Here is a 72,089-nt window from a genome sequence, read left to right as displayed (position 1 = left end):
TCTGGACTTACGTATACTTATTCCAAAATTGCCATTTCTTGGAATATTCCCTTTTCTCTGAGGTATGGTGATCACAAAGTTGGTACAAACAAACTCTGGGGGTAGTGGTGGTTTGACAAATGATAGAGCATGGGGGGAGGCTTGTATCTCTACAAAATACAAGTATGAATGACAAGAATGATATTCAGTATATGCTCTACTCCTGTATTTTTTCCCCTTTTTTCTGTGTTTTGTTTTGCCACTCAGCATTTCAAGTACAAGCATTTCAGTAATGAACTGGAAAAGAGCATTAATCCAGTAGACAGGCCTCTAAATCTGGAGGAGCATTGTAGAGTCCATCCTGGCCATGGAACAGTAGATCAACTCTTTGCACTTTCATACATATTAGAGAGACTGTATGAAGTTGTACTATGGTCTTAATGTGTTTTGTGTATTTGGGAAGACATATAATGATGTACACCAGAGTGTTTAGTGAGAGATGCTACAACAGTTCAGATTCCCAGGCCTGTTACTGAATGCAACACACTCCTTGCACTTATGACATAAGAGTTATGTCAGCATACTTATTGTCAAGTCTGAAACTTTCAAGGTCGTAGCTAGACTCTTCCAATGGTGTGTTTGTCTCCTTCATGTTCATGATTTTTATAAACAATATTCAAAGTACATTCGGGGTTTGAACAAATCCTAGTTTGGAGAAACAATCACGTTTGGCATTTACAGACCATATTGCCTACTCAGCCTCAAGTAACTGATTTCCACCATGTACACTGCACTGATTTACTGCTGAATATGGAAAGTAGCAGGGTTGAAAATCAGTACATGGTTCATACATTAGTACTAGGTTAACTGACCTTGTGGGTCATTTTAAGCTTAATTAATTATCGCATCTGATAATCAAACCTTGCATCTTGTGTCTGTAAGTCATATACCATAACTATTATGTCAACCCCCAATCCTCCTAAACACTGGTAACTGTAGATTTCTACCTCATGGTAAGGAAGGAGCAGATATGCCAGGTGGAGGAGTTTAGTATCTTAAGACTTCTTTAAAAGTAAGTCTAGGAGGGAGTGGGAGGTTGATTAGCAGAAGGCTGTATCAGAGGTATTACTGCAAGAGTTTTCCTAGATTATGGTGGTGAAATGATAGCTGAATCACTGGCTGAAGCTTTCCTTTTACTGGTCTTCTATGACCACATCCTCATGTAAAGTCATACATTTTGAGTAGTGACTAAACAAATGAGAGTGCTGATACAAACAGCAGAAATGAGGCTCCTTTGCATGGTATTTAGGATTAGTCTACATGAATGTGTGAAGAGTCTGGCAATCCAAGAGGTCCTAAAAGTAAAACTTCTGTTGTTCTAGATTCAGAGTAGTTAGCTGAGGTGGTTTGACCATCTATTGAGATTGTCCCTGGGTACCACCCACAGGAAGTATGCCAAGCACAGCCCATGGTAAGGAGATTGTATCTCTGTGGCAAAGCCTGTGTCTTTCACAGAGACTGTATCTCTCAGCTTGCCTTAAAATGCTTGGAGATCCCACAGCATAAGCAGATGGCTGAAGCGTGGGGTAAAGACATTTAGTCTGCCTTGCTCAGCTTGCTGCCATTGGAGCCTTTGCTAGGACAAGTAGTTTAGAAAATGGATGGATGGCTAGATGGATGGACAGATAGATATGTATGTTTTTATCTGTGTGTGTGTGTGTGTGTGTGTGTGTGTGTGTGTGTGTGTGTGTGTGTGTGTGTGTGTGTGTGTGTGTGTGTGTGTGTGTGCATGTTTATGTGTGTGTGTGTGTGTGTGTGTGTGTGTGTGTGTGTGTGGTGCTTGCTCACACAGCAAGCATGCCTATATGTTTCAGTGCAATATGATTGGCAGTACAGCACACAAAATTCTTGTAGACCTCACATTGAGTTCTTCTATCTTCATTTGCATAATATGTTACTCTAAGTTGCAAAATGAAATGAAAATTCCTGAGTCACTCAAAGCAGAAGGATGTGTCACGTGAGTAGGTACAGGTACTGCATGTACTGTATGTTAATACATATAGTCTTATAGGTTTGTAGGTACTTATCAGACTGTTGATCTGTGAGAACATTAATAAGTCTAGACTTACATACCCATGGTAGTTTTTAGCACTTATATTTTGTGTACAAATACCCCAAAGTTGGGCAGAACAAAGATATGTTGTGACATTTACTTCATGCCCCATATCAAGAAGGGACTTTAGGCAGTGTCAGTGGGACAACAGGTAGCCCACTTACTTTTGGTGCAGAAGGCTGTGGGTTCTATTCCCACACCAGGTAGATCAATTACTGACACTGCAGTGCAGCATGAAGGGGTGTTGCATTGTTCAGTGTGTCATTCTGTGAATGAGATGTTAAACCAAGGTCCCACCTGCTTGAGCAGCTGGTAGCTCAAGTGGATGCAATAGATCCCATGGCATCTCTCAAAAGAGTAGAGAAACTTCCCCTATACCCTGGCCAAATTTCTTCTAGTAGTATAAAAATCATATTAGGCCACTAGCCTAGTGGGATTAACCTGATTTACAAAGTATAAATAAAACTAGGTGTGAATTTGTGGTTTCCCATCCATTCTTGCAAATTACATTTGAATAAAGTAACAGAAGTGCTTTGCTTCATGTAGAGTGGAAAATGGTTCAATAGAAGTATTGTCTGTGAGATATACTATCTCCCCTTTTATGTTGCAAAGGAGGGTCTATATTACAAGATTGAAACTTTAGTTAATTGAATAACTAAAGATCGATCTTGTAATATCGAAACCTAACAATGTTGAACGGCTGATTTAACCCAGGGAAACACTTCCCTTGGCTGGTATGTAGATTATGCCCTTTTCTCCAATTTGTAGCAATCTAGGAGTTGGTATATTTAGTTAGGGGGGTGGGGAGCACCCCCCCCCACATTGGGAGGTGTGGGGGTGACGCCCCCCATTTGAATTGGGATTTAAAGTTTTTTTTTTTAATGTGGCCAAGGGAAGTGTTTCACCTGGGTTAAATTGACTGTTCGACATTGTTAGGTTTTGATATTACAAGATCGATCTTTAGTTATTCAATTAACTAAAGTTTCGATCTTGTAATCATAGGCGCCGGTACCGTAAAGGAGGGGGAAGGGGCACCCCCCCACTTTTCCTTTACCGACATGGAGTTTAAGGACCCAATGGAAGACATGAATTTAAACACAAAAGTGTGCAGAGAACTATATTCCTGACACACTAGCAAAGCCTGCTGCCAGAGTCAACACCCATAGAAAGGCTTCTAGTTTGCTGCCACAGTCAACACCCACAGTAAGGGAAAGGCTTTTAGTTTGCCGTTTCCCTCCAAGTGCTCTGTTACTGCATTTCTTAAGGCTGTGCTCCGTTATTGCATTTCTTGTGTGTGTGTGTACGTGCATGTGTGTGTGTGTGTGTGTGTGTGTGTGTGTGTGTGTGTGTGTGTGTGTGTGTGTGTGTGTGTTTTCTGGCTGTACTATAAACTTTGATACTATTCTCACTGTCACCTTACTGAAAATGAGTTGAATTTCAAATAAAGTAAATTTTTTTGTAATACATAAACAATTTAAAAACTGAGAGATTACTTTTTTCTAACAAGGATGAAGTGTTGATTACAAAGGTTCAAATGTCACTGGTCCAAGATTATTTGAATAATGCTGTCCATATTCTGATTTTTCAGTTTGTTTTTACAGTTAGCAAAATAGTGAATTATTAATATTTTTACATCTGTATTAATATGAGACTTCCTTTAACTTGGAGAGATGTCATGCAGAATAGGCTGTTGACTCTTGGTTTAGTCCAGGGCCAATTCAAGTGTTGCTTTAAAAGGTAATATGGTTTTAGTTTTGTATTATCTGCTAGTTCCTATTCTCCTTTTACTGGTTGACCATCATAGTTTCACATTTTTAATTCTGGCTTGTTAAACATTTAGTTCTTTTCTCCTTTGGTTTTATCAAGTTACCCTTTTAGATGTGGCTACATATTATGTGGGAGTTTGTATTTATTACCTTTGCAGGGGCCAATTATTTTCCTAACAGCCTCATTTAAGACCCTGGGTGTGCTGGTGTGAGAGAAGATTCATTCTTCTCTGATACCTTTGTTTTGGTCAGAAATAATTTTATCTAGAAAGTATCATCAGGCACTGGAAACATATGGAACCTCTTAGAAATAAATACATAGACAACACTTACACAGAGATACTACTGTATGAAGACTAACATCTGTTTTTTGACATGCTTGATAAAGGATATAGACTATATGGATGCTCTTCAGCCTCCAGTCTTTACTCTGACTGTTCATAGAAAGAAGTATACTGCATTAGGTTGCAGATAGTTTTGATTAGACATTATACGTTTGAATAATTCTTAGCCATGAAGAAATTCTCTGAATTCCTGACTCTTGTATTGCAGACTGTTGGCAGATGTGACAACAGGTATCCCTCATCGTGAGATTATAGAGTTAATGCACTAATCACACTTGTATTGTCAGATTGATTATGGGGGGTGGGGTCTTGGAATATAATATATGTAAACATATACACAGCTGCGTTTATCTGAAACAAATGTGTGCCAAGAAATACATGCCTTCTTTATTCCATGGTTAAAATGATACTGGATGCATTATTAATGTCCCCCCTTAGATATGATCTGATATGAATTCATGGTTGATGTAGTACTGAGTAAGCTATTATTTCTTCCCTTAGATATTATATACATTTATTATATCACAACAGCTCTGCACTATTTATTTTGTCTGAGGTGACATTCTTGGCCAATAGATTAAATGTCTTGCTCTTTATTTGCACGTTTCTGTTCCAATTCCAAGTATCCTATAACTTATTAAGAATTTTCTGTCTCATTTGATTAGGTGCTGTTACTTTTAATTTGAACTTTAAGCCTTGGCTGTAATTTATATCTTTAAAAAGAAGAAACTTTTTTTTTTTTTTTTTTTTTTGCTTAGGTAAACTTCCTGCTGTAATTTTTTTACCAAATGTTATTTTTAAAGTGTTAGCAGTAAATCTCTGGACATCTGATATTTTTTATACTATCATTGATTAGGCTTAATTAACAATGCCATAGGGATATGTAAATGGGATTTCAAACAATTCAGTGTACCAGTAAGAGTATTACTTAGAAAGTGAAGCTATTATGGAATTATTCAAAGAATCTCTGGTTCTTTTTCTAACAATACTTCTTGCTTTTCTGATAAATATGATGTACTCATCTGTCATCACATCTGGTTTGTGTAGTTTACTGCCAGCTCATACTTTTAAAGATTCAGTAACACTTTCTACAGTCTTGGAGGAGCTTTGTTCAAAGAACTTTTGAATACACTTTTTGTGGGTTTAGGGTCCATTTCTACCCATTTTCTTCCATAGTCATATTTTTCTAACTTCTTACATCATCATCATCCCACTAAAGGATAGAGGTAGTTCCTAAATGCTGCACCCCTTACATGGGTCCCTCAAATTATCTATGGTATGATCACATTTATTCTCACTAGGGCTAATATACAATTATCAGCCATGGGATAGCTAAGACTAATCAGAAAATGTTAATTCAATCACCAAAAGGGAATTGGCCAAGACAATCAGAATCAGTTAATCAGAAGTACTGTGTGGAGGTGGGTACTTGCTGTTCTAAAATGTAGTTTTACAGCCCTGCTTATATTGTTTGCCATGAATAGGTTGGTTTAAAATTAAACAATATCTATATTTTCCACACCTACTTCTAAGTATATAAAAGCTGACATGTTTAACATTGTTCAAATATTTCTGAATTTTTTGTTACTGAGGATCGCATGTTTAAGACAAATAATGCCTTGTTACTTTGGAACACTACATAGGTTTCATGATTTTTGGAAATGATTGTGACTGAGCTCATCAACAAAGTTTTAACAGCACTAGTTTCTCTGTTTTCATTTGTTATCCAATGAGTTACATAGGAATTTACATTTAGCTAGGAGAGAGTATCTGCAATACCTGATTGTGGGGTGGTGTCAAACAACTTTGCAAGGTCTAGATATGTGGTGTGTACTCTTTGCCCTTATACATTGCTTCAGTAGCCTTCTCAAAGAAGTCGACCAGTTTAAGGTGACAGGAACTGCTCTTGACAAATCTGGAATGGCTATGACCAAGAGTTTATAGGTTACCTATGTCCTTATTTATTATTTCCATAATGATCCTTTCCATAGCTTTAAAGATAATGCTGGTTGGACGTATGTGTCTGTAACTACAATACATGGGTTTGATGATGTCCCACCTTTATGCAAGGAAATGACTGTTGCTGTCCTCCATTCATCCAACATGAAGCTTGTTTGAAGGCTGATATTGAATAGCCTCTGAAGGGGGTATGTCAAGTTATAATTCAGGCTAATGAACAGGCAGCCTGGTATGTTATCCAGCCCCATAAAAGCAGTATATGGTTAGTACCTTGAGGACTTGTTCTTGTAAGATGTGAGTGAGGTGTTGATGCAGATATGTAATCTGGGTATATAGAAGGGGAGATGGTGGTGAAGTCTGGACTGAATTTGTCTGCTAAAGAAATTAGCTATGTTATCTGGGTCCGAGTTTATGCTATTGTTTACTATTATCTCTGTGCAGTGTTTGTCATAGGTTCATAGGTAGGTACTAGACTATTGGCCCTAGTGCCTATATAAGCCTAGCCAAATGATACCCAGGCTTTTGCCACCCAAGAAAATTATTTTCCTGTGCCCTTGTCAAGCAGAGCCACAGAAGTGATCCCCAGGGTGAATTTCCTATCTCCCATCCAATCATCAAGATTTTTCTTGAAGAGTGCTAATGAGGAGCTTTGTTTGATATAAATAGGTAGTTTGTTCCAGAGTATGGGAAGTCTCTGGGACAGGAATCTATCCCTCCAGCATGTTCTGTTTATTGTGATGACAAGGTTTAGGTCCCTACAGTGTGTAGCTCGGAGGGACTGGGATTTCTTTAAGTGGAGCATGTCCAACAGCTCTGGGTTTGACATAGATTTGTATGTTAGGCCGAGATCGCCTCTGAGTAGATGATATGTGACAGAGTAAAGCTGGAGTTTATTGAGACGGTCTGTATAGGGCATCTGTTTGAGGCTGGTAATCCTCTTTGTGAGGTATTTCTGTGGCCTTTCCAGTTGTTGTAGATGTCTTGTGAGGTACATACCAAAAAGGGCGTTGTACTCTATAATGGGTCTAATAAGCGATGAATAGAGGGGAACAATTACCTCTTTTTTCCTGGATGAGAAACCTTTTGTGATGAGGTGTGCCACGTAGAAGGATTTCCTAACTACTGTGGCAATGTGATTATCAAAGGAGAGACTACTGTCCACCTGTGTCCCAAGGTCTCTTATCACACTTACGGTGTTTACTTGTGATATTTCTAACATAGTTAAAGAAGGCTTTGTGTTTCTCTTTTATGAGAGTGGTTATATTTACCTCATGTCAGGTATGATCAGGGTCTGGAGTTCTTTGTCACATTTAGCAAGGGTATTATTGACATCTTGAGAGTTACATTTATTTTTGCATACAATGAGAGTTGTTTTTATCTTTTTTATACAGTTTATTTAAATTAGGATTACACCAGAGAAGTTTATTTTTAAATTTGGTGTATTTACCTCTGTGCGGGACAGATGTGTCCGTGTAGCTATTTACATATGTATAGAGTTTGTTAGTAAAGGATTCTGCATAAGAAGTGGGGTTGTCAATATGGAAGGAGCTTTTGAATTTAGCCAGGTCATCAGTCAGTCTTAGTAGATTAGCTTCAGCATAATATATAAATATTGAGGTACTGGGGAAAAAAAGCATCCATCTTCAATCTTATGGTGAATATTACTGATCTGTGCTCAAATTTTACCAAGGAGGAAGTTACAGTTGGTGGTTAGCAAAGCTATCCCATACTGTTAAGGACAAAATCCAAGATTTTATTGCTCCTGGTTTTGTGTTGTATATCTAGGCCAGAGAGTTTTTATTGATGTAGTCCATACATTTTATGACATACATGTTAGAGGACATATCTGTACCAGTTAAAGGGCTAGTTGAAGTCTCCTAGGAGTATGGTGCTTGCATTAATGCATAGGGACTCCATACTAGTTAGGTAGCAATTACGGACTGAGAGGGACATAGAGGGGGTTCCATGGTTAGCTATGATGTGATAATTTTTTTTAATAGTAAGATGGATGTGAAGGAGTTCCAGGTCATTATCTTGTCTAATGAGTATGTAGGTATTTTTTTAAGAATATGGAGACACTGCTACCTTTAGTGCCTTTATCTAATGCAGTGGACTTGAACAGGTGGTAAGCTTTGAAACTTTGCACAGGTGAAGTGCTCTTATTGGTCTTCAACAAGGTCTCCATGACGATGCATATATTAATGTTCTCCAGGAAAACAGGGGCTTGTAGGGTATGGAGATTTTGTTACGGCTCCTAATGTTGAGCAGAAATGCCTTTATGATATCCAGATTATGTTTTGTTATGTCAGAAGCTTTAGAAGACTGACATTGCCTAAAAAACCCTATGGGGCTGGATAAGGATTTAACCAATATATGAAAGCCTTGTGGAGGATATGTACAGACAATCCCAGGAAAAGCAGTTATGACTATCTAATATCTCCTCCCAGGGTGATATATATTGCACTCCCTTTGAATAACATCAGAAGCTAAGGCAATTGTTGAAGTCAACAATCATTTGTCTGTATTGTGGCATCATTCTAGGTGATGGCAAAATGCTACTTAAGGCTAGGTTCATAACTACCTTAGAGACATATTCTGAAAGGTATATCATGTTTCTGTTCATATAGTCAAAGGTGATATGTCTCAAGTGAGATATAAAAGATATATAGGTGAACAGTCACCATGGGTAAAAATCGTAAACTTTAATAAACAACTCATAGCAAGACAGAATAGTAAGCGCTTTCATGATTAACAAATAATAAAAATCAAACAATAAAGTACTTAAATCTGCTCTAATCAATCATAAAGCTCAAACATTAATGAAGCACTGCCTATACTAATTAAAAATATATCACTCGTCTACTGATATACACTATGCATCAAAGCAATCATAGAAATCAAAACTCATAAAATAGCATCAATGGGAAAACACATCCTAGTAAAACAAATAAATATCAAAAACTTCATTAAAAATATTAATGAAGAAGGGCTTGTGCTTTCAAAGTAGGTTTTAAGGAGATCACATCATTTAATTCTGGAGGTCTAGTGGCACCTAAAATCAAAATCCAATTTTGTTCCTTTAACTCTGCCTTGTTCCTTAGGTCACCACCTCTAATACCTTCATTAATAATTTCAAGTACAAAAAACTTAAACGTATGCTGTATCGCCATGGCCTCAACATGTTGAGCAAGGGCATTACTAGTCTTCACTGTCCTAATATCTTTTAAGTGTTCTACTATACGATCCTTAAAGGAGCGGTTCATTTTACCTATCTAAAATGCACCACATACAGTACAATAAGTGCAGTAAACAATATTCCTGTTGGTGCAGTCTGCATAAAAATCACAATTTATAGAAAACCAAGAGACGGATGAATATATGTTGTCCCAGTATAGCTATAATGGCAAGCATTACATTTATTATAGGGATATGTTCTCTGACATTGAGATGTTATAGCCAAGTTACTGGTATGTGTTTTATAACTTAGTTGCCTTTTCAAAGATAGGTTATTCTTAAAAGAAAAATAAGGTACTTCACTAACAACCTCATTCAAATCATCTGAGGCACACAGAATACCCCAATTCTTTTTAATAATGTTGCAAAAAATGTTCACAAGAGGTTGTTAAAAATGTCTTCTCTGAACACTTGCACAAGGAAACTGAGTGTAAGTGTTTTAGAGACAATGGTTAGCCTCACCATTTACTATCAAATAACATACTGCCTTCAGTAAAACAACTTCCATGAAATGTTGACAGCATGCTACTTACAGCATGACAGTCTTTCCCTGTTTGTTATCGTAAGTGTTGTTTTGCTCAGTTTCCTGAAATGTTGAAATTCAAAATGGACTTTAAACTGTAAGTATTGTAAAATAACTTTGGTTTTATTGATAATTCTATCCCTGCAACTTTTCTCTGTACATAAGACTCTGTAACAAACATAAGGACCTATAAGCATATATTTGTTCCAATACCCAAGACCCTTTTAAAAAATTGATTTTGCGTGTGTTGTAATATATTGTATGCTTCTTGAATATTCATGATGTTTGCTTTTGGGGTTGTACTTTTGGGTCATGGCTAAAAGGGTCTTTGGACCAGCCAACCTACCTAGTTACCAAATAATGAATGAATGAATGAATGAATGAATGAATGAATGAATGCCACAAGCCAAAATAAAATGTTTTGCAGGTGATCCTGGAATTGTACTTCTCCATGTCCTTGAAAGGAAGAGGCTGGAAATATGTCCAAAATAATATAGCGAAGAGAGTGAGATTTGCATTGATGCATGGAGATAAAATACTTTGTTTCATCAAGCATTTGCAAACAACTTGTTACAACTTACCTACACACAAAGCTCTGAAGCAAGCACTTTAGTCCTGACTGAAAATGCAGTATTTTTGTACCTGCATTCAAAAATGCTGGTAATGAAATGAATGCTCTAGCAACTGATCAGCATCTTATGATCAAGCCCCCAACACTTTGCACCTGGGGAGACTGCCTCCTTTACATTACCATAGCTATGCTTATGACTCCACCAATCTATCATAACAATCTGTACTCCAGCCGGCTGTAGGAGAAAGAGACCATTGCCAAGAGGGATACAGCATCAAACATATTCATTGTTAAGCCAAGGCAGTTCATTCCTGTTAAGGGCCATTGGAGTAACAACTTTTTATGTAACATTAGCCAGAATTTATTTGGTTTGGGTAAGAAGGCAAGAGGCAGTGTTCAGTCATATCCCAGTGGATGTTTTAATAGGAATAATTTTGACAATGCAGTATCTTGTGTACATGTACTCACACACTGCAAGGCATGTAGGCAGAAGTGTACCTGGCTCAAACAACACTCTACTGCTCAACACCTCAGCTCTTCATGTGAAGAGGAAAAAAAACCTCTGCAAAACAACTGCTAAAGGATGCAAATTGACTGGTTTCGTGCAGACAGTACCCAATCCCCACCCAGCTCTTCCAGTGAAGAGCAAAAAAAAAAATAATAAATAAATAATAAAGTCCAATCCATTTATGTCACACCCACCTCCTTCCTACACAGCCAATCAGGTCCCATTTTTTTGCCCTGCCCCGATCGTCCTCCCTATCATTTTAGCAAAAAAAAAAAAAAAATATATATATATATATATATATATATATATGTGTGTGTGTGTGTGTTTGCATTTCAGACTGTAGCAAACTGCTTGCTACAAATGATCAAACTAGAAATGTAGATGGGGGAGTCATGCATTCAGACAACATACAGCGAGCAATAGGAGTTGAAAATAAATGTGATATGGAGAATGCAGTGTTGGCTGTAGCTGTGCGAAGATCAGAAGATAAATTATGGCATGAAAGTAAACAAAAAGGACACACATTCTAAAACTACAGAGCTGAAAGAAATGGGAAAGAGGCTTCAGAATCAGAAAAATGTAATAACTGTACTACAGCTGACCACTGTCTGAAGGACCCCAGAGCCCAAAAGAGAACCTGGGTGATCAGAACGTACTACCTGCCCATTGAGGTGCCACATTTTGACTTCTTTACAACATGGCTCACTTTAAATAGCTTAATGACTTTCAGGTTAAGACAGAAACATAGCAATGACCTCTGTAATAGGGAGTAAAGAACCCAGGATATATATTAATGCAATGGCTGGATTCCACAATTGCAGAATGTTAGTAGATACTGGGATATCATGGTTTGAAACTGATCCACCTCTTCTCATCACATGGAAAAGGTGTTGATTTACCTGAGGGGGAGATGACCGTAACTGCATAGAAAAGTGAAATACAGTTGCTGAAATTAACAGAAATTATAGTTCTTCTGCACTTAAGGGTATGTCATCATAATTAAGGAACTATTTGGGGAATAGACATTTCATAAGAAACAAAGGCAGTTACAAATTCAGAGAAAGGAACTTAACAAGTAATACAAAAAGTTTACAAATCCCAGATAATTTACTTTGCAAAATGTAGCATGATCAGCGGTTCACCAAGTGAAGCTCTAGTACTGCTGTTTACGGAATACACAACATTGTTCCATCTGCATTATCTTTCTCTCAAAGTCAGTTGAAGAGATTGATTGGATGAAGAGACTGTCCTCTAGATTGACTTAGACTTTCACGAGTCATTCTCATCATATCAATGCCATGAGAAGTTTTCTTGACTGTGTTTCTGTGGCACCCTTGGTTCCTGAAGTCTTTGTCTCCTTTATCTCCTTTGCCATGAAATGATGTGGTTGTAGAGAACTACAAAGAGTTCGTTTGGCTGGCCTAGATATTTTTCTTTTTTTTTAAACAATACTCTTGAACATTTGTTCTTGGAGTGTTTGCTAGCCTAAATGCCAAGCAATTGGGATTGGTAATTGCTTCAGTAGTTCTGGGCTGGTACTGTTCAAATTATTAATCCTCTTCATAGATCACACTACTGATCTTTCAGACAACTGTTGTATCATCATCACCACCATCTTCAATCCCGCTTTTTCTATTTTATACATGAGGTTTGGATGTTACGTCAACTGCATCCACCTCTCTCAATTCAGATAAAATGATTTCAGACCGCTATTCTAACTTATCATAAATTGAACTACTTTGTTATACTGTGTTAGATTAGGGACTTCCATTTTAAAGTAGGTATTAGACATTAGACAGGATAAAGGGTAAAATAAATTGTGTTTCATTTATGCATAAAAGACAGTTAAGCAGAAAGAAAAATAACCTTGCTGGCCAAGCATGGAAGACACTTTATTAAAAAGGAAAGATAAGCATAAAGTGTACAGATAAAAATGCTCTTTTCTCAAGGGAAAGATCAGCTACAGAATGATCCTTTGTGGAATGTTAAAATAAGTACATACAAAGCTTGAGACCAAGGTTAGAAAGAGTAAATAAGGAAATTTGCTAGACTAAAGCAATATAATATGCTGTGCTCAGGATAGCAGTTCAGTTAAGGTTAGTAAGTTCATTCAACCTGATACTTCAGAGAAGATGTCAAACACCTGAGCCTGAGTACAGAAAACAGGTCATCTAGAGACTATGTCAGTTTACGTTGTTCAGGGCAATCAGAATATGATGTACAACAACTTGAATTGTTTATCAGTACTGTTAATGGATACAGTATTCGGATATTGTGAACATCTAATAAAACCTTATTAAATGAACTGCAGTGTTTGGAAAATTCATTCTGAATAGTGCACAAGACTTGGTCCATAAAGGAGAGACAGGCACCTGTTCAGCACAAACTTGGATAATTAAGACTTTTGTTTCTCAGTCTCATTGCATACAGTGTTTCCAATTCCAGCTAATTATTGTACAATACAGTAATCTCAATTTTTACATATTGTCAGATATAGCAGAATATTGTTGCATTCCATTTGTTGTTTACTACTGTTTGCTGAGCTTGGAATATGTTCCTTGCACTTCAGTTTTAACTATTGTCTGGTTATGTTTCATACTACATTGTTCAAATTGTTCAAATTGGTCCAGATGGAGAGATGATAAAATCAGCAAGCAAAGGAGAGTAGTATTGCTGAAATTGAATTCATCCTCAGGTCTTCATGAGGTGAACCCTGTTTTTACAAAATCTCACCAACCCAACACTAATATATAGAACGTATTTTATATAGCATATATCAGGGACAGAAGTAGGTTAAAAATTTAAAAAGACAGTTGGGTACACAAGTTCCAGAATAAAAAAGTGCTCATTCTTGGTAGGCACACTGGTGCCAGGACTAGAATAAATGACAGTGTAGAATCCTCAAGACACTGAAACATTCGTACAATGGGGATTGGCCAGGCTCAGGAGGAGGATGACCTCACTGTTGTAGAAGAAAGGAGTAGTCCACAAAAAACACAAAAACTGGCAGTCTGAAAAAGAGCCATAAAAATGATGAGTGAACTACTGAGGATAAGAAAGAAATGATGTATTGTAACTTTTATGCAAGAAGCTGAGAATTTCTGGATAGAAGATATTCAAAATGATTAAGACAAAAATTAAAGGAAACAAAAATACTTGCACAAGAAAAACTGTCAAAAGCTTAAAATGCAAATTTGTAGTCATTAGTACAACAAATTCTTGAAAAGCATTATATAGACCAAGAAACCTTAGGTCATTTGAGAAAAAAGAGATTGAGAAAGTGCAAAAATATGAACAACAAAACTTAGAGAGTTTTGAAAGGTATAAAAAAGAAAAGTGGACATGGGAAAGAAATATAAATCTGATACAGTGCAATGTGTATGCAAAGGAGAAAGCCAAGCTAAATACAAAAAAAAACAACTACAAAGATATTTGAAGAGAAATACAGGCAAAGGCACCCAGATATGGAAAATTTCACAATACAAAAAATAAGATCACAAAGGAGGAATGTAGAACAGATGATTAGTCAAGTAGAAGTTAAACAAATAGAAGCTGAAATTATTGAATACCTGTGAAATGAAGGATTTACTATAGAAAGTCTAACAGTTCATGTCACAGCATGATGGAGCAATCGGTTCTCAAAGTAAGAAGAAACAACTGGGAGATATCTGAAGAAGAAATATGGGCATGGGAAACAAAAAGAGATTTAATATGGTGTGAAGTTTGTGCAAAGGAAAAAGCAAAACTATCTGGATAAGGAACATTTTGCAATACAAAAAAAATAAGAAAACAAAGGAGGAAAGTAGAAAAGAAGATTAATAATGGAGTAGTTAAAGAAATAGAAACTGAAGTTATGGATTACCTGTGAAGTGAAGGATTTAGTGTAGAACTCCAACTCTGGTAACATCAAAGCATGATGGAACAGTGAGTCTCCAAATTAAGGAGAAACATGTGGAATTGGAAGCATCTGATCAGTTGCCACATGAAAAATACTTTGAAGCCTTCAGAAGGAAACTAGTAAAAAAAGTTCAGTTTGAGTTGCACAGCGAGGGAAGGAACAGGAAATAGTGTCAAATGTGATGCAGTCAGTGCTGTGGAGTGATAGGCTAGTGAGTTCTCATATGAAAGAACAGCAGATGATGCAGCATACAGCTGAAGAGAATATGTTACAGGAAGAAACTTTCTGTAGAATGCCCACAGGAAATAGAGAATAAATAATGTCCCTCAGTTTAGAAGATAAAGATCTAAGGGAAGAGTTGCTTGACTTAATAGAGTTGGATATGCATATTAAGATCAATGAAAGAAGTGGACAACAGAACATCAATAAGACCCAAAATGTTAAAAGTCTGATAAAACAAATGAACACAGTAATCAAGACTACTAATAGAAATTCATGTGATGTAATAGAAGTAAATAGAATATAATACTGTACAGCAGCATTAATAACAGATAAAGTCTCACCACAAAAATACAGGGCAATAAAGAAAAGGAAGGGAAGAAATCAAATGCAATCATGGAAGTAGTGACTGGAGAAAAACTATAAAGTAATTAAGACAAGAAGTGTCACTGTTAAAAGAAAATAGAAGAGTAAGCAGATAAACAAAAATAGCTAAAATATACATGTGATGAAAGCAATGCACAGTATTAGAAAAGATCAGGATCTAGAGTATACTATTGTAAATAATAAACTAAAGATATCGGTACAGGCAGGAAAACTGAGAGGGGATACATAGATAAATATAAAGGAAAAGTACAAAAGTAGCAAATCATTGATGACCCAAAAAGGTATTATACAGGACTGGGAAACAAAGCAAAATGAATAGAAACACCACCAAATAAGAAGAAATGGACACATTTTAGAGAAATATCTATGAAGATCCTGTGGAACACAACAAAGATGCTGCATGGACAGAAGAAGTAAAAGAAAGAGAGAAACGTTTAAATGTATATGATTTGAAATGGATGAAATAGCCAGAGAAACTGAAACAAAATTAAGAAATGCTCCTAAATGTATAACCCCAGGCCCAGATGCAGTAGCTAATTTCTGGCTAAAATTATTAACATCATTTCCTGAAGATTTAGCCTTAGGTTCATAGGTGTGTACTAGGCTAATAGCCCTGGAACCTTTACAAGCCTAGCCCATAGGATTACCCTGGCATCGTGCCACCCGACCATAGTTTCCAGTGCCTCTGTCGAGTAGAGCCACTGGAGTGATCCCTGGGGTGAATTTTCTATTTCCCATCCACTCATCAAGATTTCTCTTGAAGAGGGCCAGTGAGGTGCTCTGTTTGACATGTATGGGAAGCCTATTCCACAGAATGGGCAGTCTCTGGGTTATGAACCTGTCCCTCCAGCATGTTCTGTCGATTCTCCTTGAGTAAGAACTACTTATATGCACACCCCAAACCGTCACCAACTTGATTAACACCAGTTAAAATGATACTCCTCCTTAAGAGTAAACCTACAAGCTATCCTAAAACTATAGAACAAAAACTTGCCTTCCAATGATGTACACATGTTATACTGGAATTGATGCTGACAGAATGTATAGTCATTTAGAAGAAAACGCAATCATGCCATTAGAGCAGAAGGGTAACAAAAGAAAGTCATATGGAACAAAGGATAATTTGTTGTTAAATAAAGTCATAATGGATAAAGGAGTGCTTACAGATGTATAAGATACACCCTACATTGTTCAATTACATTATAGTGACCATGAAACAGTGGCAAACTATTTTACAGCTAAGCTATGATAAAGGACAAATTATTATCCCAGGGATAAAGATTCAAGTCACCGCTGCTCTTTTGTCTTGCCCTTCACTCATAAAGCTGAGTACTTAACAGATTAAGGCATGGTTACAATTTGGCTCCCAGACAACAACAAAGTGCAAGGACTTCAAATCTTCTTTTTGTGAATGATTTAAATTTTATGGTTCACCAGATGAGCTGAAAGCACAACTGGAAGTGGTCAAAACTTTTGCAGATGATACAAGAATGTCATTTGGTCTTCATAGATGTGCAAAAACAACATTTAAAGCAGGAAGGCTGCAGCACCAAGAAAATATTAGTCTGGGGCCAGAATGCAACATAAGGAACTTGAGCAGGAGGGAGTGTATAAATATTTGGGAATTGATGAAGGAGCAACAATAAAACATGAACAAAATGCAAACAAAACTTAGTAAAGAATATTTTAGAAGACTAAAATCGACACTGAAACAGCCCTGGCATCTAGGAACAAAGTCCAGGCTATAAACTATTTTACTCTTCCTATTCTAACTTCCAGTTTTGGGGTGATTGATGGGCCCCAAAAAGTATTGGATCATTTGGACAGTAAAACAAGAAAAATGCTTCAAGCTTATTAAATTATATATAAAAAAATCAGTATATATCATGATTATATATTCCCCTTTCTGAAGGAGGTATGAGCCTCCTCGAAACTGATTATATGTCCAGATCTGCAGTCCCAGGACTCCATACATATCTGCTGACTTCATCAGATCCAAACATAGTGAAATTTTTGAAACATGAAGAGAACAAATCCAGGATGACTTCAGTGCTTAATTTAGCAGATACATATCAAGTAGGAATGGAAATCAAAACCAGAAGTAAGCAAAAATCAGGCAGCAATTGAATGTACCAAAAAAAAAAAAAAAAAAAAAAAAGAAATAATATAAGGAGAAGGATCAGATGAGAAGGCAAGAAATGTGGAAAAGGCATAAATATAGTTGCAAGTACTGAAAATATCTGGAAATACACCCCGGGAATCACCTCTGTGGCTCTGCTCAACAGGGGCATAGGAAAATAACTTTCTTGGGTGGCATAAGCCAGGGAACTTTGTTGGCTAGGCTTACTTAGGTCTTTGGGCTGATAGCCTACTACCTACCTATGAACTTATGAATAACCTCATGTTGATCAGGATTGGACACAGCAATGGTTAAGGAGATGTGAATTTAAACCAAAAAATGAAAGGTTAATATTAGCGGCCCATGATAGTGGACCATGTACACATTGGTTTACATAGTCCATGGAACATGTGAGAGAAGCAGACAAATGCAGGTTCTGTAAAACAGAACTGGAAACAGTGATACATCTTGTTGCTGGGTGTGATACACTAATGGCAGAGGGCCTGTATACCAAAGGGCATAATAACGTAGCAAGACTGTTACATTGGGTATTTTGCAAACATTACAATATTGAAGTAGCTGAGAAGCATTGGAAACATGAGCCACAAAGCATTATAGAGAATGATGAAGTTAATATCACATGAGATCACCCATTAACCAACTGTTCATAAAATACATGCAAGAAAACCATATACAGTAGTCCACAAAAAGAAGACAGAAGTAGCACTGACCACTGAAATTGCTACACCCAGTGATTACAGTGTCTTTCACACAGAGAGATGCAAAGTCATAAAAATACCAGGATTTACAGGCAGAAATGAGGGCAATACCAGTAGGAGTAGGAGCAATGGGCTGCATAAAAAGGATTTATAATCTTATTTAGATATGATAACAATATATGTAACTCCATATGAATTATAGGAGTCAATTCTGGGCACATTGTGGGTGCTGAAAAGAGCACTTTTCGCTTACATCAAATATTGAGACAATACTAATTTCACGAACTTTAACCATACTTTGACTTAGGAATGGGGTCCATTCTCATCAAGGTATTACAAATCCAAAGGACTTGGAGAAATTAAACCCGCTATAAACACTGTAATAAATATGAATTTAAACTTGTATTAATACAGGTGGCAGTGGCTATCCCAGTCTCATGGAAATGAAAGAGGGATAAAGCCTCTGGAAAGACTAGTCAAAAGTTCCCTGATATATGGGCTACAAATAAGACTGATGATTAGTTAATGTGTGTCTCATCCACAATGAGGCTGGCCCACACCCTAGATATAAGCAATAATCAGTCAATCAAACCTGAGTCTGTAGCAGCTGTCAAAAAAAGTCATAACATTTTAGAGTCAGGGAGTGATCAAAGAAATCTATTCTGTCACTGTTCCACCTGTATCACCATTTAGAACCCCTGATGGGATTAGTTTCTTGCAAATTATTGCACACATTAAAATGTATTTCTAGAATATATCCAATAATGCCTAACTCAGTGATGATTTTGAATGGTTTGAAGGCATAACAGAGTTTTTTAAGTTTTCAACATTTCAAATAGCCTTTGGAGCTTGTTTCAGAATAAATAGAACTGCACAGTAGGTGAAAAACAGAGTGCATGAACATTGGTATTACTGGATTTCACCTGACCTATATATATTTCATAAGGCCATAGAAAATACATCACATCAGTTAATATTGGAAGGATATGATAGTGTGTCATTGCAATATATTAAGGATGTCCAAATAGTTTTTGAAAAAGAAGTAGACACTTAGGGTATTCATATTTGTCATAGAAACCCTACATTTGGTAGATTCGTGGTGAGCTGACATATGGCAAAATCTGATTTGCCAGCAGTGTAGTACCTGGGATACATTATGTTGCAGAGATGGAGAATGATGCCTATAGATAGCAAAGTGGCAATGTAAAAATCATGCCCATGTAGGTACAGCTCAGGTAGTTACAAAAATGTATAGACTTTTACACTGCAGTAAGAATTTTATTTTCCGAGTTTGCCATTGTGGTAGAGCGAATATAGCAGCTGGTTAAATAAGCCCAGGACCACTACTGAGGTTGATGTGAAAAGATGATCAAAAAAGCTTATGCGCAGGCAAAGCAGTGTTGGACAAATTCTCCAGCTTTAAGACTGATAGATTGTGAACAACCGCTATTATACAATGTCATAGTGACTTTTTATTATGTTTGCTTGCTTTTTCTCCCTGTTGTATGATGACCATCAGGTTTTACTATCAATTAATCCACCTTTGCCATGTAGCCAACAATCGGTCTTGCAAGCCATCATATGCTGGCCAATTACATTCCTGTAGCTGAGGGCAAACCTACATGTCGTCACAGAGCAAGCACTGTACTTTGTTACTTTGTTGCACATGTAATAAATGGAACTATCGCTTTCTTAGGTGATCAGATATACTTATTGGCATCTTAAATATATAGTAATCTTAAAACACCAGACCTATTTGTTTATTTATTTATTTATTTGACATTTGTTGACTGGGATAGTCTGAATGAGAAAAAGCCCTTTTTCAGCAGAGGCACAGGGAGAAAAGATCCACAGTGAAAAATAAGCAATAAGCCTAATACAATAATTGATACAGCATTTAGTATACAATAAAACAAACCAGTAAGTTTATAAAGAATCACCACTAAGATGATCAATGAGTTCTGAGGAATATGGAGTGAAATAAGGAATGATATTAAGCAACTTTTATGTAAGAGCAAAGATAAGCTGTAATTATGCACAGAGAGTTCGGAGGATGAAGTGTCGATACCATAAGAAGTGTAGTCATAGACAATTATTAGCAGATTTTTGTATAATTAGAGTTAAGATAAGTTGCACTACACAAGAAGGGAGCTAGGGTTGTTGAGGGTTGGATTCTATGTAATAGAAAGCAAATTATAGATACTGTTAGTGGTTGGGAAAGGGAGTGGAAAGGTGGTTAGTGAAACTGATATTTACTTGCCCAAAATTATGTTTTTAAGAATGTTAAATGTTAAGGGGGAAAAAGTAAGCAAAAATAAGTAATCTGTGAAAAATTTAGGATGCTGCTGCCCATGTGTCTTTTCAAGCAAAAACACAACCTAAAACCCAAGTGCAATATATTGAAAAATGGTCAGATATCTTGTACAGGAAATTATACTATGCAATGGCAAACAATCAAAGATATAAAGATATAACACTGCATAAGTAGGATCCAAATATACACCCAACTAATCAACAGCTGGGAAACAACTTTTGAAAAAAAACTGGAAAGTAGTTAAATGGTTAAGTAGATGTTAAGATATACTGTGCAAACCAGGAGTGAAAACATGTATATGCTTAGATATATTTATGTAACAATGGAGCAATATAAAACAGTGAGAAAAAAAACACTGTTGAGCTTGACTAGAAGATATTTTTGTACATCATCACACCTCCATTCTCGTCAAAAATGTGTTACCACTCTACCAGCAGAAGTACTAAAATATCAATATTCTGTCAGAATCATTGGGTGCTACAGTTTGTGTAAATAGTTTCTGTTATGGCACAATTAATCAGCATATTGTCATTTACTGCATAAGTACTTATATTCTAAATCAGATAACATTATAATAAGGGAGATGCAGTGTGCACTGAGATACTACATTATTAAGTGCAAAAAACTACAAAACTACTGATTTTATACAGTCACTGTTTTATATGAAAACTATCTGGCAAATAAAAGAAAAACGGAAATAATTTTTCTATGTTTAACAAAGGCGAGTAACTTTAAAACTGGACAAGATAACATGGCATTGTGACATTGTTCGGCAATCAGCATGCAAATCTCTTTAAAAGTGTGACTGTGTGTCTGCTTGTGTGTATGTATATAAGAGTGTATACATGTGCAACTGTCTAAAAAATTAATGTTATCTTGAATAAATATACTATGTATTTTTGAACTTGCAAAAATATGAAAAAATCAATTTCTCATACTTCACTTGTTTTTCCATATATGCATTTTATTCTTATAAAAAATCTTCTAAACTCTAAAATGTAATAAGGACAGGTGAAGTGAATATGTGGGGTCTTTTGTTATATATGTATAATATCCTGTACTCCTGTAGAGATAATGAATGTCTTTTGGGAATAATGGACAGTTCGAAAAACACTGTCCTGACAAAATATTCCACTTCAATAATATGTTGAATTTGCATCACTCAAACTATATAATGTGTGTGTGTGTGTGTGTGTGTGTGTGTGTGTGTGTGTGTGTGTGTGTGTGTGTGTGTGTGTGTGTGTGTGTGTGTCTGTGTGTGTTTGTATGTTATATAACTGGTGCTCCAAAACATCTTAACTCTAAATATTGACAATAAATAAATAAATAAATAAATAAATAAATAAATAAATAAAATACCAAAGCCAACATTTTCATGAGCCAAGACATAAACTTGGAGCATGAAAACCATAAAACACTGTGTTTTATGGGGGGGGGGGGCAAGTCCCCTGCACCATCCACGTAGGGGAGCTGCAACATCACACACCCATTTCTTTTGCTATATATCACAGTGAAATGCCAATCACACATACCCCAAAACAAGCCATGCAGAAACTGACATAAAAATACAATAAATACTTTACAAGCAGACTTTGGCCACACACCCTTAATTATCCTATGTCATCTACTGTCATCTCCTTTACAATAGTTAAGATAGATGGGTAACATTCTTTATGCAATCATGTTGTGGTGTCCACTACAGTGGTCAGTTAGTTCAGTTATCCCACAGTTATCCCAATTCATCTCTTCCACATTTTCAGTTCCTGATCACATTACAGTCTTTCAGGAACATCTCCCTCACACATTCTTGTTCATAGTAAGTGTAGCAAAACACCTATTTTTTCCTTTTGCTTTTCATCTCCTTATTAGCAGGATGAAGTTTTTTATGCCCCCACATTCCTCCTTCCATGTTGTAATTTCTCCCATCATCAACACTGTGACTACCCACCAGTGCCAACTAGTAATCAAGGAGCCTCAGTCTTCACCACTGGCAACAGTGGGGGACGTTCACTGAGAGGATAACAGGTACACACAAAGTACTTCCAGATGCAGCTTTCTGCATCAAGTGCAATTTCCCTTAAGAGCACACAGAGACCACAGTCACTTCGGTGCTGGTTTCTCCCTCTTCCTCCAGATCCTCAGTAAGACGCCCCACTGGCACAGCTATAGAGTTGAGATCTCAGCAGAGTGACCAGGCCAAGACCTCCAGCTCCCTCTCTGTCCAGCCAGTGCTTTGTGTCCTTGCCCAAGTAGCTGACACATACACTTTTTGAGGTTTGATTTACACACACACACACACACACACACACACACACACACACACACACACACACACACACACACACACATGCACCTGGGAAAGGCTGGCACAGGTTCATTAGCTATGCCCCTATCTGCCCAGACTATAAGGTAGCTTTTGCTGCCACCAGTCACTCCTGCCAGCTAACTTAAGGCCCTTAACAAAGGGTATCCTATCTTACTGTGTAATATTAATATTAAAACAAAATTTAGTTTGACCAAGAGCAAGGCTATTAGGAGTGGTGCACACAGTGTCACCAAATAAATATGCAAGTACTCTCAAAACTTTAATATCTCTACACAGATCAGCCACAATGAAAAGTTTAAATATATTTAATAATAAATAATAAAAAAATAAGGCAACACTAAATATATATTCACAGTGACAGACTTCAAAACAGCAGGAAATATTTAAAATAACATTGCAGTACAGGCTCACACAAATAAAGAAAAAAATATCTAAACTAAGCTTCACTGTATTTCTGACTGTATCTAAGAGAATTATACTGTTCCCTAGTAACTCACTATTAGAGCAAGGCAGATGTGATAAATGGTTCTTCTTGTTGTTGCCAGGTCCAAGACAGAATACAGAATGTTCTATCTCACTAACAGACTTCTCAAAATAATATCTAAAATATTACTGCTGGGATAGCTTGCAGACATAATTTCTGGTCATCTGACTTTTAGTTCCCAGGCAAAATCCCCATTACTGAAGCTGGCTGTATTTAGCATCTACCTGTAAAAATACTCATACAAGGGTTTTTGCTCAGATTTTTGGCAGGTGCTGGAAACCATAAAACAATTGCATTCCTTCATGCTTCCAAAGTAGCAATTAGTTCACCGAGAAGACAATACAGAAAGCTTCCAAGTACAGACTTTGCATCTCTAGTTGCATTGAAGCATCTTTATGGCCTAGCCTATAAAGTAATTTAATTTCAGATATTTTTTCTAAAGTTTTCTATAGTTTGCTGGACTGAGGTTCACCTCCTGTATTCCAGTTTCCACTGTTAAATATATATACATTTAAACAGTTACAATAGTACATGTACATTTCTGTTCTCTTCCAGAAGGGCCTACTTTACAAATACCATTTCAGCACAAACATCTGTACAGCGCAGTTTGATATACAAATGACATGCAGTTCTAATGCATTTGTAACACAAGCATCTTATAGGTTCATAGGTTCATAGGTAAGTACTAGGCTATCTGCCCATGGGCATTTATAAGCCTAGCCACAGAGTGATGGCTTTCGCCTCCCCATTAGATTAGTAACCTGAGCCTCTGTCAACAGGGCTCCTGAAGTGATCCCAGGGTAGAACTTACAATTACCCATCCACTCATCAAGATTTCTCTTGAAGAGGGTCAGAGAGAGGAGCTCTGTCAAATATGGATTGGGATTCTATTCCAGAGTGAGGGGAGTTGCTGGGACAGGAATCTATCCCTCCAGCATGTCCTGTTTTTGTTGTACATAGGTTCAAGTCTCTAGAACGAGTGGTTCTGAGGGATAATTTTTTTGAGATGAAGCATGTCCATTAGTTCAGGGTTTGACATGGCCCTATAGGTCAGGCATAGGTCACCTCTGAGCAGACGGTAAGCGACTGAGAAGAGCTGGAGCTTTTTTAGTCGTGCTTCATAGGGTAATTGTTTAAGGCCCTTAATCCTCTTTGTGAGGTACTTAGGTGGTCATTCTAGTTGTTGCAGGTGTCTAGTGAGGTACATCCCAAATGGGGCATTGTACTCTATTATGGGCCTAATGAGTGAGGAGTAAAGGGGCACAATCATGTCCTTGGATCTGGATGAGGAAACCCTTTGTGATCAGGTGTGCCACATAGAAGGATTTCCTGACCGTTTTGGCTATGTGGTTATCAAAGGAGAGCATGCTATCTACTTGGGTACCCAGGTCCCTAATTACTTCTTCTGTACTTAGTGAATTCCCATCTATGTGGTAGTTTGTAGGTACTTTATTTTTCCCAAATGGGATTACTATGCATTTTTTGGCATTTAGCTTGAGGCCATGATTTTGACACCAGGTGTTTGTCTCTGTGAGACCCTTTTGCAGGATGTCTGTGTCAGCTGGAGAGTCAATTATTGCACCCAATGTACAGTCATCTGCGAACTTTGTTAGCCACAGTCCCTCCGCCTTTGCCTGTACTTCGGAGAAATATATACCGAACAGGAGGAGGTCCCAAGACTGAGCCCTGTGGGACTCCGCTTGTGACTGGTTTAGAGTCAGACATGGCGCCTGACACTCTTACCGTGTGGGTTCTGTCTGAGAGCCAATTGACAACCCATCTCATGACATGGGGGTTGAAATTTAAGCTGGTGAGTTTGTCTATGATTCCTGAGTGTGAGATGGTGTTGAACACCTTAGCGAGGTCCAGATATGCTGTGTGGACCACCTTCCCTTCATCTATGGCCTTGGTGACTGTTTCAAAGAAGTTGACCAAGTTCAGGAGGCAGGATCTGCCTTTAACAAAGCCGAACTGGGTTAGTTTGATATTCAGAAATGACATATAATTATTTACAAAACTCCATATGCCTGCAACTGTAGGCACCACCATAGTAACATGGGATTTTGCTGGTTGGCTCCCTGTAGCCATAGATACCCATCAGACTCTTCCTGCCTTCTACTGCAAATACTTAGCACCAGGGCCTCCCTATCATGGCAAGGTTTCATGGTGTTTCCATGGTACACTTTGTGTCCCTGCCTCCTGCCTAGCAGTTCATCCATGTAGGTAACCTCACTGACCTTCCTTACCATTTTGAATGGTCTCTTCCAAGCTGCCTGCAGCTTATTGTGCCTGACAGGAATGAGAACCATAATCTGCTGCCCCACAGAATACTCTCTGGCTCAAGCATTCCTGCCATATCAGACCTTTTTCTGATGTTAGGCTTCTGCCAGTTTCTCCTGGACCAAGACCATGTGTTCCCTGAGCCTTGTCCTATGGTTTAGCACATATGCCACAACAGAATCCTTGTGGGATTTACACTCACCATCCCATTCATCACGAATCAAATCTAGAGGTCCCCTCATGCTATGCCCATACAGCAACTCAAAAGGTGAGAAACCTGTTGATTCATGGTCACCTCTCTGTAAGCAAACAACAGATGGGGCACATATTTGTCCCAGTCCCTGTTAAACTGGTTTGCAAGTACCTGTAGCATGGTCTTTAGTGCAGAGTTTAACCACTCCACAAGAACATTAGTCTGTGGATGGTAGGGGTGGTCTTTTGGTGTTTCACCCCACTAAGCTTCCACAGACAAGCCAGCAGGTCTGACATAAAATTGGCACTTCTGTCAGTCAGTATTTCATTTTTGAAACCTACCCTGATGAAAATCACTAACAAAGCATTTGCCACCTTTTCTGCCTCAATGGAGGACAGGGCCACCACTTCAGGGTATCTGGTAGCATAATCTACTACCACTAGGATATACTTTCATGTGGAAATTGAGGTACTAAGAGACCCCACAATATCCATAGCTACCCTCTAAAATGGCTCCTCAATCACAGGCTAAGGCATCAAAGGAGATTTCACCTTGTGTCCTGCCTTGCCTACATTTTGACACTGCTCACAGGTCCTGCAGTACCCTGTTACATCCCTGGAAATACTCCACACCATCAATAAAATTGAATAAAACAACAAAGCTTTCAAACACAAAATATCCTTTTTCATTGTCTTACATAAAACAGCCATTAAACAGCATTTTTATATCTCATTCAAACATATCACATGACACAGCAACCTATCAAAAAAAACAATTAAAACAACAAATAAGTCTTTAAAAGCACAGTAACAGCAACATTTACATAGTCACTTTGTCTTCACTTTCTGTTGCTTGAATTTCAGTATTGGTTTCAAAGTAACTTGTTTGTTAAGACCAGGATATTTATCCACTTCTAAGCAAATAATCCATTCATACTCTTTCATATCCACACTGTTTATAAGGTCCCCATGTCTAATATTTGGGTGAATTACATGTATAGCTCTAAAGTTAAACTGATGTGAATTATTAGTTTCACTAACATGTTTGGCCAAGGAATTAGTTAGTACTCCTCTCCTAATTTCAGACCTGTGTTCTATGATCCTATCTTTTAATTTCCTAGTTGACTTTCCAACATAGAAATCCAAGCATTTGTTACAGGTGGCAAGATATATAATAGAAGGTGTATTACATGCTGCACTGCAATAAAAAACAAACCTTTTACCATTCACAGGATGTACAAATTCAGTGGACTGATTTATACTTGAACAGCAAGACCAATTGTAACAAGGGAAAGTACACTTTTTATTAGACATTGTTACTCTATTATTATTTAATGAAAAATCCTTGTAACATAACAGTTTCTTTAGATTACATAACAGTTTCTTAGATTTTCAATGTACCATGTCCAATAATCCCTGTGCTTTATGGACTACCTAAAATCCATAAATCCCTGGAGAGACCCCCAATGAGCCCAATAGTATCGAGGAGTATCCTGGTCTTAAAAAACAAGTTACTTTGAAACCAATATTGAAATTCAAGCAACAGAAAGTGAAGAAAAAGTGACTATGTATATGTTGCTGTTACTGTGCTTTTAAATACTTAATTGTTGTTTTAACTGTTTTTTGATAGGTTGCTGTGTCATGTGATATGTTTGAATGAGATATAAAAATGCTGTTTTAATGGCTGTTTTATGTAAGACACTGAAGAAGGATATTTTGTATATGAAACCTTTGTCTTTCTATAAAATGTTATTAATGGTGTGGAATATTACTTGTTTTTTTTTTTTGCTTGAAGCTGTTTGGTTTTGTATTTCCCACTTTACCACTGGTTCATCTTTTTCCTGTGACATCCCTGGAATTCCTAGGCCAATAAAAGTTCTGCATATTATGTCTTGGTACGCTTTATGCCCATATGACCTGCAAAGGGATTGTCATGGGTTATGGATAGAAGTGCCAGATGGTAGGCTCTGGCCACTACCAACTGCTGTATTCTCTCATCCTCTAGCCCTCCTTCAAGGGACCACTCTCTATACAGTAACCCTTTGTCCCAGTATACAGATTCCCCTTTTCCTTGAGAATCAGGCACCTTCCTAGCTCCCTCCTTCAAGCCTTGTAATGTAGGGTCTGAGAACTGAGCCTGTCTCAACTCTCTCTTTGTAACCCTACCCATCCCCCCTTCCACAGGATGTCTGGTATCCTCTGACAGAGGTGCCTCACTATCAGTCTGGGTATGACTACTCACCTCTGCCCTTGCAGTCATTCTGTCCAAGGGAACATTAATACTCACCAACAGCTGTGTCTCACCTTCATTCTCACTGCTGCAGGGTAGCTCTCTCTCAAGTAATCACCTCACCAGTCCTGACTTCAAGTGTGCAGTCTATCTGGGTCCCCCAGGCTACCAGACCCACATGCCTGTTTCCAAGCCTGACTGCATGTCATTGAATGCACAGAAGGTACTGCATTATCAAAACCATTCTCTATCAGAACATCTGCAGGGATATCCTCAAACACACCTACTTGCTTGCTTCTTTCTTCACCCTCCCAGTCAAGGTAAACCCTAACCAAAGGTATTTTGAATGGGGTCCTCCCTAAAGCTCTGGCTGGAGTAGACTGCCCAAGCAAGTATTGCTCCTCTTTAACCATTGCAGGCTTCACAATGGTTAGGTCAGAGGCTGTGTCTCTCTTAGCAGTGGCCTGTTTCCCATCCACTAACACAGGATATAACCTCTTGTGGTAGTTTCGTACCCTTGTTGTCTCCAGACAACTTAGCACTGGCATTCTGTCATTCCCACTTGCTGGATCCCCTACCTTTTGTTCCCTACCTTGCCTCCATAGACATCTATATGCTACATGGCCCCACTGGTTACATTTAAAACATTTAACCCTTAATCCTGGCCATGTACCTGAACTGGTGGCTTCCCATGTTACTAGCAGACTCTGTAGGGGTGGTTTAGGCTGCCCACCATGGGTTTGCTTATACCCATATGCAGCACTGAGTATCCCTTTCTTGTGTAGTGATGCCCTGCTTGCTAGGTATAGGTCTCCGTTTTTTCCTCAACTCATCTGTGGTGTTGCATTTTCTATCTGCCAAACAGATTCTCATGTCCTCAGGCAAAGTGCTATGAGCTTGCTCCCTTACCAAAAGGTCTGCCAGCCCTTCAAAATTGGTAGCATGACACCCACTCACTCACCTATGAAAATGAGTGCTTAACTCAGCAATATAATCACACGCACTTTCATCTGCCTTGTATTTATGCTCATGAAACTTTTTTCTGTTAGCGTCAGGTGTTAACTTAAAACACTTTAGAAAACAATTTTTAATTGTATTATAATTTAAGCAATCAGTATCAGACAATTTATAAACACATGTTACAGCTTTACAATTGAGTAAGGGGGTCAGGAACCGTACCCAGAGCATTTGGTCAACCTTATACTGTTTACATATCCTTTCAAACATATGAATAAAACTATCAAAGTTATCACCCTTTGTAAATTGTGGAAGACATTTACTGACATTTATTGTCATTATTTATTATTATTATTTTTATTATTATTATTATTATTATTGTTGTTTATTTCTGGAGTTCAGTTATTCTCTTACCCATTACCTCCATGACCCTGGTGAAGAGTCAGCATATCCATTTCATGTTGCCTCTGCCTCTCATTTTCTTCAGCCTTCAAACATCTCAGTTTCTCATTTCTTCAGCCTCCAAAAGCCACGGTTTCTCATTTTTCTCAGCCTCCAAACACCACAGTCTCTCTGCTGATTCTATTTCCAAATGTTTGGCATCCAGTTCAAGTCCTTTTAACTCCATATGGATTTTTAAATCCTCTGAGGAAAAGTTGAATTGTCCATTTTCTCAGAGCTGTACATCCCCAAGGCCAATCTGGCTGTCTTCCTGGTTACTGGTCTGTGATGCAGTTGTGACTAAGGTTGCAATCATTTCCACTTTAGTCAGGTTGGGATTCACCATTCCTTTGGCTTGGCACATCTCAGCCAACTGGCTCCTTGTCAGGTTGCCATAATCTTCTGCTGACATCCTTGCCTGCTTTCCCTGACTAACTAAGCTAACAAAAAAAATTAAATAAATAAAACTATTGTGATATGAAATTTTGAATGTTTATCATACTGCTGCTTGAGAGTACAAATACATTCTTTAGAGACCACTGTTTACAGGCTACAGGAGTCAAATATCTATACCACTGAATTCCAATATGTGATGTGGTGATCCCACCACTGACAGCCAATTAATATGTGATGTGGATATCCCACCACTGCCAACAATTAATATGTGATGACCCACCACTGCCAACCAGTAATCAAAGAGCCTCAATCCTCACCACTGGCAACAGTGGGGGATGTTCACTGAGAGGATAATAGGTATACACCCAATACTTCCAGATGCAGTTCTCTGCATCAAGTGCAATTTCCCTTAAGAGCACACAGAGACCATTGTCACTCTGGGGATGGTTTCTCCCTCTTTCTCCATATTCCCAATAAGACTCCCCAATGGCACAACTATAGAGTTGAGATCTCAGCTGAGTGACCAAGCCAAGACCTCTAGCACCCTCTCTGTCCAACCAGTGCTTCATGACACACAGTCTTTGAAGTTTGATTTACACACACATACACACACACACACACACACACACACACACACACACACACACACACACACACACACACACACACACACACACCTGGGAAAGGCTTGCACGTGTTTACTAGTTATGCCCCCTTCTGCCCAGACTATAAGGTAGTTTTCACTGCCACCAGTCACACCTGCAAGTTACCTTAAGGCCCTTAACAAAGGGTGTCCAATCTTACTGTGTAATATTAATATTAACACAAATGGTAGTTTGATCAAGAGCAAGGCTATTAGGAGTGGCCCACACAGTGTCGCCAAATAAATATGCAAGTACTCTCAAAACTTAAATATCTCTACACAGGTCAGCCACAATGAAAGGTTTAAATATATTTAATAATGAATAATAAAAGAACAAGACAATACTAAATATATATTCACAGTGACATCAGAGTTCAAAGTTACAGGAAATATTTAAACTAACTTTACAGTACAGGCTCACGTAAATAAAGAAAAAATATCTAAACTAATCTTCACTGTATCCCACTGTATCTAAGAGAATTATACTATCTCATAGTAACTTACTATTAAAGCAAGGCAGATGTGGTGAATGGTTCTTCTTGTTATTGTCAGGTCCAAGACAGAATACAAAATGCTCTGTCTCGCTAACAGACTTCTCAAAATAATATCTAAAATATTACTGCTGGGATAGCTTGCAGACATCATTTCTGATCATCTGACTTCTAGTTCCCAGGCAAAACTCCCATTGCTGAAGCTGACAGTATTTAGAATCTACCTGTAAAAATACTCATACAAGGGCTTTTGCTCAGATCTTTGGCAGGTGCTGGAAGTCATAAAACAATTGCATTCATTCATGCTTCCAACGTAGCAATTAGTTCACCCAAAGACAATACAGAAAGCTTCCTAGTATAATTTTTGTGTCTCTAGCTGCACTGAAGCATCTTTATAGCCTAGCCTATAAAGTAATTTAATTTCAGAGATTTTTTTGCAATGTTTGCTGGACTGATGTTAACCTCCTGCATTCCAGTTTCCACTGTTAAAAGATATACATTTAATCAGTTAAAATAGTGTATGTACATTTCTGACCTCTTCCATTAGGGGCACACTGTGGATACATTTTAAACACAACACTTATTCTTTTCAGCACAAACATCTGTACAGAGCAGTTTGATATATAAATGACATACAGTTCTAATGCATTAGTAACACAAGCATCTTGAATAAATCAGTTTGATATTCAAAAATTACATATAATTATTTACAAAATTCCAGCTAGCTGTGCTGGCAGTACTTTCTATTGTCACAAACACCACCATTCATCATCATCATCATTAACTCCCTTTGTTCCATTTTGTACATTGTGTCAGAGTGTTGTGTTAATTGCCACCATCTCTTACAAGTTCAATAGCAGTCTTTTACCTTCTTCACAGGTCTTCTCTCACAGAATCCATCCATCTCTTTATTGGATGCCTAGTTTCCTTTTGCCTTATTCCTGTCTCTTCCAAATACTCTTTATATATATATATATATATATATATATATATATATATATATATATATGGATCTGCTGTATGTTCGTGAATTTACGTTTCACCGAAATGTAAATTTGCGAACGTATTTCCGCGAAAGTGAGTTTTCACAAAAACGCACTTTCATGTAAATCTATTATTAAAAAAAAAAAAAACAACCCCCCTACTTTAATATTCTCACTCTGAGATTGCACTACAGTGGGGAAAAGGAAATGTTCCCTCATCCCCACTGTACCACAATCTCAGTAACAGTCCCTCTTAGTTGTACATCAACACTAAATGTTGATGTACAACTAAGATAACATGCAAACACATGTTTTCATTCATTTTTCTGCTACACTTTTCTATTTTTAAAACTTTATTACGGAAAAGTGCATTTTCGATAAAACGCACTTTTGCGTAATTACATTAGCAGATTTACATTTCGGTGAAACGAAAATTCGCTAATAAACTGTAGATATATATATATATATATATACCATCAATGCAATATAATTTGGCTTGTTCCCTGACTATCCACTTGAAATACTTCTTGTACCAGAATGTCCTTTGTTTACAGCCCCCAGCTTGTAAAGACCATGGGAACAGTATCACTACATATAACTCCCTACTTCTTTCCTCACAGCTGGCAAGTTTTCCACACTGTCATAATGATATGTAGACTGCTGAATCACTCATCTTTGCTATACATCATAAGGTAAAACTGAGGAATTTGGGAACAGAGCTGCATCTGCATTTCATTATTATTGTAGTGGAGTGTATTTATGCTATGTAACTGTGGCATAAGGCCTTGTTATTTAAGAAATACTTGCCCTGTCTGTTTAAGGAGTGGTCAGGATGAAGATGATGACAGCTACTTTATGCTATAATAGCAGTCCCTATTATCTCATCGCCTAATCCTGGTCTATATACTCAATAGCCCAAATACCCCCTTGCCCACAAGTACTGCGCAGGGGCCATATGGACACAATCAATGCAACATTGTTTTTAATTCTTCTGTCTCCCACCTATACAGGACAGTCTGTCAATATTCACGTACAGCACTAACAGAGATTCAACTTGTATATTTTTCTGCTAAACATCTCCATGCTGTGGCTAACAGTTATTGGGGTGGGTACACCACTAATGGTCAGAAGATAGTAATCTCTATATTGAAAACTATAGTTTTTATTGTTATTTATTTGGTTATTTATTTGAGTTTGCTGACCAGGAAAGTCTGATAGAGTTATTCACCCCTTTCTGGGAAAACCTGGGGTGAAAAGCTCTACAATTTGCAGGCAGATTATACCACCCAAAAGACTCACCACTGCATACCCCTAAAAGACCTTGACTGGCTTATTCTCCCATACTACCTGAAAATACTCAAATCTCACTATAGGCCACAAACTAATATGCTGCTCTGAAAATGTACATCTTTGCAAGGTATAATGCAACTTTATAGTGCAATCAGAAACATCCCATCCAGCAACAAAACACTTATTTCTGTCACAAAATCAAATAATAATGCCAGTGACTCATCTTAGGTTACAAAAAATTGGAACTCCATCGCCTTAGAACTAAGACAAATACACAGACTAAATTTATTTAAACCATCACAGAAAAAAACACTTATTGGACCAATGGCAGTACTTCTGCACAGTTCCAAGATAGTATGTAAATATTACTTATAAAACACTTTTCCCCTCTCATATATGTCTAACTTCCTACTAACTCATATATGCCCATCCTCTTCCCCCATTCCTACCTCACCAAACATTTCTACTTCTGTACTTCTGGCTCATGTTCCACTGCATACTAATATGCTTTATAAAACAAACTGACTAACATCCAAAATTATGAACTCCTTTACAAGTACTAAACTTACCTTACTTCTGAAAGCTCCATTTTTACAAGGGTTAAATGACATAACATCTGGACATATTTCTAACATATCTCTAAACATATATCTCTTTTTCTAGTAACTATATATATTCAATTCCAGTACATACTTATTTTAACATTTCAACTGTAGATCCTAAACTGCACATACAATGTTAATGTACATACATATCTGATTTACAATGAAAAATGACACCACACAATGCATTAATATATGTATGAAAAGTTAATATCTCCTGTATTTTGTAATTGTAAAAACTATGCAGCTTTTTTCTCCAGGGACAATGAAACGCTCCTGCTATGTTAGCTTATGTATGAATTTTGTAATTTTCTTCAAGGCCATACCTGCAGTAACATTGGAGCTTTTCTCCCTATGTTTCTACTAAACATGGGATCAATCCCAGTTGGTCTTTCTGATAAACAAAGATAAATAAATAAGTTATTAGATACACAAATCATAATAGTAATAACAAAAGTCCAAGAAAGAGTTTTGGGGAGTAAGGTAAGTAGCTTTACTGTTCCTGCATTCAAAAACAACTATGAAATGTCAATCTATTTACTTTTGCTGCTTTGCTTGCCAGTTTGTTATTATACCTGTAATATATCTTGTCAATTTATTATACCTGTAATAAATCTAATCATTAAATATGTTACTTCTGTGGTATATTCTACTGAATTATACTCATTGCATTATATTCATACTATGTATATGTACCTGTCATTCATGGAGCTTTCCTCCCCAGGCATCCACCGAAAATGGGCTCACTATGGCCCAGTGGACTACCCCAGTAAACAAATGCAAATAAATAAAAATAAATAAAGGAGTTATGCCACTTTATTCACTGGGACACACTTGAGATAACTGCTGCACTAGTTAGTAGTTTGTTGATTTAAAGGCATGGACAATACATTGTGGAGTAGTAGTGAATGGGAGACTATATCAGAACCCATAGATAGGTCAGTTTACAGTGCAGGTACAAGTATTCCTTGGTCCTTTTGTTGTTGATGGTAATTAAGTAGTACTACAGGGGAAACCATGTTGACAGGGGAACAGAAAAAGGTTGTCTGTTACATATTTTATGGCCTAATGATTAATATATTTATCTAGAACTGTGGACAGTTAAGGAAAGATGGCTATGGGATGATAGTTGGGTAAGTCCAGTGAGGTACCTTCTTAATGCAAAGGGATGGTATATGATTGCTTCCATAGTAATGGGACATAAGGTTCCTTAATAGAACTGTTAACTAGAATGGGTGCAGAACAGGCTAGACTGTTTGTGGCTATTTTGAGGCATTATGTAGGGCGATTATCTGCTTCCAGTGCTGTACATTTAAGTTTGGAGAGCAATTTATTCATGAGGGAGGTGGGAACTATGTGGAGACTGAAAGCTGTGTTTCAATTAGTTATGTGGAGAAGGTTATGTTAATACAGCATTAATTTGTGAGACTAAGGAACTTAAATGTTTGCCGACATTTTCAGCTATTGTGTTTATAGGTGTTGGAGATGCACTGAGTTTTCTGGCCTTACCCTGCTTGAGCAAATGATTGATTGATTGATTGATTGATTGATTGATTGATTGATTGATTGATTGATTGACATTTGACTACTGGGAAAGTCCAACTGGGTAGAAGCCCATTTTCAGCAGAAGCCCACGGAGAAAAGCTTCAAATTATTACAAAACATTTTAAGAACAATAATTTTACAATCTTCAAAAATAAAACAAACATCTGCTGTTTAAATAATTATAACAAATTAGAAATAATATAAAAACACCAGTTAAGAATTGAGACAAGTTATATGACAATTATTTAATATTTAGAGACATTTTAGACAGTTTGTATAGAAATTAAATGTAAGTTAGTCTAATACAAATATGAATTTCAGTATGAAGTTAGAGAAAAAGAGGCTTATGGTATATTTAGAGAGAAAGTCAGAGAAGAGAATTTGATAGAAATAAGGAAGTAAGTGAAGAATGAAGAGTAAGGAGGTATAAGGTATGAAAAGATACTTGCTCACATTTAGGGATATGGTTTATCCTGGTTTTGTGCAAGAACAGATTTTAACTAGGAATTCTTCCAGATCGGTTTGAAAGATTGGAGGGAGGGTATTGATCTGATGGATACAAGTAAGGAGTTCCAGGCTTTAGCAACCTTTTACAAGTACAGACAATGCCCAGAAGATTTAATAGGTTTGTAAACAGATAGGAGTTTTTGTCACTGGATTGCAATGACCAACTGGGAACATAATTGTGTAGAATGTTTTTTAGTGTTGGTCAGGCAGATGGATGCTGGATAATTTTATAGATAGTCAGAAGACCTGGGTCCTCTCCTGGTTGGTCTTGGGTCCTCTCCTGTTTGGTCCTGGGTCCTCTCCTGTTTGGTATCTACTTATCTGAAGTGCAGGCCAACACGAAGGGAGTCTGGCTGACAAAGTTCGCAGACAATTGCAAGTTGGGAGCCATAATTAACTCCCCAAGTGATGTTGTCATCCTACAGAAAGGTGTCACTGAGACCAATGACTGGTGTCAGAACCATGGCCTTAAGTGCAATGCCAAAAAATGTGTCATCATCCGCTTTGGGAAAAACCCAGTTCTCATGAATTGCTACATCGATGGTAGTCCACTGAACATAGAAGGCATCATAAGATATCTGGGAACACATGTTGACAGCAACCTCTCTTTTGACCACCACATTGCCACTGTGGTCAGAAAGTCCTTCTATGTGGCACATCTCATTACTAAAGGTTTTGCATCCAGGAAGAAAGATGTCATTGCCTCCCTCTACTCTTCCCTCATTAGGCCAATCATCGAGTACAATGCCCCATTTGGCATGTACCTCACTAGACACCTACAACAACTGGAGAGGCCGCAAAAATACCTCACAAAGAGGATCTTAGGCCTTAAACACTTGTCCTATATGGACAGACGCAAAAAACTCTAACTAGTCCCTGTCTCATATCGCCTACTTAGAGGCGATCTCTGCTTGACTTACAAAGCCATGTCTGACCCAGCTCTGTTATAAATGCTAACAATCCCTCCGCACGACATGCTCCAGAGACCTCAACCTCATTACCACAATCAACAGAACAACCTGGAGGGAGAGGTTCATAACCCAGAGACTGCCCATGCTATAGAATAGACTTCCCATACATGTCAAGCAGAGTACCTCACTGGCCCTCTTCAAGAGAAATCTTGATGAGTGGATGGGAAATAGAAAATTCACCCCGGGGATCACTCCAGTGGCTCTACTTGACAGAGGCACTGGGAACTAAGGTTGGGTGGCATGATGCCAGGGTAATCCTATGGGCTAGGCTTGTAAAGGCTCCAGGGCCATTAGCCTAGTACACACCTATGAATCTAAGATGTGCATGTGTTAGTTGATAAGGCTGTTCTAACCAATTTAGGCTTTTTAGTGTGATACAGTGGTCAGTTCTGAAAGGGGTATTTGCTGGAAATTTAGCAGCTTTGTTACAGAATTGTTCAAGTTTTAATTTTTGTGAAGCCTGGAGGTTAGTATGGATGGGAACACCATAAAGAAGTGCCGGGAGGAGATAAGTAGTGGCAAGTGTAGTTTTAGCTGTGTCGGTGATAACGTTTGTGGCTCTGTAAAGCATCCCTAGGTTTTGATGAGGTTTTTCTTATGTAATTTTGTATAGGCAACTTGAATGTAAGATTATCATCCACTATCCCTCCTAATACTTTGCTATGAGAAGTGACTTCAGTGGTTGTATTATCAACAGAGAGGATTTTAAATTTAGTTTTTTTCTTGAGAGGGGGATTTAGGGAAAAAAAGTAGTAGTTTGGTCTTTCTTGGGTTGAACATGAGTTGTGAGTTACAAAGCCATATTTCTGTGGCTATTAAAGCTTCCTGAGTAATTTTTTGATGGTGTATTATGTTGTCAGATGTGCAAATGAGAGTGGAATTATCCATGTATTGTACTAGGGTGGCCAGTTGTGTGGATGTATAGAGGGTGTGCCTAAAAATGTTAAAGAGGAGGGGAGTAAGGATAAAGCCTTGTGGCACACCAGTGGTGACTGGGAGTGCCATTTTGTTTACCGATACCAATTGGACAGGTAGCTTTTGAGCCACAGTAGGGTGGGCTGGGAGAGACCTAGTGAGGATATTTGAAGTAAAAGTTTGCTATGATAGACTGTGTCAAAAGCTTCAGACAAGTATAGAAATAAGGAAGAGACTGTTAACTGTAGCTTTATTGGCAGTATCTATATAAGTTAGAATGGCAGTGCTAGTACTGTGAGAAGAATGGAAGACATGTTGTGTGAGAGATAGGAGTTCTTCCTGCAGGAGATAGTTTAGCAATTGTTTTTGAATACATTTTTCAATTATTTTGGTGAGGGGAGATAAGACTGGTATAGATCTAAAGTTATTAATGTCTGTTGAATTTTCTCCTTTGTGCAGATGGGTAGTGTGTGACTTTTTCCAGAGGGAGGGAATATGGGATTACTGGATTGACCTATTTATAATGATTGAGACAGGATAGGCAATGCTATTGGCTGCTATTTTTAGGTACTCACTTGGAAGCTCATCAGCTGAAGAAGAGCATGGTTTAAGTTTGCTTAAGAATAGTTTATATAGAATGTGGGCACAGGTTTGAAGGTAAAAGTGGATGTGGTAATATGTGGCTGTTGGGCAGGGTTGGGATTAGATGCTAAGCCATCCTTGGTTAGAGATGCTATCTATAAAACAAGAGTTGAACTGTATTGCAATTTTAAGTGGCGAGTTATTGGGAGAGGGGTTTGGGCTGAATTTTTGGCTGGGATGTAAAATCATTTTAATGGATGTCCAAAATTTTTTAGGGTTGTGTTAAGTATTATTCTGAAAATTATTATAGTTTTGTCAGTAATCATTAACAATAGCTGAAAAGTGTGCCATATCTTTTTTTTTTTAATTGCTTTTTTTTCTCTTTGATGTAGCACTATATTTTCTTATTCATGTGCAGTTGTCTGCTGTTTGCATGATGCAGATGAACAATGGATGACAATCTTAACATGTGCAATCCTACTCTGTCATGCTGCTATGTACAGTATTCTTCTTATGACTGTCTTTGGGGGGAGGGCTTGTGTGCTTTTGCTGATATTATTGGATAATTTATCCTTCTGGGGTCTAGTATTGAATATCTTCTTTAAATTGAAATATGTGTCGTTCTTGTTAACCTTGCTTCTTATGTACTCGCCGGTGAGTCGATACTTGGAATTTCATTTAGGCTGCACTTGTGTAATCCTAAATGACAATAAAGTTTACTTTGACTTTGAATATTTTGGAGAACCATTCTTTCCATGTTTTTTTCTCTATTCTGCATTAGCATTTTAATATTTTTGGATAGCCAAATTGCATTATTTGTTTTAGTCTCTTTCTTCTAGGATGTGCAAGGCTATTTAGGATATTTAGAAATGTATTGAATTTATTTACACCATCAATCTAAGGGGATATTTTTAGGAAGTTCCAGTTAATAGATGATAGTGTAGTAATGAACATTTCTGGGTTAAACTAGGGAAGGTTGCATGTTGTTTTATAAATATACTGTTTAGCTGGATGTGTGAATGCCTGGTCATATAGATTGAGAGATGAACACTGAGAGATTCTGATATTGTACCTGTGCTGGTGTATTTGCTTGGGTCTGATATTAAGATTTAGGGCAGATCAGAATTGCCTAAAGCTATTTGAATTTTGATGAACATGTTGAAAATTATTGCAGTAGTTTGCTTTATCTGCTAGTATTTTTTTTCTGGATTTCTCAGCTGGTGGTAGTTTTGAAGATGTAATGCAGAAGTTTATTGGACAGACATATTTTCCATGTTTTGTCCCTTGTTGTCATGATGACTTTAGTTTTGTGGGTTAGCCATGTGGCAGGACTGGCTTTAAGTCTGTTTTCCTTTCTGAGGCTTGTGCATTAAGTATGTTGAGAACCTATTTTTTGAAATACAGCATATCATCAAATAGCATTAGCAGCTGAGACTGATTGCATTGTTGAAGTGTGGTCTTGAAATTGTTGTTATATGGTTGATATCTTTCTAGGTTGCAGAGGTCAGCTTTGATAGTTTTTTTGCGGCTTTTCTTTTTGCTTGGGTCCGGGGTAGCCACTTAATGTATCAGTTAGGATGCTGGCATGTAGTATTTTGCTGAGGTCATTTGTCAAGATCCAGTTAAAGATTGAAGCCTTGTCAGTATTTTTGTTCATTCTGGTTGGTGCACCGATTAGATGACTGAACCTGAATAGATCTATTGACTGATTTTTGATGTCTAAAGCATTACTTACCCTGTCTATGTTGACATCTCCTAGTATTACAACTTCTGTTAAGATGTTTGTGCTAGCCCAAGAAAGTATGCCTTCCAGGGTTGGTATGTTATTATTGGATGATGTATATATAGGGTTATTACGTGTATGATGCTGTTTTTTTCTGTTTTGAGGGAGGAGATAAATAGCACATCATTGATAAAAGTAGGTACAGGGGTGGGATAATGATGGAGATCTAAGGAGGTAGAGTGATAATTGCGTATATAATAGTTGCTGTTCCTGTTTTGCTTTCTGATATAATCTTAGTTTATTATGAACTTGAGGGAGTATTTCCTTATCTCTAATATGAAATTTGAACTAGGTTACCTGGTTTATATGAGGATATCTAGGAGTGGATCTCAGCAACTGTGCTACATAACATCTTTGCATTTAGGGCATAGATGTTTGGGTCTATGTTAAATCATCGAACGCTTAAAAGTGAACGGTGATTTATTGAACCCATGTAAGTGAAAGCTTGCAATTTTGAATGCTTAGAACAGCGATTTTTATCCAAGGGAAGAAAAAAAATCGCTGTTCCACAAAACAAACAAAACATTTTAAAAACATTACATAAAGTGGGGGGCTTCCCTCCACACCCCCGATGTAGGGCTGTGCCCCCACACACCCCTACTTAAATATACCAACTCTGAGATCGCACTACAGTCACAAAAATGGCAAAGTAACAGAAGTGGCTAAGTGATTTCTTTCCCAGGGAAAGAATTCGCTTATATGCCGTTTCGCTATTTTGCCTTTTCGTGATTTCAAGTTCGATCAAGATGCATTCAAAAGAATGCATCTTTGATCATTTAATAGGAACCCTAGATGTTCAAAGAGCAATGTTTTTTTATGCCTGGAATGCATTGTGTAACATTGTGGTGGAGGAACATTAACTGCTGGACTAAAATTGGAATGAATGACTCTGCAGTTCTGGAGTTGTGTTCTATTGTGTCTTGTGTTTCCCTTTCAATTTGTAAAGGGAGTTGACTTTTGGGGACTGAAAAATTTCTTTAGCATACTTTAATTTCATGAGATTTATAGTTGTGGTTCAGTTATATTGCTGGCGCAGGGTAGAGATGAAGACAGTTGAATGCCATTTTGTGTAGTGAATTCTTATGTGCTTAGCTGTGTGTGTGATATGATGAAATGGAGATGAAGAAAAGAAAGGTGGAAGTAAGTGTCACGTATGTGAGCACTGTGTTGGTGTCTTGGCAAAGGTAAGATATTTATACAACAGTTGGAGTTAAGATGGAACAAGATTATAATCAATAGAATGCAAATCATGAACATCCTCAGTATATGCATTACACATTCATGAATGCCTTCTTTTGTCAGCATTCTAAAGGGATTGTGAGATCATCATTTATGGCCATCACTGACATTTATAGGGTTTATTCTACTGAAGACATGCACTGTCTGCAACAGTTAGAGTGAAGTCTTTTAAGTAACAAGTGTGTTAATTTAATTTAAGAAAACTCTTTTTACAACTTAATGAAAGTTTATAGAGTTTCAGTTATGAATATTTGCAGTGATTTCTCCTAAATTTGATTTGCTAGAAGATAGAAATAGTAATTTTGAAAAGAACATGTATAAATGCATGTCATATATAAGTTCACTAATGTGATTAATGCTTAACATCTTTATCTGAAAATATTGGCAATAAAAATCACCTCTGGCCTGCAAAGTTAAAAAAAGAAAAATTCTTGGTCAAACAAAGCTAGGGAAATGTTTATGCAGGATCATTTGTTCCACACCCTAGTTTATAAAATAGTGTTCTCCATGATTGTGTCTATATCACACAAGTATGTTTTTGTCCTCCTCCTCATGTCTGATCTGCTGTTGGGTAATATCTACACCCACCTGTTCATAGGTTCATAGGTGTGTACTAGGCTAATGGCCCTGGAGCCTTCACAAGCCTAGCCCATATGATTACCCTGGCATTGTGCCACCGGACCTTAGTTTCCAGTGCCTCTGTTGAGTAAAGCCACTCCAATTAATCCACCAATATTATAGATTACATAGATAAGTACTAAGCTAGCTGCTGCCTTTGTGGGACACTTTAATCATAGCCAGTTTCCCTTTTTGTACTCACATTAAACTATCCCATTTGGTTACAGACTGGTCTTACCCATCCCATGGTCAATAATTATATATTACCCTAATGAGAATAACTGTGATTATACCATAGTACCATAGATGATTTTAGGGGACTCAAGCATGGGATAAAGCATTTAGAGCTGCCTGTGTCCATTAGTGGTATGCAGGGCAGTTTCTCATCATAGATCCAAGTTGTACTTGAATGTGGATAGTGATGAACTTTGTTTTATGTGGATGGGGAGTCTGTTCCAGAGCAACAGTATCCTCTGGGATATACCTGTCCATCCAAACTGCTCTGTTAATGGTGCAAAAGAGGTTTAAATGTGTAGGCTAAGTATTTCTGATGCCGTTTAACTTGCTGCTGTGCAGTAAATCTGTCAGTATTGAGTCAGAGGATGCCTTATATGCCAGACATAGGTCACCACTTAGCAGTCTGTAGGATACCGAGTATAGTGACAGGACTTTGAGTTGGTACATGTAGGACATGTTGTTTAGGCCTTTTGTCCTTTTAGTAAGGAAGCTCTGTTGGCATTCAAGTTGTTGCATGTGTTTGAACTGTTACATACCAAGGGGCATTATATTCAATGAATGGCCTAATGAGGGCTGAGTAAATAGTTAAAACCCTTCAGAATATGTCTAAGATTCAAAATAGGGAGTTACACTGTCAGATGAACCAAAACCCAGTATTACTCTTGGCTTACTTCACAAGCCATTTGCCAGTTACTATCTGTGCCTACCAAAAGTGCACCCCCCCCGTGTCTCCTTTCTCCATACAGTGTGTGTAGCCACTGACATTTTCAGTATATACACACAGCTTTCACATGAAAACTACCTCATCTCAAAGCCATTTTCCCAAAAGACACAGATATGAAGGCATAACCATATTATTCTTGGTAAGCAGTGATATAAAATGCTGAGGAGGGATATGTACAAAATGCCATTCAAGTTATGGCCTCATAGTGGTCTGCTTTCTGTGATGCTTCCCTCACTGTTTCTGTGACACACCATGTCAGATGGCAGTGTATGTATTGCTATAATGCAAACAAGTGGTGAGTGATGAGGATCAGGGTTAAATGTTAATCCCTCAGAATGTGATAGGATATAACAGTTTTTTTTCCTATTAGTATATTAATTGTGTATAATGCTGCATTTTTAGAATGGATGGCGACAAACTATTTCTCTATAAAAACAGCCAACAAGCCTGCTTAACAAAACTGTTCTGTGATACAGTAAACTACCAAAAACTGACATATTGCAGCTTGTTTTTGCTTTCATTCCAGTGCAATTATTTTACTGCTTCTCTCGATTGCAACATGTACTCCACACCAAGCATATATTTTTCACAGAACTATAGTTCATAAAATATTTTCTTTTATTTTTTTTGGACATGTACATGTGTGTGCGTACACTCGTGTGTGTGTGTGTGTGTGTGTGTGTGTGTGTGTGTGTGTGTGTGTGTGTGTGTGTGTGTGTGTGTGTGTGTGTGTGCGTGCAAAATATCCTTACTGTTTTGCTATTTGCTGTTTGTGCAACTATAGAATAAATGATATACTTCTGTTGCTAATGTATTATTTTCTCTACCATTTTTAAATAAAGAACACTGGTGAAAATCTACTTTTAATAGCCCCCCCCCCCCCCAAAGAAAAGATAGGCTGACATCTCAATTGTTGTGTGTTGTAAGAATAGGTTGTTCCTAATTAAGTATGTAAAATGCTCTGTCATTTACAAACTCGGCATTCATCATTAGATTTAAAAACAAAGACCAAAACAAAGAATCTGAAAAAGAAACAATAAATAGATAAATAAAACTGCCAAATTGCTATGTTAATGAAAGGGTATTGTTTTCAGTCTTCAGTGCTATGGCTTGATGAAACTATTGCACAGTTTATTATTCTACACCAGTGGGGGCATTGTTCTACCCTTGTGGCACAGATGTTGAGACCCACTGTCATTCCTCCTTAAATCCAAATGAAATATTTTTTCTTCCCATATGCAGTAAATGAAAACAGATAGGAATGTGATACACTATAACATCTGCACACGTGCAAGAAAAACAGGTCATTTTTCTTAGGTGCAGTATTTTTTTAATTACAAGTATATCTGATACATAGCAAATTCATTCCCTGCATTTAGCTCTACAAATCACATTTTTTTCTTGATTTCATTTGAATGTGTCTACTGTTCATGGCCCCATATGTATAGAATCACTTACCCATTTATTTATTTATTAATTTACTCACTTCTGCAGAGGTAGTGCAACTGATGCTAACATTGATGTGGAATCCTGTAATTATTTATCAAAGTCTGAAAATGTATTATCCTTTCTTCCTGATAGTAATTAGTTACCATAGCATCTAATACGTAAATGTGCCCTGAGCACACCATTAACAGTTAAATGGAGGATTCAATTTAACACATGATTATATCTTTCATAAGTCATTACATTATGAAAGTCAATGTCACACATGCTGAGACAATCACAGGATTAGAAGAGGAACGAGGAGGGACTCCTCATTTACAGACCCAGAGCTAGGGTTACACACCAGACATAAAGTTCAAATGTACCATGGGCAGTTTAGGAATATTAAGTGAAGCAAGCATTTCTTACAGCCTAAGACAATATTTTTGCTACACTGGACAGTCAAAGTTTTCATAATTTTGTTAGGCTTAGTAGGATCTGTAATATTATTAATCTCTTGTATTTAAAGACTTCATAAACCAAAATCAGAATAATATACTTGTTATTAGCATGGATCACCCACGTGTGGCATAGACAATATTGTGATTGGTAACTCAGATTGTGTTACAGTGTTTGTTGCAGATACAAGTCTGTGTAGAAAAATAAAAGTATACTGCCCTGGCACAGCAAAAACACATTTTACTCTGAATTATATTTCTGTTTCACTAACGACTTGGTTCAACATCTCTACAGTTTAAACATTGGTAATTTTAAAATTTCAAATATAGGGGAACAGAAGTTGTTCATATTTTTGCATGCAATAAGGCACTATGTGCTAAAAAACAGCCAGAGTTCTTACTTGTATTGAAAATGGAACTATGTTACATAAGCAAGTTATGGAAATAAATAGTCAACATGCATGAATTACGAAACTTGTTTCTGTAAGAGTTAAATTTAAGGGTCATAAAAATTACTAAACTATAGAAAACTTATATCAATAAAAGTTTTGTAAAAGAAATATGATATACGAATCACACTGAAAAAAATGCATCTGTAATCAGTGCACTGATTATGAGTAGCCGTTACTCCTCAAGGCCATATATGTGATGATTAGGTGGTTAGCTATATCTTGGAAAGAAGGCACAAGGTACTTTACATGGAACTGTGTTAGCTACACAAGAAACTGTATTAGCATTGTGCATACTCTATGATAACTGCTTTTGGGAAAACTGTAGGTATTGTTTTCCCTGACAGTTTCATGACTCAGAAAGGGACTAGTGACCAGTCCACCTACCTAATTAATAAGCAAATAAGGAAATAAAATCAATCAGTCAATTAATAAATAAATTATTTTGCATACAGAATGAACTCTACATCTGTCACTACCTAAAGTATAGTCCCGGAGACCTGGATGCATAGAATATCTGTTAGTTGTTTTATTGCATTGTTATTTATCAGGAAAGTAGAAATAAATCAGGCCTTCAGGTTTTGCAGGATGACGTGCATCTTTGCTCACTCTAGATGACAGAGCTCAGGTAAGGGCCTCCCTGTACTGTTAAACTATTGAAGCCATGATAAAGGACTCTTACAGAACTCTGTGACATATGAGTACCTTTTTTCTGTTGTTTTACAGCACTAACTACTACCTATCTAAGGTCTCCATCTGGCCATCCTCTTCCCACTAGTTTTGGGTTTAGTTAATGAGCAGGTAAAGCCATTATCTAGTAGCTAGTGGTACTTGTTAATATCCCTTAATTCTTAGGTATGAATGTTCAGTTATGTCACTGCAGTTCCATCATGCCAACATACATTGACATGCTGAACACGTGCCTCCCCTCCATCTACTAGTCTTTAACCCCATTAGGGTGACTGAAACAATATATTCCCCTGGAAAAGTGAAATGGACCCCCTTGCTAACCAGCTTTTTCTCCCACTGCCAACCTGTCAGTGTAGGAATCATTAGTTCAGTCCTAGACACCTAGCACCAATAAACATCCTGTTGCTCCACCAGCAGGATAGTTTTAGAGTCCTGATTTTCTAAAATGTTGCCCAGTGGTATGGTACAATAAAACTGTAAGGGGATTCTGAATTCCAAAATTTGATATTACCCATTATTTTTACTACTCTTAATGTGAGGGAGCAATCCTCCATTTCCTATCTCCTGTGAGGGTAGGAGACATTTTTGGAAGATCATAGTGTAGATGTGTCATTAGAAAGAATAACATGGAATAGTGAAAATAAATAAATACATAAATAAAAAGCCATAAGAGGTAAGCTAGAGTCCCCATCATAGTGCCAAATTATGAAAACTATGTGGGAAAAGACTTGAAATGCTTGGCTGTTTGGTCTGGTTTCCAGTTGTGATACCTTCAGTATGGAGTTTGCAAGTCTTCTCTGCATCTATGCAGGTTTCCTCCCATATCCTAATGGTGTAAGGTTGGTTATATTGTTGAGGCTACAGCGCATATGTGCGATCATGCAAACGTATTTCAGTGTACTGGCTTGCCATTCCTGCTTTAGGTCTGCTGCTTGGTGTAATATGCTTTGGCTCCTAAATGTAAGAGTGGCCTTAGGTCAACTGGTACCCTAGGCAAAAGGGCTCCATGGTGCCCCCTACCACACCATCTGGTGCCTCCATCCTGGTCTACCTACACCAAATAAATACTGGAAAAGCACCCCTGCTACAGCGGTGCCCTAGGAGGCTGCCTAGTTGGCCTATGCCTAAGGCCGGCTATGCCTAGATGGTAATGAAAATGGGCGATGGATGGATAGATAGATAGATAGATAGATAGATAGATAGATAGATAGATAGATAGATAGATAGATAGATAGACGAATGGATGGATGGATGGATGGATGGATGGATGGATGGATGTGGAAAAAGGGAAGAGTTCATGCCATTAATGGTGAACTTTAAAAATATGCTTATTTTCATGGCCTGGTAATTAAAACAGACAAGCAAAAGAAAGTGGCTGCTTAATATTAAACAATGCCATGTGGGGGTGTAATTTCAAAGCAAGAAATAAACTCTTAGAAAAAGCAACCTGCATAGTCATGTATAATTAGTACAGCATGAATGAGATTACTGAATGTACAATCCAGTTTCAAATGCAACTCTGACATATGATGGATAATCTAATTATACCCCGAATAATGAGAATCCTTAAGGTTTAACTCCATGAAACTTACAGCTTGCATCATGGTGCCAAAACACATTACAGGTCTACACTATATCAGCCCTATGCATTACTGTCATATTATTAGTAAACCAGAAAGAGTTGTCTCAGAGACTTTCCCCTCAAACCTGTTGTCACTTGTAGATGTGATCTAAGTACTCCAACAGAAGCTGATTCATTTGTAAAAACTTTACCTTTGCATTAAAAAGAATGACATATTATTCCATGCTAGATGGACTATCCTGTCCTTAACTGCCAGTTTCTTTCATATATTATGTATGTATATTTCACTCACAGACATGCACACAAGAGAGAGAGGAAGAGCACCAACACTAGTTAGTCTGAGTTGCTGAGTTGCTTGTTGCTGTTAGCTTATTTAGCTTTCAAGACTGCATACTCACTAATGAGATCAATGATCAGAAAACTGCAGGTTCTGCCATCACATAAGGAAGCATATATTGTCCTATACGTAGTAGTCTCTTCTTTAGTCATTTATTTTTCTATGCTAGACTAAGTTTATTTACAAAACACAGTCAAAATGAATTACAGTGGATTCAACATAACATCTGGAAATTAGACTTAACAAAGACAAACTTTTGAAGAATTTCAACTCAGGAATACAGAATGTCCTTATTTTAGTAACTGTGAAAAGGCAGCTGGTCACTTCACTTCATCAAACCACAAATATTGACCTTTTAAATGTAGTTGTTACTTTTATATGATGCACTGATCTATATATTGTTTGATGACATACAACTGCAGTAGAAACTGTTTCATCCAAGCCCTAGTTTCCTAGTTTTGGATGTTCTTTTAGTTAGGATAAGCAAGTAGGCTATGGACTGAGAGTTTATGTTATTTTTCATAGGTCAGGCAGCCAGTAGTGCTGTAGAGGGGAACCGAACCTATCCTTGCTAAAGCTGCTGCCTCCTTTGGGTATGCTATTTTACTTCCAGTTATGTCAGAACCCAAGTAAATGTGTTTCACATCCCATTCACTTACAGATGTTTCTGCTTTGTGTAGCCAAACTGCCACATCACATCTGACAGAAAAAGAGTGTATGAGAGGAATGTCAATAATCAATGAAAACTTAACTAACTATATTATATATGTGTGTGTCTGTGTGTATAAACATGTAAGAAAGGATAGACATTAAGCACTTATTGATGATTCTTCACCCTATGCTGCATGCTTTTTTTTTTTTCAGGCAGAATCAAAACCACTGGCAAAAGTAAAACTTTTCCAGAAAGTTGCATGACTCTCATTGAAGAAGGTTAAATGCAATTATCAAAAATTATAGAAGTTAGCTGTTCATATAATATAACAGAATTAGTTTCATCAGTAAGTTAACAATGGAATGTTCTACCTTTACACTGCAATGCTGATAACTGATTTTGAAAATGCAAGTACATGTACTTAGTAAGGATATTCCACTTAAGGTACAGCAAAGTTTCCTACTTCATTCCCTAGTATAAGCTTCTATGTATTATGACAAAATATAGTGTATGTATTTTTACATTCATCCAGGTTTATACTATTTAACAGACAATATACTAAACTGAAAACAAAATCAAGCAGCAAAGAACAGCAGAAAATTCTTATGAAATTAAATGGTGGTAAACATATTACATGTTAATAATAAAGGTTACTTATACTTATTTTTAAAGGTATGAAAGCAAATCATCTATGAACATTTTATGAATACAAAGGGGAGACTAAACCAATGTTTGTAAGTTAGAGGGAAAAGAAAGGATGAAATGAATTAATAAAAAGAAAGAAAGACTGGAAAAGGTAAGGAAGTAAACAGGGGACAACTGTCTAAGTAAAATTAGTTGCAGCCAGGTGTATTTGACATAAGAGGGAAGTAAGGCAACTCTATAAATTAGTATTGAACCAAAACTGGTTAGAACTTGAAGTGATGTTGACTGAAAGATTATTGTGACTACACAAGGAACAGGGTGAAAGGGAAATAAAGCAAGAAACTATGAGTTCCATCAAGGCAAGAATATGTTTTGAAACTGGAAAAATTAGGAGGGTGTTTACAAAAGACAAGAAGAAGATTAGTGGATTTATTATTTCTGTTGCAGGCAATGATGTACCGCAGGCATACTAGATGTACTTCAGAGAATACATTTTATTTTCTAAGAAACGTACAGAGGCCAACACATGTACATAACTGTCTGAAATAATGTCTTCAACAAAGAACTATACACAACTTCTTTTTGAATAAGCCCACTAATTTGAAAAATAATCTATTTTAATTACTGTGATTATAGCATTTGAAAAAGATCTGTCATTCTTCAGCGTGAGGAGTAAGCATTTTGAATGTAAGGTGGGGGCAGTAATACAAGGATGTGAGTACAAAAATTAATCTTTCTGGCTACTCCGCAGGTTTCTGGGCACAACAATTGGGGACATAGGATAATAGCTTATGTATTGTGAAAGGTCATGAATGATATGGGACGTAATAACTAACGTTGTTAGTCTTGGGACAGCACAGATGGAAATCACATACTTTCCCACAACTTTATAATAAGTACATTAATCTACAAGATCGTCTGAGTGAATACATTAACGTTCTATGCCTAAAAGTGTTAAGATTGATTACGGTTTTCCCCTTGTGCTATGAAAAATCATTTTAAGTACCCAAATACTGCTTGGTGCTCTTTTGTCTTCAGGCCTGCACCTGAAACCGCTTTGCACACTACTTTGTTTACAGTATCTCTTACCATGACTACCTGCTGGGAAACGTGTCTCAATATTTACAGTCCCCTGTATCCGGGGTAAGGGTGGAAATGGAATACATGGGACACGCATTATTATAAATTTATTTAAAACACAGCAAGTACCGCGTAGTATTAGCAAGCGCCATACAGTAAATCCAAAACAAATAGAAAATAAAGTCACAGCGTGTTTTACCGCATCCCTTGAGATGCGGAGATGGCAGTTAAAATTAAGGTTCAAACATAATTTGGATGAAAGGAAGAAAATAATGAATAACAACTATTACGTTTGAGAACATAACTAATCAACCTGAAAAGCAGTGGTAACAGGCTTAGTACAACTGTTGCAGAGTTCATGTGCTCCTGTTTGTTTAGTTCATATTCCATACTGGAGCTGTTTTGGATTTCTTCTTAAAAGTGTTTCTGTCCCATTGGGAGCTTCCAACCTGCCTGGTCAACAAACTATAATACATAAAAACATCTCCATAAAACGTAAATGCCTAGCTACTGAGCTGAACGTTTGATTTAGGTGAACTTATTACTGGCTAAAGAGCTTTTTTTCTGGGTACCAAACAGAGATGTACGATAGTTCGAGCCACAGTATATAATCTATTGTCTCCAGCTGATTAATGAACTAGTTTAAGATAAACACTCCTAATTCTAACGCATTTTATAGTACTCGGTTTGCTAGTATATTTTAATACATAAATGTGATGTACTGCTACATTGCATCTGCACATGATCACGCAGCTTCTCGCACTCCTGTAATGGCTTCTACTATAATGAGAAATATTAAGCAGCAAATCTTGCAGCAAATTTATCCTACCGTGTTAATATGCAAAAAATCAGCCCAGTGGCTGCAGCTAATTCCTAATCAGGAAGATGGACAGCAGAGACAGAACAATACAAACTAATGGCTGTGTTGCTGATCACTTTGCCCCTTGATTAAAGACACCCAATTATGGCACAGAACAGTGTCGTAATTATGTTCGTTAATCACATCCAGGAGGTTTAATTGCCTTAACGATGTGTTTCATTAAATGAATTTGGGTATTATAGTCGACAGTTTTCATACACAGTTGTTTTCAAATTAACATAATATTAGACATCGTCATGGAAATTGTTTTAATAATCATAATTAGAGGCGCCCAGGCTTTTGTCTAGTAATGCTAAAAGACAGATTCTCGTAGCCTAGGGTCTGCTTACCCGCCCTATCTCGGTTGCCTTTCACGCTTCTCTCTTTTACCTAACCGTAATGAAAAACAAAAGTTCTGAGAATAGGAAAATGAAACAAAAATTCGGATTCATGCTGTGATGCATAAGGTAACAGAATGTTTTTATGACATTAAAACTGTCTTACTAAAATCGGGCGATTAGAAGCATTTACTACGTCAGCTTCACATATATTTGTGTCCCTTGTATAAGTAGCATCTGGAACCCCATATCTTAGATGTATATTTGATTTTATTTTTTTCATTTGCGCATTTAAGTTAATCTGTCTTTTTTCCCACTTCTAGAAGCAGAATCATTACTGGCAATGTGCAAAAATACCACAGAGTGAGGTGGCATGAAACAAAAAGTATAACAAAGAGTGATGATTTACTGAATTAGTTAGCGAGTTTGGTTAATGACAATGTAATACTCATACTTAAACGTGGCACTAAAAAAGATCTGCGACAAGAGTTTAAATATAGTTGTCGCGTTAATTCTCAAAACTAGTAGAACATCTGTTCGGAAAGGACAAATAGCTACAAAACACCTAGTAAGTGTATATGCACACGCGCAAACACACACTCACACACACTTACTACGTCAAAATGAACGAGCTAAGCTAGTCTATATTTCATAATCTATAACTTAAGTGAGTCAGGCTAAGAATCCTGTTTTACTGCAGCGCAGTTGCAGCCTGTATAATACAAAGGTGTTTTCTTCACGAAGCATATACCATTTTGTTTTTGTCAAAATATTTTAATAAAGATATTTTAGAACACCGGAACACATACAAATCAACAGAAACAGCTGTACAATCTGGCATAACACTTGCATACTGTCTTGTCCTCACCATTAAATCATCATGGTCTGTATTTCCACCCACCTGACAACGTGGATTTGTGTACTTTAAAAATATATTAATACAGTACGTAAATCTACAGACGCTATATCCATTAAGACACATAGAGTAAATACAAACAAACTCGATGCATGCAAATTCAAACTGAAATCTAGCTTTGGGTAAATAGCACTTCTTTAATAAACAACAGCATATGTCACATGTATCCAGAGACCATGGTCAGAAGAGTAACTGACAAAAACATGACCATATTTGTGAATGTGAATATTTTTAACAAACCAAGTATTATAAGCCTTTTCAAACCGCTGCCTTTGAAAAAAGTGTTATAAACTTAAGTTTTGAGAATCCAGTGGGAAGGATGTTATCACAGACACGCTTTTCAAAAAGAGAGAGAGAGAGATACCATTGTCTTAAATATGCTGCTCTTTTTGGAATTAAGCCATTTAATAAAGCTGGTTGTAACACAGAAATATTGACCAAAATTGTATAGGACACGGGGGTTACACAACTCAGCCACAAACACTCATATTATGCTTTAAAATAAACGTGAAAAACAATTCCATAAAATCAAGACTATCTCAGTATTGTTTTGAATCAAGTTGCAGGTTTGGACTTTAATGGTTCCACTTCCAGTGCTTGATAAATACAGTCTGTTTTACGTCAGTAAACAATAAATATAATTGCAGTTCAGACACCGCGGAAACTGTTAAGTAGCAAGGTGCACAGATATATTTGTTTAAAAAATCTAGCAATGCCAGTCACGCATTTTCACTCTTACCAAAAATTGTGTGCAAGGTTTTGTATATATTTATTTACAAGATCACATCTAAACAATAAAATACTATTATTTATATTAAGTATCTCTTCTGTGACAAGGAGATTAATTTAAGAGTGTCAGTGTTATAAGTCCTTTATTATTTCAAGTGCTTCAGTGTCATAGTGCCCCTAGTTCTGGTCCATTTTCATTTAAATTGACTACCAAGTGTAAAACAAGTTCTTAAAGTCCTAACTCACTCTTCTGATAAGGTATGTGTGCAGGAAAGTCTGACGTGCTGCCATTGCACCATATTTTTTCTCTTTGTGTGTACTAGTTAATTATCGACCGGCTATATTTAGCTGCATCTGGCTGACCTTTTTTCTCCAGCTTTATTCGTTTTTCGTGCATCTGTAAAGGTTAGGTTTAAGGCTTTTCGGTGCACTGTTTGCAAAGGTTAGATGAAACAGTACTGAAGAGTGCACACTTGTCTGGACATGAACCTCCGGCCCCAAGTCCTGCAGTCTGGAATGGGTAGGCAGCCGTGGGGTCGTAGGCAGCAGCGGCCCCCAGTGCAGGGTGCAGGGCAGCAGCGGCACTTGGCAAAGTAGAAGCTGCAGCTGAAATTGCTTGACCCTGATTAAGATATGCTACAAGCCGTCGCATCTCCTCCAGTGCCTGAGCTTGCATCAAGATGTAGTTTTTGGCCAAGAGCAAAGTTGCTATCTTGGAGAGCTTCCGCACTGAGGGACTATGAGCATATGGGATGACAGCCCTTAGTTCGTCCAGAGCATCGTTCAAGTCGTGCATTCGACGTCGTTCCCTGGCGTTGATATTAAGACGCAGGGCTTTCTGCTCTTTGGACTTCTTGGTAGTCGAGCCGTCTACTTTGGCTCCAGCCGTTGCGGTAGTGAGGGCTGTCGTGGTGATTCGTGCGTCTGAAGTCCGGAGGAGAAGTTCGCAGCGACCGTCGCTGTCATCATCTGGGCTCTGCTCGCCACCACTGCTTTCGGCCAGGGAACTCCTACTTGTGCTTTCTCCATAGCTGTGGCATACGGCAGAGGGTGGCATACCCAAAACTCCAAGGCTGTCACTGCCTCCCCTAGACTGGAGCTCTGGCTCACTCATATCAAAACATCCGAGGGGAGAGTGCCTGTCCCGCTGCGACAGATCCATGCCACCCCCCGACCCCACTCGGAATGGCGATTCCAACCTTCTGGTAACTGGGGTACCCTGTAGAGCTTTATGGAAAATATCTTCTTCAACACTGCTCAGCTTCATATTTCTGCTCATAGTCCTTTCTGTTACTTCTGTCCAGCGTAGTCTACCACAGGGCGAACATAAAGGCGTAAATTACCCAAAGACAGGCGGCAGTCTAATCAAGATTAATATTTTGTCTTAAAAAATAATCTTAGCTTCCTGTCGTTCCTTTTCACTTCTTCAAATACTTCTTTACATCAGCATTTTGAGTTGCAGCGACAACACATGCATCCTCCAAAAGCTTGCCTCTTGTTCAGCTGTACCCCGCACTGCTATTTCCCAAATGTTAGCACCAACATCAGCTGTAAGCGAGGGAGTCTTTTACATCATTATCTCGCTAAACAGGTTATTATGAGGAAGAGTCGCCTTTTGGGAACCAGGCTTTCTACCCAATCAGGTTAACGTTTTAATTAATCGGATTAAAACGGTAACAAACAATTCCAAGGCGCTAGCTGGCCCTCTGTCTGAAGGGTTTCATTTCCCACTTGTGATGGCAGGGAGTAGCTACAGCTTTATAAAAGGCGGCCGAGCTATTCTTCTCGTTGCCATCTGTATACACAACTCTATGCATATGTTTGCAAGGCGTTGTGTCCTGTTAGTAACCCAACAACTGTCTCTCGCCTGACATGTGCGGCGACTTTCACTCATCAGTGAGCACACTAAATGCCCTACTTAGATCTAGGATGTTCCTCGCCTCCTTCAGCAAATTATAAGGCTCCTTGTGCGCCTACCCCCTTCCCCCACCCGCACAGTAAGATCTTAAGCGTCTTTAGTACAATTAATGGACCCTCTGCCTGTACCCCAAACAAATTTTAGTCCATTCACTTTTAAGTGTAATTACTTTACAGTACTATTCATTGTGGCAAAAAACCACAAGTTTAAGAAAGAAAGACACGTGGGTCTTCATAAAATTCACAGTTTATTGCCTAAGCATAAGAATTAATTTAATCTTTGAAGGTCTTAAGAAGAAACACAAGACCAGCAGCAGGGCTGAAAGGCCTTTTTTTGTTTTGCCTTTTCCCCCAAGAATGTGCAAATGTGCCGTCCTGCATCTAGCAAAGAAACGTTTTCGTTTTGATTATATTTTAATATTTTAAAACTTACACCCGCAAGATGAACATCATAATATTACATGTTTACATAAAGATACATTGACTTCCTTGTAAGAAAGACAGCCAAGGAGCAACTTTTTTCATAGATAAATGTATATTTGTATTTTTCTTATAAACAATTTTCATCAACTGGAAGCATACAAATCGCATGCAGCAAAGAGTAAGCCACTGCTACGAGATGGGGGATCCTCTGGTTTTATTAAAATCCTTTTAATTGTGTCTACCAGAGCTGGTCCCAGGTGCTGGGCTCTTTTCATCACATTTTGTACTAATGTGATGAAATTCTAATCCCCCTTACCATATGGTTAAATTTTCCCGCTGAGAATTTGCTGAAAAAAAGAGAAGTAATCTATTAATCTCTGTAATAGATTCACAAACGAGGGCTGCCAGCTAACCTGTTTTGGATGGAATTATACCAGCTCTTGGCTAGACCGTTAGCAGAATAACCGCTGAATCTGTGGTTCATGAGCCTCTTAATGTACACTGTCAAACACCTACGGTGATCACACAGTCAGAATGATCCGATTTAAGGTTTGCTTTCACTAAAAACGATCAGTTGGTTACAGATTTGTTTGTTTAACACAGAACCAAAATAATTAATAAATAATACTAATCAAAACGTTGTCATAAAATCAAACAGCTAGATAAGGGTTATCAGTCTTTTGAAAATGTTACTTTTCTCAGTTGACTTTTGAAACTTTGAATCTTTGGTACTACATCGCACTTTTCAATATTATGTACTACTTTCTAATATTTAACTATGCCAGTATTATTATTTTACATAACATGACATGACACAACCCCCTGACTAGTGCGTGGCCACTTACTTCAGTTTGACTGAGTCTACGAATAATATTCATAAATAAGATGATTTTTCTCAGAGTTTGCTGGAGTGGAATACTGATACCGAGGTTGGGAATTCAATTCTTATTTCATCTGTACACAGTCTTCTGTAAAATGTCAACAGTTTCTGTATTTTCTCTTTTTTTTTCATCTTCGTTTTAGAACTGCAGCTTTGGAAGTGCCTATCCAGTTTAAGAAAATCAGTCAGATATGAAGGATATATACTAAACATCCTTAGTAAGTTTTCTTACTAAGAACCAACAGATAATAACAGCTACAGTATGGAAGCTCCCCCCCCCCCCCAGTCCTTATGAATTATTCTGTAAGCAGAGATGGGGCATCGCTAATGCATATATAAAAAGGGGGTGCGGGTGGGGTCGGGGGAGAAAGCCATATATTATACCACTATACTAATTATTTTGTAAATATAAAAATAACTCTTTGCCTTGCTTCCACCACTATTGTAGTAGTACTAACATTAGTAATATACTTCATAAATATTCCTTAACATTTCACAGTCAATACGCTTAATTCTTTTTTCCACTTGTATAAGGTATCGTAATACTTCTGGACTCGAAACAAATGGCGCCACATGTTAATTAATGTGAGTAGGTAACGTTTTCCTTACAAGTTACATAAAAATAATAATAATAAAAAAAAAAAAAATATATATATATATATATATATATTAATAGCTGATTGTCCTTATTGGATTCTTAGCTATATTGTACATTCAGTAAAGAGAACAAGCAATTTATATTGACGCATTTATATTTAATTGAGAGGTGAAGACTTATTACTTTTCAACTGCAAGAAACTAGCGGAAGTTATCATAAGCCAAGTAATTAGTTTTAATATTAAATCTAACACATCAGAGGCGTTTAAACCATTAAACAATTATTTCAGTTTTGTAAACACAATGCCAGCGTAAAACTTCCCTCCCAAACCAGCAGTAGAAGAATTATTTATTTACCATTACATATACGTCTGCATTCATGCTATCTTAAACTCCCATTTCATATTTATGAATTTCTTGACGATCATTAGAAAAAAAAAACATTTATTCTTTTTAGATGTCAGATCATTGCAAGTTACAGATTTGCATATATAAAATTGTACTTCTGAATATTTTAGTTTCAGATGAAATGTTACAAGGATCCAGACATTAACATAATAACCAAAGAAACTATTGTTTTGGATTGTAAACTGTGCGGCTGCTATAACTACACGGAAGCCTCTTAAACCATCCCTAAATCTACGTGTTTTGGCTTTTCTAGACGGTGTCCCGGGCATTATTGAAATCATTATTTTTTATTACAGTTAAGACGATAGTCAGGCTATTTAAAGTCAGTAGTTATAATATGAATAATTTGTTGAGTAGACACAATTCTGCTCAAGTTTAAGGTAAGCTCTACATAAAAATAAATAAAATAAGAAGCAAATAAAAAAGATAGACAGATAGATAGGTAGATATATATACAGACAGTCAGACAGATATCAAAGCGAACCGAAGTATAAACTCTGGCAGTATAGTATTTTCTTGGGTGGCGAAAGCCAGGGTACAGTTTTGGCTAGGCTTGTATAGGCCCTAGGGCCAATAGCCTAGTACCTACCTATGAACCTGTAGTGAGCATACCATATAGTACAGAACCCATGAGATTAAGGTTATGGGATTGTAAATGCTTCATGTTATATTCTGAGCAAGTAAGTGATCCCAATTCACCACAGTAAAAATGCTACTTATGTGTCCACAGTGGGGCTAACTGGTCAACAAATGAACCACCTGTCTGACCAACATTACTTAAGGCATTTGGTATTACCACCAGCATCTCCTTTCGCAAAATAGTCCCGTTTGTGTCGTGCGAGGAAAGTGGAGGCATTAAATGGGAATGGCATGATAATGCACCCAAACAAATGCAAAAACAACACACATAACTAAATTATACTACAGAAACTTAACTAAAATTATACTACTGACATCTAATTTTGGTAATAGGTGGACAACTTTTTGTATTTATTGAAATGGTCCACACTCTGCGTAACACCTCATGTTTCGGTAAGAAATGTCACACTCAAGCATTTGAATTGGTGGCAGTCTCCAAGACATTTTATCTTGGTGTGACTATCGCAAGAAGAACAATGACCCCAATAATTTGTGGCTGTGGATCTAGTCCAAGTTGATTTGACAGCTAGTTACCAGGGCTCACAGTGTCACAAAACTGTTGGGTTACTACCTGTTGCTGTAATTAGATGCCCTGATTTAGGCAACCGTTTTCAGTAAAAACAACACATGGTCCATTTTTGTCACTAGAAATATTTTTGAATTTATTTTTCATTCGAACCCTTTTTTTGGCTCTCAGTAAGCGTTTAAAGTGACAGCACTGAAATATCAGATGATGTTAAGATACAGCAGCGACTGAAAACACAAGGAGAGTATTTCGTAACGTGATGTTAAATTATCTGCAAAGTTTTCACTCTTTGGAAAGAAATACCAACTCTTGGCATCAGAACATATGATACCCTTGAATTGACAGCTACAGTGTTACTGCATGCTCTATCCTTGTAAAATTGAACTGCTATGGTTGCCCTAACAAATAGGGAATATCAGCTGCTGTAACATCTTAGACCTGATTTGGTCAGTTAATACTTATGCAGCTGTTGCACCATCTGTTTGTGTAGACTTTATGAACTTTTATACAGAGCGAATTGAAAATATCCTACAACGTTTTGCTAAATTTGTATTTCCTGCTCCTAAATACGTTGAACCCCGACGGCTGCTCCTGTGTGTGATTTCTGATAAAACTATGAACTGTAGCGCCATCTACTGCACGGTTAAAGAAGTACGAAATTAGAACTTCATGAAGGGAAAAGAGCCATCATTCACTTCTTTTGCGCCTTGGTGTGGTGACAAGTGCTCCAGACAAATTATGTTGTTTACTAAATGCAGACGATCAATGACAGATACCTGAAACACATGCCATAATGTTTGTAATGTGTCGGAGCAGTTTGCCAAATGAACCTCAAAGGATATATAACCAATACATACCCCCTTCAGCTGGGAACAAATGACCCAGCCCCCATAGTACACGATTGGGAAATGCACTTTCATCAATGTAAACACTTCTAGTCAGCTGCATGGTTGCAGAGTGTCCGGGTGTAACTTGCCATACACTATGTATGCCACAGAGTACAGATTATCGTTATAAGTGTGACAGCATTTTGTATAGTACAAGGGCACTACCTGGGCCAGCTGGGATCAGCCCAATACATAAACTCAAAGGGGGGAAGTGAGCCAGACAAGAAGACAGGAAACTTTGTCCTCACCGAGTGTGTATTTTTGTCACGCCGATCGATGGTTCTTGAATAAAGAATTCTAATGTAGCAATCTTATTATATGCGCTGCATTATTAATGTGATGTTTAGGTTATGTAAGATATGGAGAAAGGTAGATAAGCTACGGGCAGTGGAAGTTCATAAACATTCCATGTATACATGCCCGTGTTGGGGGTAGGGGGAGCTGCAAATAACTAATTAAAACAAGTATTTTAACTGTGGAGCTTTTCTCCTCGGGCCTCCGCTGAAAATGGACCTACGTCCAGTCGGACACTCCCGGTCAACAAATATATATATATATAAACAAATAAATAAGTAAATAAACAATTAAAACAAGTATTAGAATATAATAAGAATCTGTCCCGATAAAAGTAACTTTTATTCTAAAACAGCTTGTTTAGAAATTTACACAGGATATTCCCACATGCTTCTTTTTTCAGACAAAATGGCATTTTTTAAATGGAACTGCTAAGATTAACCATATTAACAAACTTCTTATCTTTCAGGAAAGTCATTCCAAAGGTGTCAAGCAATGAAATGACTCCACCATCACAGATACGACTCCTCTGCCCTGCCACAATATGTGTATGTGATTTCATAACCCACCGTGCATCCAGTCCTGCAAATTCCCTGTGCACGGTGGGAGCTCTATGATAATGCCACAGGGATTCAGACAGACTACTGTTCTGAAGTCATGTATCCATTTGCCAGCTTATTCATATACAGCTGTAATCATCACCCCGTTTGTTGAAATAACTCCTTCAATTTCACCTTCCTAATTGGCGTTAAATAGTTACAGTCTGCATGCATACTTATAACCTCCAAAAGCAAACGTCCTGTACAAATATCCAGATTAAGGCAGCCTTTTAAAATACCAGTTAAAGGTTAAAGAACAAAATTATAGGTGTTACAGTTTCTTTTCTGAAGAACAGCAAAGGGTGCATTTAATGTCAGGCATTATTTAATTTAAGAAATACTCATTGTTTGCTAAGACTACGCATTTTATAAGGGTGGCATAGCATTCATTCTTTATCTGATAGACTATTTATTTTGCTTTTTTTCTGGGGGGGGGGGCTGGATCAAACACTATTTTAGGCAAAATTAGGGACACCGCCTAAAGCCAGGGACAGTGTGCGCGCGGGTATGTGTGTGTGTGTGTGTGTGTGGGGGGTGAAATGCTGCAGCAATGTCATGAAGCTATCTTCTTTATTTTAGTGGATTTAAACGACTCATGATATAGCAGCTCATAATGTTTTACAGTTCCACAGAAGAGGCTTACTCTCCCTCAGCAAGCATTGTGACACTTCACTTAAAAGTCTGTGACAGAATTTTATGGAAAGATTACATGGTTGGAAAATTGGATTACGTAAGATTCCATTGGAAACTGGTGATATGGACCTTACTGTGTTCCCTCTTTTACAGTAGTCGAGCATCGACTCTTCGGTGAATCTAGTTTTATAAATGCTGTCTTGGACAGAGCGAGTGCTGTTTCCAGTGTACTCCTTTAGTTCTGTTTCTCCTTGCCCCAAATATTTCACCTCAATGTGCAAACATTCTAATGCCATTTACATAAAATAATAAGCACTATCAAAGTGTAATGTTCCACGATACTCTCCGAACAATTTATATCCTTCAACTTTATAAGGAAACAGAACGTCAGCAGCAAAAATGCTTATTTCTTGCGTCTAATTGTTCACCTAGCATACAAGATATGTGCAAAGGGAACAGTCCCTCATTTCCACAAGTATTTAATGGTAACACAAACATTTGCGAAATGAATACGTAATTAATCACGGAGTACATATGCAAACAACGAGGAAGGAAACCAAAACAGTGATTATTTTAAAAAAGAACAGTTGAACATTAATTTTTCCAAAGTAATGTAATAAGAATTGATTTCTTTCAGGGCGCATTTGTTGTCATGTTATACTCAATGGAATGACATTACTTAATAACCCTCACTGAAACAGGAATTTGTTCACTACAAACTGTGTATGGCTTGTTAGTTCTACAAATTTGTGGCTTGCGGTCGCTGGATAGAAATAAACCGACCATAATATAATACAGTCATGTCAGATCACAGCTGACTGGGGATGTTAATAAATGAAGCTGGAATTGATATAACATCGTATTGGTAAGTACAACAAAGTAGTTGCAAAACCAGTTTTAGTTCAGTACTTGTAGGACTCAGGGAAGAGAATGATTGACTTATGATGCAGAAAGGATTACAGATGTCAGAAAATGTGAACCAGCGACCTATATAATGCAGAATGCAGCAGTAGACCCATTCAAAGAGCACGAATATATCTGTTTTATGTTTTACATAAATTGCAATAACATTGATGCTGCACTTTGCAGAAATTCCTACGTTTACACTTTCAGGTAGGCATGCAGCCCAGGAGACCCTTGTAGAACCTAGCACAATTTCCAAATCGCCCCACCACACTGTCTGGTTAACTGACTTGATCAGATTTATGCGTGAAAATATCATAAAACATTACGTAAGTTAAGTACAAGAAAAAAACTCTTTCTTATTGATTGGACTCAGTTTGACCAATGAACGTTTAAAGGGATCGCATTAATTAGTCCCGTTATTATTGCATACGTCAAATGTATTAACTTAGTAAGATATGGTTTTCAAACTTTTTATCTGTAAGTACATATATTTTCTGCTATCACTTTTAAAAAGGCTGATTTAGGTTTTGTTTATATTATCTTCTGTCTAAACAGGGAATACATGTGATAAACTCCTGTTTGTCACCTCTGAGACGCACCTCCCTTGCTGAGCAGAGTATACTATGAAATTTAGCTAAAAGCTAGATGCCATTAAACCCAGTGTCTTATTTCTACTGTATAAACGCATTCTGGATGTCAAGAAAGAAAAGAACGGCATAAGTCATTTGCAGTGTAGTCCTTTAGGTAAGTGTGCAAGGAAACAACTCATCTTACTCTCTCAAAGGTCCTACCTTCTAGTGCTTAATTACTTGCCCTGCTTGGGCTTTATATTTTCGTAGGATGTAACATAAAACACGATTTTAAACAGGGTTTGGAATCACTGCTGTTCAGCATTTTGATCAGATGGGCCACGTTTTCAAAGGCAATGTTCAAAGAGGGATAATACAGAAATAGGGTTACCACCTGTCCCACTTTAGGGACAGTCCCTTGTTGGGCAGTTGTGTCCTGCAAAAAAAAAAAAAAAGAAAAAAATGGCAAATGTCCTGAAATTTTAGGACAAAAATATTTCCTATATTTTATGTAATAGTTGCATAAAACAATTGTTCTGTATCTGAAGCACCTAAATGTTATAAGAGACAGGATAAGCAACTAAAATGCTATAAGAATAAGCCTTTATTTAGGTAAAAAAATGAAGTTGTGTCCTTCGTACTGGCCGTGGGTATGTTTCGCCTCGCAAAATCTGATGTTTGTACCAAAAATGCCCCACTTTAGGCATTTGAAAGGGTGGCAACCCTATACAGAAATTTGAGATGGGATACCTGCGCACATTCAGTACACACGCACACCTGCGCGCGCCTGCCAGATTCCACCAAACAGCTTCAAGCCTTACAAGAATCCCCCGACATCTGATTCCTGTGGGTGTGCAGTGCGTTATTTCCTTTTCCCGATATCATAAAGTGTAAAGTAATTGTATATATAGGGAATTAGTTTTAAAAAGGGACCAGAACTGCAATGGTTAAAAACGTACATGTGGTAATTTAATTTCTAATCCCTCATAAGAAGCGCAATAATTAATAAAAACGTTCATATTTTAAACACATATTAACAATATATACATTCAAATGTGTAATTCGAAGGACCCACATTACTCTGCAGCAAAAACGCGCATACTATAAGTAATTTAATTTATAACCCCTTAATTAATAAAATATTCAGCATAAAGACGATCGGCAAAGTTTATACAGTACTTTTGAAAGACAAATCGGAGGTGTAGCCAGGTGTTTTAACTTATAAAGCTACTACCAGATTGTTGCCCATGTCTCAGGTAGACAGCAGTTTCTAATTTATGCACTAGACATCACCGCTGCTACCTTCTCCAATATAACTGGCTTGACCCATTTTCCATGGCTTGTATCCAAAATAAGGAATTCAATATGTAACTCCTATATTAAAACTGTTACACTGGAAACATAGCTAGCAGAATCACATAGTAACCTCACTCACTGTGGAAACTATTATCTTCTTTTGATGACTCACAATTTGATTTACATCTGTGTGTGTGAACTCGGGACATTCGGTGCCCATTCACCGGGCTAAATGTTTCTCTCTAAAATAATTTGCATACCATGGTTTATATTCTGTATGTCTGGCTATCACCAAATGATAATAAGAATTATGGCTGTTACACCCGGTAATCCTAGAGATTTCTCAGGTAGCTAGACTTGTTACCATACCAATGAACTGAAATAACACAATCTTTTGTAAACTGTGGCGGCCGAGTTTGCAACTCAGAAGTTTCACTCCTAAAATGAAGCATAGACAAAGCATACCAGAGCTTCACAATGTAGTATACATGCATACACCCCACCATAGCTCTCAACCTTCCACCTCCAAAATGAGGAACACTAGCCCTCACAATGTGGAACAAATGGGAAAAATATGGAGCACATACTAATGGCTTACTAACAACTTCAACTAGGAAGGTCATAGGATAGTTAAAATATGCTGGTTTTACTTATAAAGAAGATCTTTTAATGAACTAATTTGATTAATTTCTATTGACAATGGATTTCACTTAAATAAATTCCTAACACTGAATGTGTGACAGAATCTTTCAATGTGGAACTTCGAGGAACTTCAAGGTTCATGAACTTTTTAAGACCCCAAATGATGTACATTCCTCGTAATGAGGTACACTTGAGAGGTATGACCCCCCACACACACACACATTTTTAAAATACGTATCTGTTTTAACAATCAGTACACATTCGGGTCATTCAAATCACAGTACCAGTACATGATGTGATATGCAGAGATATGAATTACATAATATATCTATGCAGTAAAGTTCTCCTATATTTCAACAAAGAAGCAAGTGAAACAGAAGGTTGCAGCATAGGCTGACATCAGTTTAGTTAATTAAAATATAGTTAAATAGTCATACACATTTAAACATTTAACAGTGATTTTGTTTTTTTTTTAATTCTTCCTTCCAGTCTGGAAAATGTAAATGTTTACAAAAATTTGCACAAGGAAAATCATATTTATGTAGTCTTTAGGGGAGCATTGTTTACACTGAATGTTTTCATTTTTATCTTTTTCATTGCCTTAAAATAACCATTGTCTCATTCTCGTTGTATGCTGCAGTACCCTATGGTTATGTACAGCAGGATAAGTTGCAATAATATACCAGGATAAAAAGAAAACAGAGTAAGGAAATCTTGTCTATAAGACAAGATTTAGAACAATAGCCAAAATGCTAATCAAAATTATATTAATTATGTAACAGAAATACAAAACAAATGCATTCTGTTAATCTTTGTTTGCAAGAATACATAATTCCACAAAAAACAGAATACCCAGGTTATGGCATTATTTATAGGAACACTATTGTTTGCCATTTAACATTTTGTAGACTCTTAAAATATGATGTACCTTTAAGTGAAGTTTTTCACTGTCAGTTATTCAATGAGAGCTGTTGCTTTGTCTTTGATGCTCTTATCTTCTTCTTCTTCTTTTGGCTTTTCCCGGTTAGGGGTCGCCACAGCGGATCACCTGTCCACTCATGATTGGCAGTGGAGTTTTACAGTGTCAAGTTGCCAGCCCAACCTTCCACAGAAGGCACACACATGCACACACTCACACCTAGGGCCAATTTAGAGTGTCCAATCCACCTACAGCATGTCTTTGGGATGTGGGAGGAAACTGGAGCACCTGAAGGAAACCCACGGGACCACAGGGAGTACATGCACACTCCGCACAGAAGGTACCCCAGCTGAGGATTGAACCGGAGAACCTCTTGCTGTGAGGCATATACCATTTCATATTATCTCTGAGTTCAGGAGACCTGGCTGCTCCAATGTGATTTGTTTATTTACTGAAGCAGGTTCAGATCTCTGGTTCTAGTGTTCGTCGGACTGTTTGATTTTTGGATAAATAAGTGTCTTGGACTGTTGGATTCATAATGGCCTGAAAGGTAAGGTACAAATAACCCTTAAGGAGTCTGTAGGACACTGAATAAAGGTACATGGTCTCCAGCCTCTCTTGGTAGTGCAGGTCCTTTAGACTTGTGATCTTTGTTGTCAGGAACCTTTGCAGACTCTCCAACTGCTTGATATGTTTAGTAAGATGCATCCCAAATCGGGGATTGTATTCAATGAAAGTCCTGATCAGTGCAGGATATAGAAGGTAAGGACTTCTTTGGATCTAGAGAAAATACCTCCTGTGATTAGTTGTGCTGGACAGAAGGATTTCCTGACCACTGTTGCAGTATGATAATCAATGGAGAGGAGGTTATCTACCTACATTCCAGAGTGTCTCACATCATCTTTATTTTGGAGTGGTTTGTTTTCTATACTATAAACTATAGTATAAACAATATTGCATTTTTTTTAGAATTTAGCTTTAGTCTGTAGCTATTTACATGTGTAAGTAAACATTGCAATGAAAGGAAAATGCTAGTTAGAATTTTTAGCAAAACTAAAGACTCACAAATCAAGGTCAGCATCAAATGGTTATCTAAGGTATGGAAAAATACCATAAAGAAAAAAAAAACGAAAGCTTCAGTAAATTTAGGCTGACATTGTTAGCTAAAGTTAATTACAAATCCTTCTTTACTCATGCTAGGAAGGTATGACATAACACCCAACATTTCTCTGAACATATTTGTAATGACATTACCTACTCTGATCTGGTGGATATTGCAAATATGTCATTAAACAAATTCACTGCAAATTTCACCCCAGAGACATTTATGCAAAACCCACATATACCTAAAAATCTCAAAGCCCCATCATCACAAAAGAACACTTGTTAAAAGTGCTATCCTAAAGAAAAACACATCACCTATGTGATCAGATAACGTACCAGGCTGCCTGCTGATCAGAACTAAACATGCACTGGTGAACCACTCCTATAACTACTCAACCTGTCCTTATCCACTGGCCTTGTCCCAAGATTTGGTGTACAGCAGCTGTGATGCCTCTTCACAAGGGCAGCCCCACCATGGACCCCAGGAACTGCAGAGCCGACAGCTTGATGAGCCTCATCTGTAATGATACGGAATAAATCATTACAGGCCTGATAAACTATCATATAGAAATTCTTATAAGAGCTTATCCCCAACAGCTTGGTTTTGTTAATGGTCGATCCTGTTTAAAGAATCTAATGAATTTCTTCAGAGGGTAAGCAAGCCATGGACAGTGGTCATGTTATTCACGCAGCATACTTGGACCTCATCAAGGCATTTGATACCATACACCATGCAAACATTATCAACATGCTAAGTAAACTCTAAAGTGATCCCTATGTAATTAGATGGATAATTGGGTGAGGGACAGAAACACACCGTTAGGGTGGCAGACACATCTTCACAAAACATGACCATAAGTAGGAGAGTACCACACAGATTCATGCCAGAACCTATGTTGTTCAGAGTATACATACTACTCTGATCTCCAAATCCAAAACAGGGAACTCTGTTAGCCATCTTTGGAAATGATTGCAAGCTGTGTGTTATACTTAAATTCCTTTCTGATATGCCGAAGGTTCAAAGTGGCATAAGCGTGGGCTACATTTCTGATGATATTATCCTTGGAATAAGACATTAAACTGAGGACCCACCTGCATAAAAGTTAATGGATATAAATGAGTATAGTGCTTTATTATTAATTATTAAACTAAAAAATGAATTACATTTACACACATACACACACATACACACACACACACACACACACACACACACACACATATATATATATATATATATATATATATATATATATATATATATATATATATATATATGTAGATGAATATACGTTCGTCCATGTGTGTGCTTCATCAGCTGGTGCAGCTGATCAAAAAGAACAAGATCTTGTAGTAAGAGAATGATGCACAGCGGAGATTGGATAACATGCCCTTTCCACACTGTAGTATGATTGCAGAGTGGGTATTATTAGTAGCAGGGTTCATTTTGTGTTCTTTTGATCCTTTGTGGAGCCATGTTAAGGCCCTTCGATATAGCGAGTTTGATGATTTGTGTGTCAACCAATGTGCATGTCAACAAATTATTAGCCTCATATATATATATATATATATATATATATATATATATATATATATATATATGGGTTCCCTACGTTAGAACGAAAGCTCGAAAGATCGACACTGACATCACCGATGCCAGAAGACCGACGGAGCAGATAACTGACAACTCAGAATCCCGACAGCGAAAACACTGACACGGGAAATGTGTGAGCATGACTAGGTAAGTGTGCGATAGTGAGGGATTTATGGTTAGGGTGCGTGTAAGGTGTGTGTGCGATAGTGAAGGATTTAGGGTTAGGGTGCATGTAAGGTAAGTGTGCAATAGTGATGGACTTCGAGTTATGGTGCGGGTAAGGTAAGTGTGCGATAGTGCGGGACTTGAGGGTTAGGGGCAGATTAAGTGAGTTAGGGTTAGGGTGCGGGTAAGGTAAGTGTGTGATAGTGAGGGACTTGAGGGTTAGTGTCAGATTAAGTGAGTTAGGGTTAGGGTGTAGGTAAGGTAAGTGTGCGATAGTGACGGACCTTAGGGTTAGGGTTTGGGTTAAGGTTAGTGCATAGATAGTTGTGTGTAAGGTGTAGTGTAGGTTTTTAGGTTGTTGGTGTGCTTGTGTTGTGTGTGTGTTGTGTGGAACAGCGAACATTTAGTTTTGTTAACTGTCAGTATTGTGGTTTGTCGGGCATGTGAGCTTTCGTGTTTTTGCAGTTTCGTTATTCTGGTGTCGGTGTTGTGGGTGTCAGTGTTGTGGACTGTCGGTCTAACATAGTAGACCCATATAGGTATATATATATATATATATATATATATATATATATATATATATATATATATATATCTATGGTCTAAAGGCCGACAGTATCGAAGCTGATATTGTCGGCACCAGATTAGCGGAAGCAAAAAACATTGAACATTTAAACGGAAATCTCCGTAAGGGGAGATTTTTGTTTAGTTCAATGTAGTGCAGTCTTGGAGTTGGTATATTTAAGTAGGGGGGTGTGGAGGGTGCAGGGGGGCTTGCCCCCCTGCTTGCAAAGGTAAGTTTTTATTTATTTTTGTTTTTAGGCATTTGTTTTTTTATCTTTCGATGTTGCAGAATTCGATGATATGGTGTCGCCCATATCAGAGTCGATATTTTGAAACTTCTATAAGATAATATAGACGCTCTCTCTCTCTTTCTCTCTCTCTCTCTCTCTCTATATATATATATATGGATCTACTTTGTTCCAGAGAATGTACATTTCATTGTAAACTTGCGACCACACTTACGCGAAAGTGCATTTTTTCAAAATTGCACTTTCATATTAAAAAAAAATATAAAACCTAAACCAAAAAAAAAAAAACACACTAAACACAATTATGCAGGGGAGCAAGCCCCCCTGCACTCCCCATGTGGAGGGCTGCTCCCCCACACCCCCCACTTTAATATTCTCACTCCAAGATCACACTACAGTGGGGAAAAGGGACTATTCAGTTATCCCCACTGAACCACGATCTCAGCAATAGTTTGCTTAGTTGTACATCAACACTAAATGTTAATGTACAACTAACCTTACATGCAAACTGCATGTTTTTACTTCTTTTCTGTTTTTTTTATTTCTGTTTTTACACGAAAGTGCATTTTCGAAAAAATACACTATTGCATAAGTGAGGTCATAAATTTTACGTTTTGATGAAACGTAAATTCGCTTTATCAAAGTAGATCCATATATATATATATATATATATATATAGAGAGAGAGAGAGAGAGAGAGAGAGAAACATGAAACAAAAGTATTTTGATGTAAATATTTCAATGCCCACCATTTTCTTAATCATAATTTAATTCTTACCTTAATATTGATATTTTCCACATTTTGTTAAATAACAGCTCTTTGCCTCTGGCTTTTCACAGAAGTCATATACAAGAAAAAATATTTATCATATCTCCTTCATATTCTCTTTTACATTGTAGTCACTAGTCATATGTATTTATGTTATGTCTTCATTTTGCTATAACGTTTTTGTATTATTCCAAAACCTTTTTGTCCTTTCAGATGTGTGTGTCTTTTGGCTTTTCCCAGTTAGGGGTCGCCACAGTGGAACTCCAGTCCACTATGATTGACAGTTGATTTTTACGTACCGGCTTGCCAGGCCTGATGCACAACCTTCAACGAAGGTACGCCCATTCACGCATGTCTCTACACAGAAGACGGTCTAGCTGAGAATTGAACCAGACATCATCTTACTGTGAGGCGACAATGCTACCGCAGCACCACCACCGCAGGGGTTTTTTTTGCCCTTTCAGATAACACACAAAATATTTTACAATTTCTTCTTTATCACAAACATGACACAACATTTCTTCTATTTGTATTTAGATCATTAGTGCTTTTACTGATAAATTACTCAACCAAATCATCTATAAAAATCTTGCTATTCTCAAACTATAAGCAGATGCTCATTTCTTTTCTTAGGTACTCTTTTGTAGTTTCTGGTAAATCTTTCTACAGCTCAGCCAAATAATCCCAGGGATTTGTGAAAGAGCCCAGAGTGAGCTGTACAGCCTGTGCTAAAAAGGCCCTGCTTTCACAACATGGTAGTTTACAATTCAGAGACATGTTAGCTATGACAAGGAAAGACCTCATTACTGGTTAATTTGCATGTCTCTGAAATGCAGTTGTACCGCAACATGCAGATCATTGCTGGTCTGCTTACTGCAGAATTTAACTGCTGCGGCCACATTAATTAGTCATAAGCACCCCTCCTAGTCACTCTTTTACACACACAAGTGCACATTCATGCACAAACACACATGCCACAGTCCTTGTACTTGTTGCTGAACTGTCCTCCCAATCCTCATACTAATGTAAGAGCCATTAAGGCACAATAATTTACAATACTTCTCAGTGGATAGTGCTTCCTTCTACCTCCCCATCCTCCACTAGTGAAAATACATTGAAAATAGTTTCCAACAATTCCTTGTCCTTATTCTTTGGGGAACATATCTACTCACTCTCCCAAGACATGCTAATTTTCCCAATATTACTGAATGGATTAAATATACTTTCTTTCTCAATATTATTTCACAGGTCTTCCACAAAGTGGATAGATTTCTCATTTCCAGTAATGCCTCACCTCATTGCTTCTGAACTTCTTTTCTTACTTACAGTGCTTATAATTGAAACTATACGTTCAATGTAGCACACTCCCCCTAATTTAACTGCATCACCATATGCTTTAAATGTTCCTACTTAAAGTTAAACCTGCATATTATAAATATTGTGAATATTCTTATAAGACCTTTATAACTTGCTTTACTGACACCTTATATTTAACTATTACAATCACAGCATCAGCATATTTTAAAACCAATGGCTTTTGAACTTTCTCTTTATAAACAACTCTTGCCTCCTCACTTTTCATTTATATTTACAATTACAGTTATGATTACTGAGCAACCTTGTTTCATGTCTGTGTTTAGGAAAGTAATTATTTCGCCAACACTTCCCTGTCTCACACATGACAGTATTTCAACCCCCTTTTCTTCACTATAGTGCAGTCTCAGAGATGGTATATATAGTTAGAGGGAGTGGGGGGGGGTGAAGCCCTCCACCCGGGTGGGCTTGAAATACCGCTGTGTGTGAGACAGGAAAGTGTTGGGCAACTAGTTACTTTCCCTGTCTCATAGATTCAATGAAGTGAATGTTCAATGAATGAAAATTCGCTGATTAGTGTTTGATGGTTAGCCATTTGATGTTTAGTCAATGACTGAACATAGACCTCCTTGTTTCACCCCTTTATTTGTTGTTATTTTTCAATTGGCATCCCATTTATTAACATTTTCATCATGTGTTTTAATATATTCCTTTATGAAATTGTATAATTTTTTACCAATTTCACATGCTTGTATCCCCATATCTGTTAATTTCCTACATTACCAAAATAATTAATTATATCACATACTATCACTCTTCCTTCAACATTTACTTTATTTTACTATAGGTTCATAGGTTCATAGGTTCATACTAGGCTATCTGCCCTAGGGCATTTATAAGCCTAGCCAGAGTATGTTTGGCTTTCGCCACCCATTTTAAATTAATTTT

At 37.4% G+C, this 72,089-nt stretch overlaps 1 protein-coding gene across 1 annotated transcript; it reads right to left on the bottom strand.

Moving 5' to 3' along the window:
• Positions 1 to 52,357: 52,357 nt before the first annotated feature.
• On the bottom strand, positions 52,358 to 55,138 carry BHLHE22 (basic helix-loop-helix family member e22). Its single transcript, XM_044065450.1, has one exon. It carries the CDS (start codon positions 54,526 to 54,528, stop codon positions 53,662 to 53,664), a length of 867 nt encoding a protein of 288 aa, XP_043921385.1. The 5' UTR covers positions 54,529 to 55,138; the 3' UTR covers positions 52,358 to 53,661.
• Between the last annotated feature and the right edge of the window lie 16,951 nt (positions 55,139 to 72,089).

This window comes from Protopterus annectens, chromosome 3.part0, assembly GCF_019279795.1.
Source record: "Protopterus annectens isolate FY-2018-M chromosome 3.part0, PAN1.0, whole genome shotgun sequence".
Taxonomy (NCBI): domain Eukaryota; kingdom Metazoa; phylum Chordata; order Ceratodontiformes; family Protopteridae; genus Protopterus; species Protopterus annectens.
The sequence above is the reverse complement of the archived record's forward strand: the minus strand, read 5'-3'. Positions and strand labels throughout refer to the sequence as shown.

What these genes read in the sequence shown, in the direction of transcription:
- BHLHE22 (XM_044065450.1), bottom strand. Translation starts at nt 54,528, where the DNA reads ATGAGCAGAAATATGAAGCTGAGCAGTGTTGAAGAAGATATTTTCCAT.